At 45.2% G+C, this 72,089-nt stretch overlaps 1 long non-coding RNA gene across 2 annotated transcripts; it reads right to left on the minus strand.

Annotated features, from left to right (window-relative positions):
• Positions 1-25,809: 25,809 nt before the first annotated feature.
• On the minus strand, positions 25,810-60,641 carry LOC110741108. 2 transcript variants are annotated; one of them, XR_002516812.2, is made up of 4 exons: positions 60,484-60,641; positions 31,990-32,093; positions 30,511-30,639; positions 25,810-26,818 (listed from the first exon to the last, which is right to left on the minus strand). It is a non-coding gene; the product is annotated as an uncharacterized LOC110741108 (long non-coding RNA). The 2 variants fall into 2 exon arrangements; XR_002516811.2 differs by lacking the exon at positions 25,810-26,818 and having other exon boundaries at positions 29,850-30,639.
• Positions 60,642-72,089: the final 11,448 nt, after the last annotated feature.

Consider the following 72,089-nt stretch of genomic DNA (forward strand, 5'->3'; position numbering starts at 1 on the left):
ATGCCTTCTCCGCCCTGATTTGACATCTCCTCGGTAACCTGGGTCATCAAACAGAGTATTAATAAAGTTGGTGGATGGAAGAGCAAGAGCACAGGAAAAAGGAGCCAGAGGCAGTAAGGTCAGCTGTAGACTCGCCAAGGAGTAAGTGCCAACAACTGACACAAGCATGAGCTGGTAAACATCAAGCTGGGAGTGTGGTGGGAAGAGAGGAGGCAGAGCAAACACAGGCTGCAGTGGACACATACACATATTTCTTGACTATGAGGATGAGTAAAAAGAAGAGGCTGGCAATTGTATAATGCTCTTCTGTCTTCACGCCAGATGGGCCAGGGTTCACCCAGGGCTGTGGTCTACAGTCTTATAATCAAAGCAAGTGATAACACCTAGAGTGAAAACCCACAGGGCTGGGAGCTACATTAATGACATATGAAAGCGTAAGCTCTGGGGCAAAAAGCTTTTCCATCTCAGAATTTCTACTTTTTTTTTTTTTTTTTTTTTAAGATAGAGTCTTACTCTGTTGCATAGGCTGGAGTGCAGTGAGTGGTACAATCTGTGCTCACTGCAACCTTCGCCTCCCCAGTTCAAGTGATTCTCCTGCCTCAGCCTCCCCAGTTAGCTGGGATTGTAGGTGCCCACCACCATGCCCGGCTACTTTTTGTATTTTTAGTAGAGATGGAGCCATGTTGGCCAGGCTGGTCTCGAACCCCTGACCTCAAGTGATCCACCCACCTCAGCTTCCCAAAGTGTTGGGATTACAGGCGTGAGCCACCACGCCTGGCCTAAAGAAGCCTTTCAAAAGGGTCTCTGGGTCAAAAAGCCTTTTGGTATCTTTTTTTGAAAAAAGCCTTTCAAAACTAGTTCTGGGGCAAAAAGCCTTTCAGTATCTTTAGTTGAAAGGAGAAAAAGCCAGGTTGGGACACTTAATAAAAATATTTAAAATAGGACAAATGAGTACAGAAAATAATATACTCTCATCATACCATTACCCAGATTTAGTAAATTAGGTTCAGATTTTTTTTTAAGGAATGGAAACTACGGATGCAATCGAAGTGCCTTTGGCTTTCCGATGTCCTCTCCTCCCTTCCCTCACTAAGAAGTAACTACGCAGAAGTTAGTGAATGTTCTTCTTGATCATGTTTTTGTACTTTTCCTATAGATAATATCAACACATTCCTCAGACACACAAATATTCTTGATGAGATATAGCAGGATATAATAGTGTTTGCATAAAAAAATGGTGCTTGCAACCAGCTTCTTTCTTGTGGGCAATAATAATGTGATTTTTTTAAAGTTCTTTATATCCATGAGGAGGGGAAAAAAATCACATTTTGAAGAGAAGTCTTACCATAGATTTACAAGTTAAAGGAGGTAAGAGACTCCTTTTGCAAAAGACATAATATACCAATTTTAAATAATTGGTTTAACTGATATAATTTTGCAACTTGCTTTTCTCCCACTTGACATTATGTTTTTGACATTCATTCATGGTGAATTATGCTGCTTTAGTTAATTAACTTTTACTCCTGAGTAATAAGTCTAGTATTCTACTGTATAAATACACTATAATTTACCCATTTACTGTTAATAGACATTTTGATTTTTGCGTTTTCTTCTGATATAAGCAATGCTACAATGAGCACTTGTATACATGTCACATGGCCAAGCGTGAGTTCCTCTAGCATGGAACCATGAAAGCAACACCGCTTGGGTAGACGATACATACTAATCTTCGCCTTAACCAACTATTGCCAAATTGTCTTTCAAAGTCTTGAGCCAATTCACGCTTCTGCCAGCAGTGTGTGAGTTCTCATTTCTCTGCATCTTCATCAATACTTCTGAGTATAAAATAACTCATTTTTCTTATTACTAGTGAATAATCATGTTTTCATATGTATAGGCTATTCAGTTTTTCTTTTCTGTGCTTTATCCATTTATATCCCTTGCTCATTTTTTCTATTGGCCTGTTTATAGCTTACTGATTTGCATGAATTTTTTACACATACTAGGTTCTAATCCTTTTCTGGTTATCTGAATTGCAAATCTTCTTCTAACTGGTGACTTGCCTATTCAGTTTGTTTATGGTGGCTTTTCATAGAAAAAATTTTGGGGCCGGGTGCAGTGGGGCTCATGCTTGTAATCCCAGCACTTTGGGAAGCCAAGGCAGGAGGATTACTTAAGCCCAGGAATTTGAGACCAGCCTGGGCAACAAAGAGAGACCTTGCTACAAAAATAAATAAAAATGGAACATTAGCATGGTATGGTGGGGCACTCCTGTAGTTGTAGCTACTCAGGAGGCTGAGGCAGGAGAATCCCTTGAGCCCAAGGGTTTGAGGCTGCAGTGAGCTGCCGTCACACCACTGCACTCCAGCCTGGGCGTCAGAGCAAGACTCTATCTCTAAAAATAAAAACGAATAAATAAATAAAGTTTACCTAATTGTGGTCAAATACATCAGCCTTTCCCTTTCAGTTTTGGGTACATTTATATGGCATAAAGAGATTTTTTTTGATTTTTTTTTTTTTTTTTTTCTTTTTTGAGACAGACTATTGCTCTGTAGCCAGGCTGGAGCTCAGTGGCACGATCTTGGCTCACTGCAACCTCTGCCTCCCCGGTTCAAGCAATTCTCCTGCCTCAGCCTCCCGAGTAGTTAGGACTACAGCTGCTCGCCACCACACTGGCTAATTTTTATATTTTTAGTAGAGACGGGGCTTTATTATGTTGGCCAGGCTGGTCTCGAACTCCTGACCTTAAGTGATCTGTCCACCTTGGCCTCCCAAAGTGCTGGGATTACAGGTGTGAGCAACTGCGCCCGGCCTATATTTCCTTCCAAATGTTTTAAAGTTTTGATTTTGCATTTAGATTTTTCATACCTCAGAATCTATTTTCTCTCACACTGAGCATTAATTTTTCCAAGCACCGCTTGCTGAGTAGCCTGTCCTTTCTGTAATGTATCACGCCGTCTCTGATATAGCCCGAGTCTCCATATGCCTGAGCCTGCTTTCAGATGCTCTGTTCTGTCCCATTTGCTTTTTCTGTATACTTTGCAACATTTATTTTTTTGCAGGGCAAGTCTCCCAACTATTTTCTTCTTGATTTTTTATGTTCTTAGGTTCAGAAATGTTTCTGAAAACTGGTCACTGGTTTCTGTTTCCTTTAGGGGTATGACAAAGTATCAGTTAGGAATCTTTCTCTTGCAAGGAACAAAAAGTGCTTCTGACTATTTTAAGCAAAAAGAAAGGGGGGTGACGGGAAGAATTTTTTCACAAGGATATGAGGCTCACAGAATTGGCAGGAGACTGAGAGATCTGGCTTAGAAAATGGGTCAGATGCAAGGCAGTGCCAAGAGAGGAAGCAAAATGAAGCCTAACCACAAAGCAGCCTGGAACATGGTGGTGCCGGCGCCTTCCACTGCTCGCTCACTGGCTGAAGAGTGGACCCTCAGTGGGATAGAACTGAACTGACTTTATAGGACTTACCTTTTAACTTTGGAAGTTGCCCAACGGAGAGGATGATTTTATGTGATATTATTGACGCTGAACCACCACTTTTTTTTTTTTTTTAACCAAAAGACACTGAAATCATGCCATAATCAAGGATGATTGATTTGTTTTTTATTTGACTTGACTTGTTCCCCTATGTCTCAGGTCGACAAATAACAAATTCACATCAACTGCATCAAATGATTTTTATATAGGTTCAAATAGTGGGTCTTGGTCGTGCGTATATATTAGAATCACCTGGAAAGCTTCCAAAACTTATTGATCCCCTCAACCCTCTTAAGATCAATTAAGTCAGAATCCCTGGTGTTGGCACCTGAGCTTCAGTATTTTTTTTTTAGGCTCTCCTTCCCCTATCCACTGATGCTAACAGGCAGACAGTGCTGAGAGTCGCTGGGCTAAAAGCAAACAGTTGTGCTAACACCAATTACAAGTGAGATTGCCTCCATATCAAAACTGTTCCTCCATGTTTGGTTTGTACAGTAGCACCATCATACAGACTCAAAAGAAGCACTGACAGATTGGAATCTATTTCAAACTTGCATACTTCATCGATGGAAACAAAGGCTGGTAAAAGATCTACACGTTCCTCAGACACACAAATATTCTTGATGAGATATAGCAGGATATAATAGTGCTTGCATAAAATAATGGTGCTTGCAACCAGCTTCTCTCTTGTGGGCAATGTGAATTTGATTTTTTTAAGTTCTTTATATTCATGAGGAGGGAAAAAATCAGGTTTTGAAGAGAAGTCTTACTGACTCATAGATTTACAAGTTAAAGGAGGTTAAGAGACTCCTTTTGCAAAAGACATAATATACCAAACTTTATTTTCATCAGGAGAAAATCATGCTGATAGACTTAATTACAGTAAACAGTTCAGCAATTAGGATCTATCACTCAGAACATGATCTGAGTGATTTCGATAGCAAGAGAGCTGCTCCTGAGCCATATTTGTCTTCTTCAAATTTGAGTGATTTAAGTCTTTAGATTGGTTGGATTTCCTGGCTTTCAAAAGAGGGGATTCTTGGAACCATCCTAAAGAGGTCTTTGGATGACTTCAGAGTAAACCTTAAATTAATCATATGTGAAGATCTATGCTTCCATAATGTTTCCAAAAGCCATATTTTGATTGACATTCTCAGGTATATATATGTCACTGATCCTAAACATGAGTCCAATAACTATTCCCACTATCAGTGGTGTGCCGCAGATGTTCAATAACCAGCTCTGGGCTGGGCTGGTCAGCCCACAACACCTCTAATGCTTTGGGAGGCCAAGACCAGTCTGGGCAACATAGTGGGACCACGTCTGTACAAAATCAAACAAAAGAAACGGATGTTGTCGTGTGTACCTGTAATCTTAGATACTTGAGGGGCTGGGGCAAGAGGATTGCTTGAGCCCAAGAGTTTGAGGTTATAATGAGCTATGATCACATCACTGCGCTCCAGCCTGGGCAACAGAGCAAGATCTTGATTCTGAAAAATATTAATAATAATTTTAAAAATAATCAGATCTCTTGGGGGGAAGAGTGCTCTTAGGTCGTGGTTGCCTATTCTTTACTGCAAACACCACCAGCTATGGCCAAGTTGATTTCAAGCTACCAAATTGAGGTCACTTAACACAGATTTGGGAAGAGTTATATGGATGCACACCATTGTATAATAACTCCTTTATACAGATACAATAGATAGAAATAAGAGTATAGATAATAGTAATATATAGTAAAACAATTAGGAGGTCATCCATTTTGAATATCAATTACCTCTGCTTTTAATATAATTTATTTAATTAAATATTATACAGTTTATTTTTCAATAGACTTTATTTTTTTAGAACAGTTTTAGGTTCACAGCAAAACTGAGCAGAAAGTGCGGAGTTCTCATATATCCCCTGCATCTTCTCCCACAGCTCCTTCTACCTCACTATCAATATCCTACACCATGCAGTACTTTCTTACAACTGATAAATCTACACGGACTCATGATTATCATCCAAAGTCCACAGTTCACATTAGTGTTCACTCTTGGTCTTGTATATTCTATGGGTTTTGATAAATATATAATGATATGTATCCACCATTATAGTATCATAAAGGATAGTTTCACCACCCTAAAAGTCTGTGCTCTGCCTTTTCATCCTTTCCTCCCCCGAACCCTGGGAACCACTGATCTTTTAATTATCTCTATAATTTTTCTTCTTTCAGAATGTCATATAGTTACAATCATACGGTTTGTAGCCTTTTTAGATTGGCCCTTCCTTCCCTCCCTTCCCTCCCTCCCTTCCTTCCTTCCTTCCTTCCTTCCTTCCGAGTTTCTTTCTTTTTAACAGAGTCTCGCTCTGTCACCAGGCTGGAGTGCAGTTGTGGGATCTCTGCTCACTGCAACTTCTACCTTCTGGGTTCCAGCGATTCTCCTGCCTCAGCCTCCCGAGTAGCTGTAGCTGGGACTACCAGCATGTGCCACCACGCCCGGCTAATCTGTGTATTTTTAGTAGAGATGGGGTTTCACCAGGTTGGCCAGGATGGTCTTGATCTCCTGACCTCGTGATCTTCCTGCCTCGGCCTCCCAAAGTGCTGGGATTACAGGCATGAGTCAACACGCCCGGCCAGCTTTTTCTTTTACTTAGTAATATACACTTAATATTCCTCCATGTCTTTTCATGGCTTGGTAGCTCATTTCTCCTTAATGCTGAATACTATTCCACAGCCTGGATGTACCACAATTTATGTATCCATTCACCTACGTTTTGGTTGCTTCCAGATTTTGGCATTTATCAATGAAGCTACCATAAATATTTGTGTATATTATAAGTTTTTATGTGGACATAAGTTTTCAACTCATTTGGGTAAATAGCAAAGAGTGAAATTGCTGGATGCATAGTTTAATTTTTAATAGTGGTTGTGTTTAAAAATCACCTTGGAAAATTCCTGGAAATGTAACAAGAGGCTCTCATCCGCTGGTGTGAGCCAGTGTTGGCCTATCACTGCGTTGTAATTGCATCCCTACCTTCCTCCAAGTTGGGCTTAATACAAATTCAAATGAGTTTTAGGGGGACTCCAACCGAAGTCCGTATGTGACACATCTTTAAAATGTTGCTTTTGTATGTGTATATGTATGTATGTTCCAATGCGTTTATTACATTAAAAAAAAATAGCCTGGTTGGTTTTCAGCTTTCCAACAAAAGCAAGTCAAACCAGTATCAGGAATTTTTGCTCTGTCCTGTAAACTAAAAATAAGATGCTAAGCTCCTCCACCAACAAAATGGACCCTCTTGTGACCGAAGGGACTCCAGGAAAACCTTAAAACTGAGTTCCCAGCCATGGAGGGACAGGAGGTCAGATATACCCCTACCTTTTTTCTCTTTAGACACAAAAACTGACTAGCATTAATGTTAAAATAGAGATCGTAAGGCCGACAGAATGGACTCTTTGTGGCCATAAGACACCAAATTATAAACAAGACCTATGGCCATGCCAAGCCAAGGGTTAAGTCACACATACCACACACACAACACTTAAAGAACAAACTAGGTTCTAACTACCACAAGGTTTTTCCTTTTCTCCAGCAGCTAAACAAGCACTGCCCTCAAGATAAGCAAGATTAAAACAATTGCAACTCACCCAGCTCACAGGCGCTGAGTAACTGACCCCTGTTCTGCCAGCCATAACTATAGCTTTGATTGGATGAGAGAGACTGACTCCAGTGACTTTCTCCTGATAAGAGACCATGGACTGGTTCTGGCTGGTTTGCAGAAAGTACATTCATCCGCCTTCATGTCCTGAAAAGACCTTTTGGGGTATGGGGCCTAATTTTAATACATTTAAATGTTAAATCTCTACCCCAAAATGAACCTGGGTTGTATGTTACATACATGTCTGTTCAATATGCGTGTGTCGGGACTACCTTCATGAATATTCATAGTTCTTCCTGTAAGCTGTTGAATATGTATATTTAGCCATCCTGTCCAGCATAAAGCTTCTATCCCAGCCCCTCCTCCTTTGAAGTGCCTGTCTCTGGTCTTGGCCAGAGGCACACTTCTGAGCCTGCAGGATGGCCACCTTGCAGGCTGTAACCCTTTACGAGAAACAAAATCTCCTCTCCTTCCTTCTCACAATTTATAAATGTGTGATTTTTCAGTTAACATTCCCAAGCATCGTGCACAGAATGTGATAAACCCCTTGCATCAGAGGTCCTTAAACTGTTTCTTAGAATCTCAGGGGCTGCCGAGGTGCCCCTAGGGAATCCACCCATTTTAAGTAGCGCTCCCTACCCCTCCATCCCACCCCCAACTTTTTCACCATGATCCCCTCAAACAGAGCGCTTTCACTCTTCTGTTTGATGTACTGGGTTTCTGCATTAGACTTTGTTTGAAGAAGGATTTCTTTGACTGTAAACACTTTCAAACCTCTGTCTTGGAACTCAAAATGTTAATGAAGGAATTGGACTGTGCCTCACACCATTAATCACGGACCCGTTGGCTGTGCTGTTCTGGCCACGTTTGCAGTCGCCCCAATGAAAACTGTTCTGAGCATCAGGAGTGAGTTTAGGGAGCAAATGCCTATAGCTGTGGTCTAAGATGTCCATGTCCGTAGTGATAAGAAATGGAGCCCCATTTGTTACACGGTGCTGTCTACTTTGTTACAGTTATGTGTGGAATTATTTTAGGCTCATCCCTGGAGCTGCCAATTTAACACTGTAAAATCGAGAGAAGAAACAAGTGTGATCCATTTTATTTCCTCGACGAGTGTTATCCATTTGTATTCCTTCTGATTGAATTACTTCTTCCTGGAGGGAAGATGCATTAAGATTTGGCATTTGTCATCAAGCCTTCCTATGATCAATGTCTTGGCTGAAACATTTGCTGGTCCCATTAGACAAGACTCCCCACAACTTATGTTTGCTGTTTTGTACACAATTTTTTTCCTCTCATATTCAGAGATGCATCACATTGAGTTCAGGCAGTCTATCTTCATACTTCACACATAGCTAATCTATAAGCACGGTGTATCCTAAAGCACACTCGGAAGCTATTCATAGATCAGGAATGGGAGAAATAAATGCATAGAGCGTCCTCCTGGGTATCCTGTTTGTTGGCACTGGTTATGCCTCCCGTTCCCATGACGAAGGGATAAAGTTTTGCCAAAACTGTCTACCTCTCTTCCTTGTCGGGGAAGCATCCATTCGTCCCGGTCTGTTTCAGAGGTAAGTTAGAGGAAAACTTTCTTATGTACTTTTTCCCTTTTGTAGACAACCTTCTGGAGGGATTTCTAAACCTCCTTTTTTTAGTTTTGTTCTCCTTCCTTTGTGTTCATGGACGGATTGCAGCTGCTTTCCTCCCTGACTGCGGCTTAGTAGCTACTATATTTATAGATTTCATATTGCAGTGATGAGAAGATTTGTAAAGATTATGTAAATTGTATACTGTTAAAGGAGACATGTCGGGTTGCTCTCCAGACTTTGGGTGCTTTGAACGGAAAGAACAATGCAGTTCTGGAAGTTCTTTTCAGTTCCTCTGGGGACAGACCTCACTGTTATTTGGAAGTGGTCAGTGATCGGAAATGATGGCACTCCCCAGACCTTGAGATCAAAAAACGTCAATGCCTGGAGAAACTTCAGAGTGTATCTGGTGAAGTCGGTGATGTTATATACGAGGGAAATGAAACTAGAGAGGCTAGCCAGCCTGAAGGGTGCCACACAGCTCAAAAGTGGGACAGTCAGGCCAGAGTTCAGGTAGGCCACGGCACATTTAGGGGAGTTTTGCTTTCTTTTGATTTGCTGTGTTTTGCTTTAGCTTCTTAACACTCTCCTGGGGGCAAGTCTTTATGTAAAAAGAGAATGAAATCAGGGCTCTGGCTGGGGTGCTGAGGATGCATGAGAAGGAGTTCTAAGAGAGCGAAAAGGAGCCCAGCCTCCCTTGCCTGTAGCAGGAGCTACTGACAGATGGCTTCTTCCCTCCCCCTTCAAAAAAAAAAATTAAAAAGAACATAAAGAAATAAATCAGCAGAATTCCAAACAGCAAAAGGCCCACTGAGGTCTCAGCAAGTCCTAAAAGGTAGTAACTACAGAGGCCTTTAGATCTTCAGGAATGTGCTGAATTGCTCAGACAGCTGAGACGGTGGAATTCTGGCTGAAATGGTCCTTCCTAACCCGGGGCTCTCAGCCGCTCCAACTGAGGGTCCCGCCCAAGCACCTGATGGGGGAGGTGACGTGCAGGGCAAAAGGTCTAGCCGCAGCCACCTGAGCTTTTGCAAATCCCAGCAAATCACAAACTGCCCTTCCCCGGTTTGCTGACAGGTTCATTTCTGGGAAAGTTAAATGCAGGGCTGGCTCTAGGCAAAATTGTAAAGTAAGTGAGTCTGTTTTCAGCACATTCTTCTCTTCCTTATTAGCAGCGCCCGGTCCCAGCTGTCACCAGCGTCCTGTGCACCCACTCTGGCACTGTTGGTGGCAGTGCCAGGCCTTTCCCTTCCTCCCCTAGTCAGCAGCTTCCCATTCCCGGTCCAGGTCCCCAGGGCAGCCCCGTACTCCCGATTCCAAGCCCAGCCATTCCGACAAACTGACTTGCGTCTGTGCATTGGTGGCTTCCAAATGGATTCATTCATTCACTTCCTCCCAGGCAATGTGCTTTCACTTTAGCAACGGCTGGCTGGATACAACTTAATCGGATTATTCAGAGGGTAGAAATTTCCAGTGTGGGAACAGCACACAGAAGGGGAAGCAGGCAGAGGGAGGCAGGGAAGGGTTTGGCCTCTGAGTGGCAGTCGGTCCCTTGCTCTGGCTGTGGCTGATGGCCCTGGGAGAGGGACAGATGACATGGCATGTTGAAGGCTTTTCCTGGCACTGAGATCCTATGAAACACTCACAGAGATCTGCTTTTCTTACATCCCCCAAGTTAGCAAATAAATGCTCATAAAACTGGCCGAGGTTAGTTATTTCATGAGGCTTGCACACACCACGACCCCTTCTGAGGCCATTCTTACAGGATTTAGGTTTTACCCAGCTTAGGAATTCGGCGTGTCTCTAATGACAAGGTCTCAGAGTCTCTTACCCAGCTGCATGATGCCAAGTGACAGACAGAGTTCTGTGATTCTCTTGGGCCTTTTTCCCTCCTCTTGCATTTCCTTGTGAGTCCTCAATTTGGAGGGGGCAGGAGTTGTTGCTGAGACTCAGAACTCTAGGTGTCCTCCATCATGTTGTGTTTTTCTTTGAAACCATTTTCACTGTGTTTCTACGCTTGTTTTAAATGAGGATGACATCACAAGAAAGGTTTTTTAAACTACTGTCCTTGGGGAGGAGGGAGCTTGGTGCTGGTGTCTAAAGCCTGCCTCTGTCTCTGCCTTGATAACCCCGGCAGCATCATTATATGGTCATTTGCATCCTGGTATAGCAAGTCGCCCTGGCTAGCAATGCATTTCTTCCTATTTTTACTCCTGTGTGTGTGCTGACTCTCACCCACCTACTCTACTGTGTCACCAGCTGAGGCTGGTGGCCCCTTTGTGCAAGGCCAGCTTCAACTGTGGGCAGATATCAGGGAGAGGTGGCCTAAAGAGGCTGAGTCCATTCAGATCTTGCCTCGCTCTTCCCCAGCTGGCAGAACCTGTGCCTGTGTTTCCCGACTGATTCCGGACAAGGCCATCTGCAGCTTGCACAGCTCAGCCCCAGGAGGATGAGCACACGAGGCCTGAAAACTCTTGGGAAAAGTGACAGTGATGGTGTTTCCTCTCCAGGGATGACACCCTAAAGACTGGGCTCTGTGCGGGGACGATACAAGATGAGTGGTGCCTGCCCAAAGATGCACCAGACTCACCCAAACACAGTCCCTATTGCTTCTCTCCACCAAGGATCCTGGGCTCCAGGGGAGGAGAGCTACTGAGCTCTGCACTTTTCTTTAGATAAACCAGTGTGGCAAAAACAAGTCAGGTGTCCTTACAGGCCATCCACACTCACATAAAATAATCACCAGACTTTATTTTAGAAGCCACCAGAATAATAGCTGAGGCATCCAGGAACAGTGTTGAGGAGTGTCTGTGAATGATAATTAAACGTGGCTACCTCCCACGCCAAAGACAGCTTCCCCTCGCAGAGACAACTTCAAATGCAATGTTAGCTATGCAGTCTGTGACTTCTTTAGTGCCAGTGAGGCCTATGAAATGTTCAGTGCTGTGTGCCAAAGACTCAAAAATGGACTTTCATAAAAGTCATCATTTATGCCATGGCCGGCTCCCTGTTCAAAGAAGGGGTTTCCAAAGCCCCAGAAAGAAGGAGCCTTAGGCATACTCAGATCAGAGCTCAACGGAAGGATAAGACCCTCCAGTACAGCCAACTAAAAAATCGCAATCCCTTGACAGACTTCCTTTTGGAAGGGGGAGTGGTGCTGGATTTCAGCCTGCTCTCTGGTTCCTTTCACAGTGAGGGCAGGCTGTGGCGCTCACGGGGCTTTGAGAAAGACATAGCCACAGGAGATGGGGCCTGTGCGGCCTTAACTCAGGCCCCCAAGGTATTTCCAGGATGTTGCCACCTCCCTGAGCCCCTGTCCCCAGAGGATGCATGGATGAATGAGCCTGAGTTTCCCATCATGGCCGTCTAAGTTCCACCAGTCTGTCCCTAGCCAGAGCCTCTGCTTGCCCCCTCTCCTTTTCCCCCTCGCTTTTCCCAGCTTATGCATCATGCTCTTTGCACACTGTACCATCATCCAAGCTCTACTCTTTCTTCCTTCGAGGCCAAGTTCAAATTCTAATTGCTTTATGGAATCTTTATTGCCAGAGGTACTAAAAACACAGTGATGCCCTGCAAGCGCGCAGCGGTTTAGAGCTTTCCCATCCATTACCTCATTCAAAGGTCCTAGAGTTCTAGAGTTGAAAAGACTTACAAACCGTCACACTATGATTTTATGGAGATGCAGGCTAAGGAAGCATACACCATTGTTGATGGTGAGCAAGGAAGAGATCTCAGGCCTCTTGACCACTCAGACCAGTATTCCCCACAGAGGAGACTCCTGCAAGCTGCAGGTGAGATAACTGGGCAGGGTGACTCAACCCTGCTCACACGACCAGCCGAGCAGCCTCATTAGTGTCTGTGTCTTCTGCCTCCTGGTACAATGCTTTCAACCAGATGGAGCTGCCCTCCTGCAAATCGTGGACTGCCCTTGTGGAACAGCTCTGGGGGCTAGTGCAACAAAGCTATTTCACCACACGTGACTCAGCCTTACCCCTGGCGTTGTTATTTAAAATCTTTGACCCCAATAAAGCTCCTAAAGAATAGGGCCAATATTTTATACCCCCTGAGGTCCTTACCGCCCCATTTCACTGCTCCAGTAATTAGTGCAGGACTTTCTCTGGATTGATGGAATGGAGAGCCATCCTTGTTTAAACAAGGCAGGAGGAAGAAAAGGCAGAAATCAGTGAGAACTAAGCCTTCCCTGCCTGGGAGAGGGAACAGGGCAGGCCAGTGGGAAGTGGTGGCTCACACCTGCGAGGGCCAGCCACAGCAGGCAGGTTTGGAGGAGTCTGTCCTGGACGACTCGACACTCACCAGCCATCACCCATCTCCCTCCCTTCACTCCACTTATAGGAAAGGGGCCCAAACCCTCCAGACCCTGATCAATCCAGGAATTGGGTTTACTCCAAGGCTTAACAGGTCACGTTCTCCCAACCTTTGTACAGCCTGCTTGTGGGACTTCTTCCCAGCTCTGGGGCTAATTAGACAGGAGGAGACTCCAAGATGATTCAGAGGTCTCCTTCGCCCATTTTTCTTGCTAAGACACCAGATAGAGCCCCTGGCAAGGATGCTGCCGTTTCTGCCTCACATGACTGTATCTGCCACTGAGGCCAAGCCAGATTGCCACCTGGTGCTGGGGACATCCGGCCTGAGCTCCTCATCACTTGGTGGAATCTTATGCTGGGTCCTCACCACAGGCATTTCTCTTTTTCCCGGTGTCTTTTCCAATAGTGAATTACTTTTGTCCACATTCTAGGCTCCTGTTCTTGGGTGTGTCAGAAACAGGTAGACAGGGCGACTGCTGGGGAACTTGACGGGTTCTCAAGGTCTTGTGGCAAGTGGCAGCCACACCCACAAAGCCAAAGTAAGTCCCCTGCTGACCTGCTTGAGGGCCTGGTATGCTCAAGCCACCTGTTGGGCTCAGACATTTCTCTAGAAGGTTCCTATTGCATGCATAGTTATTATATGGGCGATTTGAAACTAATTGAGTTTTGTAGCAAATAATAATTGTCCCCAAAGAAGCCCAGGGTCCCATACAAATAACACTTACTGGGGTTTAATTTTGGTTGTAGGTATAGATTACCTTATTCACCCGAACAACAAATGAGTTAGACTAATCTTTCAAGATTATTTTTAGCACCAAATATATGGCTTTTGGAATCTAGCAAGGTAGGTGATTGAGGGATTTCTTTCTTTCTTTCTTTCGTTTTTTTTTTTTTTTTTTTTTTGCTTTCCGATTTGCCCATTTGTGGCACCAGACTTGGATCAGACTTGTGAATTACTGTCTTCATTTCATAAGGCAGAAGCCCTGGGAGGCCTATCAACACTTCCGTCGAAGGCTGAAGGCTCCCTGGAAATTAGGTTAAATGGCTTCTCTCTTGCAGGGATATTGCTGAGCACTGGGAAGGTTGGAGCACTCTGTCACAGTCCTGTCTTTGCCGTACCTCGGGACATAGCCTGGATGAGCAGGGCTGGGCAGGTGGGCTGGGAGATAGACCTAGAATGAGCATAGCCAAGGCTGTGGTGAGGACAGCCCACCTGGACCCGTTGTCACTGTGATTCCCCCAGCTGTGGGGAAGGCTGAGGAGAGGACTGTCAGGAGCGAGGGGTTGCCCTGGGACAGATGCTGTGCATATGCTCTGTCACTGAACATCACAGAACACTGGCGGCTAAGTGTCCTCATCTGCTTTTTACAGGTAAGAAAGCAGAGGCCCAGCAGGGAGTTTGCCTGGGGCCATGTGCATTCTCAGGCAAGGCAGCTTTTCCAGGGCCAGGAGACCCCTGATGGCCGCTTGCCAGTCATCTGCTGTCTCCCTTTGGGAACACCACCTCTGCTGCTGGGCCGGACTTCCTCCCAGCACCAGATGGCGTCACTGACCACCTGAAACAAACACAGCCGATACTGCTACAAACGCATCATGCAGTCTTTTTCCCTTCTGATGAGAACTGCACAAAATCGAATTGACCACCTGGAATAAATGCAGCTGGTACCATTAAAAACACACCATACAGCCCTTTTCCTTTTTAACGGGAATTGCATGAAATCAGATTGACTGAAATGCTCGTGTCTGTGGAGCCCAAGCATGTGGCGTGCTATATAGATGGTGAATTCATCTGCGTGTGAGGCCGCACGTTTGACGCATCTCCACCACCATGGGGATTGCTTCCCGGCATGCATGACTAACAGTGAGTTGTGAAAAGGAAACTTCACTTAACTATAAATAATGAGAGGGATTTTCAGTCAACCTTGCTAGAGGAAAGATGGCATTCTCTTCTGTTCTCTGTAGAAAAGGCAATAACAAAGTTACCAGAGGATGTAGCATAGAGGTGTCATATAGTTAATTAATGAAATGTTCTCTTATTTTCTGGGTATCCCAAGGCTTTAAAAAATGCATAACTTGTTACGGGTTTTTGTTGTAAACACACATTCAATTTCATGTGTGATTTTTGTATAAGGAGTTTTGCATACATTTTGTGTAAGTTTCCAGCCCCATAGGAGGGCTCCGCCCACCTACTGTGCACCAACAGTGGAGAAGCTGTGCCAGGAGGGAGGGAGACATGGAGGTGGGCATGGGGGTGGTGGGCGAGGGGAAGGCTGTGAAAGTCCCCGCCTGTCATTCTAAAGGAGTCCAACTCTTGTTGCGGGAGTCTATGGACTTCTAAATGAAGAAATGGACAGGATGAGACTTGTGTCTTCAGGTGGTCCTGGAGAAAGGAGGTAGAGTGGTCTAAGGTGGGAAAAGGGGGTGACAGGTAGGTGAGCAAGGAGGCCACAGCAGTGCCATAAGTGAAAGATAATGAGACACTCCTCTGGAGCAGGAGTGGGGAGAAGGATAGTTCCAGTGGTGCTCACGAAGCAGACCGGGCAGGACTCCATGGGTGACAGACAAGGAATTCGTGTGGGCGTGCTGGGGCCCAGGGACTGGGTAGATAGAGGGAGTCCAGTGAGACAGAGAAAGCCCGGAGGAAACGGGTTTGACCTTGGATGGCGGGGAGGGTGGAAACACCATTCAGAGAGAGCCCAGGAGGAACAGCAGCTCTGAGCAGATAATGAGTCCAGTGTTGGGTCTGAACAGCCTCAAGTACTGACCCACAAAGCTAAAAGAATGAAATGATCTGAGTCAACAAATTACACACTGAATGAGCCCAGTGGCAAGCCAGGCCAGCATGAGGGGTGGAAAGATTGAACGGTGGCGGTGACGCAGCTTGGGCCCCAGGGAAGAGGTCACAGAACAGCTGACCGAATTGCCCCTACTGAGGTTTTTTTTAACTACACAGTATTTTAGTTAATTATTAAAAATAAGAAATGCATTAATATGTCTCAAAAATCAATACTTATGAAAGGATATTTGCAAAAAGCTTCCTGGTTTCCCTTCCCGGATTCAGTTAGTGTTACCAGTTTCCTGTATATTCTTAAAGATATTTCACAAATGTGCAAGAAAATATGTACTGGTATGCACAAATGTTCTTTTCACTTTATTGTATATCTTGAAGATAGATTCATATTAGCATGATAATAGCTACGCCCTTTTAAATAGCTGCATACTAATCCTTTGTACAGACATACCAACATTTAATTAACCAGTTGATGACTATTGGGTTATATGAATATATCTGTATGATAAATTCCTGGAAGTTGAATTGCCGAATCAAAGGACACATGTATTTATAATTTTGGAAGGCATCAACAGAGCAGTTTTTAAAAATTGGATCTGAATCTGTGTTGAATATCTTTGTCTCTGGGTCTTCATGTCCTCACACTCCCCATTGTCTGATGGTTATGTCCTACCTTTGCATTACTTGCCTGCTTACAAAGGCATTGAGAAAAAAACCCACAGGTTTAATAGTGAGAGGACCTGGGTTTAAGTCCCTGCTTCCTTACTTAGCTGCTCTTTTCATCAGCACGACAGACACATCATCATAAGAACCATTCCGGGTGTGTTCGAGAATAATTAACTAGGGTAGTGTGTGCAAGAGCATTGTGTGAAATGTGAGGGGCTTTGTGAATACACCTGATGGTGATGAAAATACAACTGAGAAGAAAGAACAGTGTCAGGTGTGAGGTTGTGTATGTATTTTTAGTGCCATGACAGCTTTTATCTGTAGATCTCATAAATGCCCTTATAAATATTTACTTGTAACCTACATTTCACTGTGAAACAGTTGCCAGCATCATTATTTTCATCTTACAGAGGGACAGACTGATGTCACCATGGTTTCTCCTGGAGTTTCTCTATTCAGATAAATCAACCAACATGAAGAATGCACGCAAGTGTAGCTAAAAAGTAACTTTATCCACCAAGCATGTGTGGAAGCCTCAGCGATTGTGGCATTCTTCTCATCTGCTTCTTTGGTTTATGTTGCTGACACTGTTGGTTGTTCATCCAACAGCTTTTCTTCTACTCCTTCTTCCTTGCTGGTTGTCTTAGCCTGTTCAGGCTGCTATAACAAATTACCATGAACTGAGTGGCTTATACCACAGACATTTATTTATCACAGTTCTGGAGGTGGTGAAGTCCAAGATCAAGGTGTCAGCAGATTAAATGTCTGGTGAGAACCCATTTCCTGGCTTACAGATGGCCTTCTTCTCATTATATCCTCACATGGCAGAGGCCAGAGAGAGAGAGAGTAAGCTCTGTGTCTCCTCATATAAGGCATTAATCCCGTTGATAGGGCTCTGTTTCATGACAGAATCATCTCCCAAAGGCCCCATTTCCTAATCCCATCACCTTGTGGGTAAGAGCTTCATTATATACATGGGGACAAAAACACTCGGTCTAACGTACTGATGGAGATAACCTCTCACTGCAGAGGCTGAAAGCACCAGATACTTGGCCAGGTGCAATGGCTCACATCTGTAATCCCAGCACTGTGGGAGGCTGAGACAGGAGGATCACTTGAGGTCTGGAATTCAAGACCAGCCTGGCCAATGTGGTGAAACCCCGTCTCTACTAAAGATACACAAATTAGCCAAGTATGGTGGCATATGTCTATAGTCCCAGCTACTTGGGATGCTGAGGCAGGAGAATCGCTTGAACCTGGGAGGTGAAGGATGCAGTGAGCCAAGATTGCGCCATTGTACTCCAGCCTGGGCAGCAGAGTGAAACACTGTTTAAAAAAAAAAAAAAAAATCCAGTGACTCTCTTCCCTAGTCTCTCTTACAGTTAGCTAGGTCATGGGCATGAGAGCCAATCAAGGCCAATGGACATGATGGTGTGTCTGCTGAAAGACTCCCTAATAAAGCAAAATAAGCAAAAGAGCCTCCTTTCCTGCTTTTTGGTGGACCTGTGTGAAAATCATGCCTGGGGCAGTGGCCACCATCTTGTGGCCATGCTGGGGAGATTGGGGAGTGATGGAAAGGACAAAAAGGAAGAAGTTGCCAAGCTCCAGGATTTTTATTACACGAGATAATAATCTTTATTTTTTAAGCCTCTGGAAATTAAATATGCTGTTAATGACCAAAAGCATCTAAATAATAGACTTGGTGTCCAAACCCATGCCATATTTTGGGCATATGAGCTTCTGTATCCAGTTCTTCAGATGAAATGGTTTCTGAAGCAGTTGGTTTTATAGGCCTCTAATGGAGATTTGTGTGGGGTGAAGGAGGGAGCTTAACCCAAACACATTAATGACTGCCAACCACAGACAGTGGCACATGCCTCTGTCCCAAACTAGCATTTCCACTCATGTCTTCTGGTCTGGATGTTAGATAACCTCAACTTTTTCTCAAAAATAAAGCACTACTTCTAGGAATTCACTAATGGGTACACTGTTTCATCCATCAAGCAAATATTGAATGCTTATAGCAGATCAGGCCATGTTCTAAACACTGGCGACACAACTATGGTAAGTCAGAGATATTGCCCTCAGATACTTGTAAGTTGGTGGGAGAGACAGGGAGACACAGAGATGACATGGCCAAGAACCTGATTTGGATCAGTTCAGGGTCTTGGCAGAAAGCAGTTGGCACATTCTGAAAGTTTCATTGAAGAAAGTTTCATTAAATAGCTGTTCAGATGGGTTTAATGGAACCAACAAAGGATGGTGACTTGTATATGTCGGAAGCTGTTACCGCCTTGGGCCTGAAGAGGCAGAAGAAAGGAGCAATGTTACTGGAGCCCAGAGAGAGCTTGGGGCCAGAATAAGTGGAGCTGTAACTTGTAACCGAAGAGGCAGCCACTGGCTACCCAGCTTCCCCACCTCTGCCACCACCCACTGAACCTAGGCCCAAAACCAGAGGGCAAAGGGCCAAGGAGCCCAAGAGAAGCAGCCAAGGAAGGTTCAACCCCTGAGGCATAAAGGGCAGGGAAACACTGAGAATGACTGCAGGGTGGGGCACACGGAAATCACCAGCACAATACTGAAAATGGTTTTGTTCCCTAGCTCTTGTTTCTGTCAATATTAACTATGATAATTGCCTATTTCAATTTTTCTAAAGTGAGCACTCTTTTGGACTTTCATTTCTCACACAGTTTTATTTCAGGCCTTGTTAGAAGAGCCATTCAAACGGGAGCTGAAAAACCATTTGAATCTTTGAGAATATGTAACCGCATATACATCATCAACTCTAGGTTAATTAAAAATTCACAGATTCAGTGAGAGCGGCAGGCCCGAGGGAAAAGTGGTAAGGATTAAAGAGATTTCATCCCTTGCATGTGCATGGAAATTATGCATGACTCCTAGGTTGGGAGTTTGGGAGGGAAGGAAAGGATGTACTTAACCTGATTTAGCTTTAGCTCGGGGATCTTGAGTACAGCACACTCCACAACAGCGAACCTCATTCACTAACCTGAGATCAAAACATGAGGAAGCAGAACACTTAACTTTTAATGAACTCTAATCTCTTTAATCAAATTTATAATTAATTCTTATGCTACCCTGGCTAACACTGGAAGCTTTATTCATTAACTCTAATTATTATCCGTATTTCCTGCCCTAGAAACATACTCATATACTTCCTATTTTTTCAAAGCCATAAAGCAGTAGCATAATTGGAGAGTGGTTGTTTTCCGACAGAAGTGACAAGTTCTCAAAAGCGAGGTCTCTGCATATCACTCGGAGGACGAAAGTGTCACTGAAAATTCCCATCCACCTGTAGCAGAGAATCACTGCATGCAGAGAATCACTCATGTCTGAACGACCTACCCTCTCTCTCAGCCCCATCATGGCTCTGTAAACTGCTCTTAGAGATCCACGTCCTCTTCGTTTTCTAATTTAGTTTTCTTTTCTGACAAAATTATATATGCACATATTTTAAAGTCAAATTGTTCTACAAGGCTTTTTATAAAAAACTGCAGTGCATCCTTAGCATTTTCCACTCCCCAAAGGCAACCCCCTAGCCCCTCCTGTAGCACATTCTTGGTAATTCCTTTCACAGTTCCAAATAACATGCTGGCAATCCTCTTCCTTTGAGTCTTCCATCTTAGGCATTATCTATTGACTCCCCTTTGTAGAGGATGACAACTCTGTTTTCATACCTTCTCCCAATCCCAGCCATTCTACCGCTATTTCGTTCAGACCCATCGCTCGTTTTCCCATCCTCTCAATATCAATACACATACAGTTAATTTGGTTATAGCAGTAGTCGGTGTTCACATAATTATGCTTGCAAATGCTATTTGCAGTCAAGTCACACAGTCTACTATGATTACTTTTTCTTTCCTGCACAATATTTTGCATTCCCTGGAGCTCATAGCTGTCCTGGGTTTGTGAGGGGGTGTGTATGTGTGTGTGTACATGCACACACTTAACTTTCTGTGAACTTGTTACAACTTCATACCCAAACTCTACCTAGTTGTGTCAATCTCCTCTTGACCTGTTCAGACGTGTCAGGATCCATTCATTCTTCCTGAAGAAATGTCTATGTCACATCATTTGTTTTTGGCATTTCATTTCTTCCTCATCCAGTGTTCCTGTAGTAAGTTTTTTAGTGATTTCTTGTGAGGCAAAGTTCTTGAAATCTTGCATATCCTACCAAGTCTATATTCTACCTTCACACTTATGTGATTCTCAAACTGGGAACAGAATCCTAGGATAGAAGTGACTTCTCTCCAGAAAATTTGAAAGCATTGCTTCATTGTCTTCTAGCTCTGGAGCTGATACAAAAAAAATCCACTGTCATTCAGATTCTTGGTTCTTCGTCTGCATACTCTTACTTGTTTCCGGAAGTGCTTTCCTGTATTTGCCCCCAGTCTTCCAAAATTTTGCAATGATATACCTTGTTGTGGATTTTTTTTTTTTTTTGAGACAGGTTCTCACTCTGTCATTCAGGCTGGAGTGCAGTAGTGCAATTTCGGCTCACTACACCCCCCACTTCGCAGGCTCAAGTGATCCTCCTGCCTCAGCCTCGAGTAGCTGGGACTGCAGGCGTGTGCCACCACACCCAGCTAATTTTTTTCTACTTTCTGTAAAGCCAGGGTTTCACCATGTTGGCTAGGGTGGTCTTGAACTTCTGAGCTCAAGTGATCCACCCGCCTCGGCCCCCCAAAGTGCTGGGATTACAGGCGTGAGCCATCACAACTGGCCCAGATCATTTTTATACTCTGAGCAGGGTACATGGTGGACAAAAAAATAGTGTCCTTTAGTTCTGAGCAATGTTCCTCTGCTAATTCCTAAATGGTTTCCTCCCCACTATCTCCTGCCCATACTTACTCCTGTGATTTGTTTGTTGGATTTCTGTTACCTGCATTGATTCTGCAATTTTCTTTTCTTTCTTTCTTTCTTCCTTTCTTTCTTTCCTTCCTTTCTTTTTCTCTCTTTCTTTCCTTCCTTCCTTCTTCTTTCTTTCTTTCTTTCTTTCTTTCTTTCTTTCTTTCTTTGTCTCTCTCTCTCTCTCTCTCTCTCTCTCTCTCTCTCTCTTTCCTTTTGTCTCTCTCTCTCTCTCTTTTTCTATCTTTTGATGGAATTTGGCTCCTGTTGCCCAGGCTGGAGTGCAATGGTGTGACCTCGGCTCATCGCAACCTCCACCTCCAGGGTTCAAGCGATTTTCCTGCTTCAGCCTCCTGATTAGCTGGGATTACAGGAGCGACCACGCCTGGCTACTTTTTGTATTTTTTTTAGTAAAGATGGGGTTTCACCATGTTGGTCAGGCTGGTCTTGAACTCCTGACCTCAGGTGATCTGCCCACCTCAGCCTCCCAAAGTGCTGGGATTATAGGCGTGAACCACCGTGTCAGGCCATTCTCCAATTTTATTTTTCTTTTTTTTTTCCTCTCTCCAATCTTTTGGTCCTTTTACTCTGCTTTCTTTCGGGGCATTTCCTCAACATTATCTTCCAACTTTCTCACCTGGTTTTCAATTTCACCTACTACATCTTTATTTTCTAATTTTTTTTTTTTTTTTTTTTGGTCCTGTGAGTATTTCTTTGATATAAGACCCTCTTCTTGTTTTACAGGTGCAGTGTCCTCTCTTGTCTCTCTGAGGTTATTATTGTTCTCTTCTTCTGTCCCAGTAGCCTCTGCTTCGGCAGGCTGCTCTTTTTCTGTTGCTTGACTTCTGGTCATTGCATTGACATATTCTCCCTGAGCATCTTGTCTGATGATCTTGAGTGGGCCACTAAGGGCTGACTGGAGGTTCTGTTGGGCTTCCACCCACAACCTGCACTGGAAGCTGGTCAGGCAGGCCATTTTCTTAGGAGTCCCAGGGTCAGTTTCATCTGCTGGTGAGTGTCTCTAGAAAAGACACCTCTAATCCCCTGCCTGGAGGGTAAATGGCTATTTTCCAGGGTCCCCATCCTACAATGGGAAGGAGATTGGAGTTTTGAACGTTTACTCACTGTCTGACTTCCATACCCTTCCTTTAGCATGCTTGGTGCCCAAGTTCAGACAGCCTCAGGTTACTTTCTCCGGAAAATAAACTTCCTGTCTGCTGCTGCTGAACTTACCCACTCCTTAAGGAAGGCTTTCGCCAAGTCCTCCCTCACCCCCACTGACAGAAATACACTCCCCCAGTTGGTAAGTGTTTGCGTGTGGGAGGAGAGGGGTACCAAAATGTAAATAAGGTCATTTCTCAGCTGTTGTCACTGCCAGCTAAGGATGTCATTTTCTTCATCTGCTAAGTCAAGTACCATTTTTCTATTTGATTTCCAACTTCCAGTCTCTTCTTTAATGTTCTCTGTCTTCCTAAGATTTACAGTCATTGTGGTGGGAAATCCATGATGAACAAAAAGTCACAATTTTAAATAAAGAAAGGATCCATGTGAATGATGTTTCATTTGCCCTGTGCTCCATATGGCTCAGCATGGCGCTGGTCCAGTCCATGACCTTGCTCCAGAAGTCCTGATCATCTTGGTATTTTCATGATCACATCAGTCAGTAAAGATTGTAAGAGGCTGAGAACTGTATTTTCAATTGTCCATCATGTAAAGTACTTAAACATTCCAGAAATGAGGGCTAAATCCAGTCTGGTCTAAAGCATTTTTGGACAGAAAGTTAAACTAATTTGCATGTGGTAGATCAATGTGTCCAAGATGGATGGACACATCTATGTGTCCTACAAGTAATATTTCTTTCATCACAATCAACACCTTTTTGGAAGACTTTAGAGAGTTAGACAACATATGTATATGCTGGCAAGACAAAGAAGGAAGCCCTGACATGGGTGTTTTTAAATCTATAGGGACATTTGGAGTATACTGAGGGTTAGTCAATGGCAAAGCGGCTTCCACACCCAGATGAAAGGCGACATAATTCAGGTTTTCTACCAAGATTTATATCAGGAATTTTCTCACAATGTCCCAACTTTAGCAGTTTAGTGTAATCCACTCTAGGCTGAACTCAGACACCTCAGCATTGGTTTGGAAACTGCTGTGCAAATCCAAATCCTCCTTCTCCTTCACTTACTCTTGAGGGATTTAACTGCACATTTCTGGATCAAGCGAAGTAAGTGGCAAGCTACAGTTGACTCCAAAACATCCTAAGAGTTCCAGAAATCTCATCATCTGACATCTCTCAGTAATTACTTGATTCTTCTAGAAAAATTACATTGTCCTTCAAATAAATTGTGCTTCAGTCTTCCCTACACAGTGACCATATTCCTGGGCATTCTTTCACGGAAATCTCCACTATCTGGGGGATTTTCCCTGCCTTACACTCCAACTAAATAGGTCGCATTCATTCAAATGCAGAAGTGCTGATCTCATGGGGATGTTATAGAGATAAGGTCAGGTTTCCACCTGTCCTTTGAGACCCAAAAGGAAAGACTCTAACATTTCAAAGCAATATTATGTTTTCTTTAGAAAAGTTGGGCAATTAAGGAGGGATTCCTTGAAAAAAATATGGGGGTGCCTGACTGGCATTCTATGTTTTCTGAGGTAGCTGGTAACCTACTTTTGCTCAGCTCTTCAAAGGGAGTGAGTGTGTGTGTGTGTGTGTGTATGTACATGCTCCTCACCAGCCATGAATTTTATTAGTAAGGTGCCAGGTAAGAACAAGGCATCATTATGAAGAGAAGCATTACCTCACAGCTCAGAGCCTCTAATGAGACCACACCCGGAGGACTTTGTTCTGTTTCAGGAAGCTTAGTTACAGAAAGATGAGGTAACTGGAGGGATGGCAGGGCAATGGGAAACAATACAGAGATACAGCAAATAAAAGCTTCCAGAACAAAAAAAAAAAATCTCAAGAAAGCAACTGTCCCCAACTTTGATCACTTACCAGTTATTCAGTCAGAGTCTAAAATGTTCAAGGTTCCACACTTAAGAGAATTCAAAGATGGGTAAGATCTAGTCCCTTCCCTGGAAGCACTTAACATATATGCAATTTATGGCCAGAGTGGCTGTAATATGCAAGCATCTCAAACTTTTCCAGCTATTACACATACGGACGAGTGGGGTGTTGCTTCACTAGAAATATTGATTCATTTCCAGAGCTCCTACTATATAAACATGGCATCATCAAGCTAGATAAACAGATATTAAACAAGTAAGCACTCCTATCTTTTATCAACACAAAATTTTAATTGAAAAGCAAAGTAAAGCCCAAGATAAAGTAGTCATTGTGAGTTCAAACACCTGGAAATGGTACAGAGAAATGCAAAACTCTAAATAAGGGAAAAAGAAGTAAGCAAAGAGAAACTGGCTCTCTGAGCAAAATCCCTTCTTTCTGAAATGCAGAAACAATTATAAACATACTACAGTCATGGGATTAGAAGTGGCAAACAATGCATGTGAAATATATTAAGTTGTGGTATCCAAGAAAATAGAGGAAAGAGCCTGTAGCAATAAAGTCATGCTACCTCAACTGTGCTGAGCTTGATGGGTTTGTTAGATTTCTATGGCAGCTGAAACAAATTATCACAAATGTCGTGGCTTGAAACAACATGAATTTATCATGTTCTATTCCAGCGGGTTAGAAGTCCAACAGAGGTCTCACCAGGCTAGAATCAAGGTGTTTGTAGGATGGCCTTCCTTCCTAGAGGATCTGGGGAGAATCTGTTTGCTGGTCTTTCCCAGCTTCTAGGCACCACCACATTCCTGGGCTCATGGTCCCTTTCTCCATCCTCAAAGCTAGTAATATAAGGCCAAGTCCTTCTCACATCGCGTTGCTCTGACCTTTTCTGTCTCCCTCTTCCACTTTTAAGGACCGTTATGATTTCACTGCCCCTCAACCCCAACAATTCAGGATCATCACCTTATTAAGGTCAGGTGATGAGCAACCTTAATTCCTCTTTGTCAGATGCTGTAGGTTGAGTTGCATCTCACCCCTCCAAAAAAAAGATACATTGAAGTCTTAACCCCCCACCCAGTGCCACAGAATGGGACCTTATTTAGAAATAGGGCCACTGAGATGTAATTAGTTAGGATAAGATCATGCTAGAGTAGGGCGAGCCCCTTATCCAGTATGACTGGTGTCTTTTCTCTATCTTTTTTTAGAGATAGGTTCTCACTCTGTTGCTCAGAGTGTTACCTGGAGTGTAATGGCATGACCATAGCTCACTACAGCTGCAGACTCCTGGGCTCAAGGGATCCTCCCACCTCAGCCTCCCAAGTAGCTGGGACTGCAGGAGCATGCCATCACACCCAGCTAATTTTTTCATTTTTTTGTAGAGATATGGTCTCACCATGTCCCCTAGGCTGGTTTCAAAACTCTTGGCCTCAAGATCCTCCTGCCTCAGTCTCTCAAGCTGCTGGAATTACAAGTGTGAGCCATCATGCCTGGCCGACTGGTGTCCTTATAAGTACACAGCCACGTGAAGACCCAGACACACAGGGAGAATGCCGTAACGGAGACACTAGCAAAGACTGACATGATGCATTGATGAGCCAAGAAACTCCTGGAATGATCAGCATGAGAAGAGGCAAGAAAGGATCCCCCACTTAGATTTCAGAGGGAGCTTGACCCTACTGTACTTTGATTTTAGACTTTCAGCTTCCAGAACTGTGAGAAAATAAATTTCTCTTATTTTAAGCCAACAGGCTGGTGGTGCTTTGTTACAGCAGCCAAGGGAAACTAATACACCTGTAAGGTAGCATATTCACAGGTTTCAAGGCGGACAACTTTTAGGGAGGAAGAAGTATTATTCTGCCTATCGTCATAGCCTTAAGGGGATTTTGCATTTTAGTAATTTCCAATGAGAAGAAGTGGAAGGATGTTTGGAGATAATTCTCCATGGGTCTCAGGTTTTGAACATCTTGAGAGTGGAGGTGTTTGATGCCTTTGTTCCAGACTATATTTTAAGAGTGTTTGTACATCAATAGCCTTGATATATGGGGATAATGTCTATCCCTGGAACAAAAAGGATCTTTTTTTTTTTATTTTTGGTTTTGTTTTGATTTGGTTTGGTGGTGGTGGTTGTTACTTTTACTGCCAGTATAATAAAGAAATGTCTCTCTCCATTTCTTTGAAACATTCTTCAAATGTTTCTCTGTCCATTATAAAAGACTCAGGTTCCCTAAGCATAGGGCTCCTCTTGTACAGCATGACCCAAGACAATGCAGGTGCCACCATCATCCTCAGGGACTTGGTGCTTAGGAAAACAGCACAAGTGCTGGCACCTCAGCTGCTGTGGTGGCTGTGAGTTGTAAACAGTCCTCTGTCTCTGACCCAGGTGGCTTGTGTCTTCTGCCAGCATTCTCGAAACTGTGTCAATCTCAGGCCCTTCACAGTTCTTGACAAAGAGAAATTCAGATATAAAATTTAGAAAGTGAGCGAGAAACTGCAGCGAGTCGTCACTGAACAATTCATCATGCAGGTCAAACAAACCAGGACTTCCGCTTACCTACTTTCTACCTCATTTGCTAACCCCAGTGGTTCTCCAAGTGAGGGAGTCCCCGGACCTGGAGCCTCAGCGGCACGTGGGAAGCTGTCAGAAGCGCACATCTGGGGGCCACACCTCAGGTTTATTGAATTGGAAACTCGGGGTGGGGTGCAGGCCTCTGTGTTCTAACAGGCCCTCCAGGGTGCTGAGCATGCAGCCCGAGAACCATTGGCCTGCCTGGGGGTCCAATCCCAGCACCTGGAGGGTCCTGGGTCTGTGGGTGCCCATCGACAGTTGTCACAGGGGCCCTGAAGCCCAGGACGTGAGAGGCCAGAAGAGAGTCCTTGCCCATCCCCTCTCTGTGGCTCCTCTATCCCCAGGGGCAGGGTGGGGTTTTCTGTGTTTTTCCATACCATCTCCCTCTCCACCATCACCCCTAAGGAGAGCCAGCCTTTTACTAAACGACCATGCTGCAGTCACGCGGTGCCCATGGGTCATCCTCAGCATGCTGGCCTTATGAGTGCCCCATCTTCAAGGAGGCAAGGTGGACAGGCCAGTTCAGCGGAGCCCCAGGGAAGGAGGGGTCAGAAGAAGAAGGGAAGGAGACTGAGGAAGGAGGAGAGGCCTGTGGGGGCAGACTTTGTCCCAAAGTGAAAGAGAAGCTGAGGGAAGCACTGCAGACAGGCTCCACCACATCTTCGCAAGTTGAGGGGCTGGTGCTTGGCAGTTCCTTCTGCGGGGAGCAGCAACACTCCACGAGGACAAAAGGAAACTGTGCGAACGACTCTTACGAAAGAGTGGAAGGTTCCAAGTTTGAATCAAGTTACCACTTGCAGAACTGTAAGAACTGAGTCTTCAAGAACTTCTTCAAGGATGCCGGAGGACCCGGAGAGGCTCAACAGATTCAACAACACATGGGAACAAATGACCTCCAAGTGACTTACACGGTGTTGTTTTTTCAATGTTTCTTTCCTCAGATTAAAATTACCTTGAAAATTCTCCTTAGTTCTCTGCACCAGAGTGAACGATGTTTTTTGTTTTGTTTTGTTTTGTTTTTTTTTACTGCAAAAAAAATACACAAAAAACCACAGAAAATAGCATAGAAGGGAAAAAAACTGTGACAGGGATCTTAGGAGATTTTTTTCTAATAACGCAATTTTCACTCCCATTGCCAGACAAATCACAGCATGGAAAATATTCCATTCACTACCCCATGAAGAGCTTTCAAATATGTGAGTTAATAAAATGCTGAATGCAGCAAAAAAACAAAAAAAAAAACAAAAAAAAACTTTGATACCAAAACGAATTTATCCATATCCTTTTGTTCCTTTATGATAAAGGGTGATCAGATCCTGCTCTGAATGGGCCTGCCACGCCTGAGAGAAGAGCGCCTGTCCCTGTGCCTGGCCTCATTCAGTCTTCCCGTTGGTTCTTCCTCATCCTGGGAATGAGCTCTGGGTTTTATGAGAACATGTATGAAATCCATTAGTCCTTTAGTTTCCCAGGAGCTACCACAGACCGACCACGTGACGATGCCCAGTGGATATTTCTCATGGAGTATTTATAGAACATTTTATTAGTTTATTACCAATGGACCTAATGATACTCCTTGCATATGAATCAGCTTTCTTCCAGTTTCATTTTCTTGACTCAATTTTAAGCATCCCTGCCCACATGTTTACTCTTAAAACTCTGTCTATTTTCTCAGGCTCCAAAAGGAAGAACCTGCACCTTGTCAGGGTGAAGATGTTAGCTACCACCTTAAAGAAGCCTATATTTTTAGCCCCCAAATGAGCCATCAGACAGGACCATGTGCATGGCAGAATGCAGGCTTGTCATCTCAGGTGATCTCCTTGGCATTGCACCTGGGCTGGGGCAGAGAGGAGCTTGGCCCATGATGGCATCACACAATACAAAAATCCAGAAAAATGGCCCATAAGGCCGGCTCTGTGATGCAGCAGGAGAATGGGTTCATACCAGGAAAGACATGGGCAGGTGTGAGCCTTTGAGGATGGGAAGCCGCCCTTATCAGTGTTTGCAGTTGGGGTGAGGTGCTTGTGCAAAACCAGGCTTCAAAACTGCCCGTCAATCATCACGTGTCCATGACCTCAAGTATGTGTCATTTCTGTGTATTGGGTCATTTCAAACCCTCCCTTCTAGGTATTTTGAAATATACAATACGTTGTGATTAAGTATGGTAATCCTACTCTGCTATTGAGCTTAGAAACTTATTTCATCTAAAATAAATCATTCTACCAAAAAGACACGTACACTCATGCGATGATCATAGTGCTGTTCACAACAGGGAAGACATAGAATCAACCTAGGTGCCCAACAATGGTGGGCTGGATAAAGAAAACGTGGTCCTTACACATCATGGAATACTATGCAGCCATAAAAAAGAACAAAATCATATCCTTTGCAGCAACAGGGATGCAGCTGGAGGCCATTATCCTAAGTGACTTAATGCAGGAACAGATAAGCAAATACCAAATATTCTCACTTATAAGTGGGAGCTAAACATTGGATACTCATGAACATTTAGATGGTAGCAATAGACACTGAGGACTGCTGGGTGGGGGAGGAAGGGGAAGGAACAAGGGCTGAAAAAGTACCTATTGGATACTATGTTCACTACCTGGGTGATGGGATGAATCATACTACAAACCTCAGCATCATACAATACACCCATGTCACACACCTCCACGTGCACCCCGAATCGAAAACGTTTGAATTATTTTGTTAAAGAAAACCTTATTTATCACGAGGTCAGGAGATCGAGAGCATCCTGGATAACATGGTGAAATTCTGTCTCTACTAAAAATACAAAAAATTAGCTGGGCACGGTGGCAGGTGCCTGTAGTCCCAGCTACTCAGGAGGCTGAGGCAGGAGAATGGCGTGAACCTGGGAGAGGGAGCTTGCAGTGAGCCGAGATCGCGCCACTGCACTCCAGCCTGGGCAACAGAACGAGACTCTGTCTCAAAAAACAAAAAAGAAAAAAACGTATTTCTTCTGTCTAACTGTATGTTTGTACTGACTTAATCATTACACATCCTATGCATGTTAAAAATATTCCACATACCTAATAAATGTGTACAATACTATGTATCAAAAATAAAAATAAAAAAAAATCAAAAACTGTTAGTCAAAAGGAAAGTAGCCCAAGGCCATGAAGAGGAGGGTGTGAGTCAGGATCTGTGCAGATCGTGGGAAAGGGAGCTTTAAATCAGGACAGCAGGAGGCCCTGAGGCCTGGAAGGCGTCAGGGCCAGTTCAGCAAAGGGCAGAAGTGGAGAGTAGCACTGGCTTCTGGCTTGTCTTTCTTTCTAGTCACCCAGGCTTCCAGCATCCCCCATCCCCAGATCACGCAGAGGCTGGAGCCTGGGCCTCACACCAAGGAAACTCACTCTAGTGCCACCTCTGCCCCACATAGCTCTGTGGCCTCAGAAAGTCCTTCTTTCCTCACTGGCCTCAGTTTCCCTACCTGGAAAGGCCACTTTGGACTCCCCAGGGGCCTGGGCCCCTTCCAACTCTCATGTTCTCTCCCTAGTGGCGGTCCTCCATCCCCGTTTTCACAAGGTGGGCTTGGAGGCAGGGCCCACCTGAGCGTGTGACATCAAGGCAGTTGAAGACTGGAGGGAACTTGAGCTCTTAGGAAAGACCACACTCATAGGAGCTTACGAGACACACACTCGTGGATTTCAGAAAGTGTGTAGCTCACGGTTCTGGATCTGAAACACATCAACAAATAGACGTTCTGTCTCTTTGTCCCGGAGATCTTTCCACAGAAAGGAACTGCAAACACCTCACCAATTTACGAAGCGACTTAGTCTTAATTCTTCATGACCTCTAGTGGCAGAAAAAGGATTCTGCTATTTGATTTTTTCAGGTAATCCGCTTCCACGTTTGCCTCCTCATTTCTCCTGAATCTCTTCTGTGTCCCCATGGTTTCCCACTCCCACTGCATCTGTTCCCCTTCAGACCATCTCGCAACCCACTGGCACATCCCCATAGCCTCAGAAGTCACCTCTCTGACCGCCCCCTCACCTGCTCCCTCCAGCCTTCCTCCCCTTGCTCACAGAGCAGCCGAGGAATATCCTGGGCACAGGGGTCCACACAAGAACGAAGGAAGGCGCCGCACGCTGTGGTCCCCGGGCTGCAAAATCTGCGCTGACTAAGCAGGGCACCTGGCATCCATGCCCTTTATGCAGAGCCATTGGTGTGATGGGGTGGGGGCACCACGTCAGAGCCCCTGGGGGTTCTAATGCACTCCGTTACCCTCCTCTCAGTACAGGCACTCTGTTACCCTCCTGAAATCCAAAAGGTACTGAATTCCAAAATACAGCAGGCCTCTGGGTGTTCAAGAAAGAATTGAAGGCCTTCGAGAAGGGCGCTGCTGGTTTCCCACTCAGTATTCCTTGTTCCCAATGGATCCCTTTGGAATTTCTCTCACTCCCTTTTCCTCTCCCTTCCCTTCTCTCCGCCCCCTCTCTGTCTCCATTATTGGATGGGTTTGGGAACGACATATGGCCCTGCTTGCCTCTGGCTGCGATCCTGCAACCATGCAGGGAGCCAGACCTTGGCTGAAGCTCACACAGAAAGTGGTAGAACTGAGAAACAGAAAGAAACTAGGTCCTTGAGGGTATCTTTGAGCCACCAATCTTGCCAAGCCTGGACCCACCCTCCCTCTGAACTTGCAATTCTATGAGATAATACACTTTCTTATTGTTTGAGTTGGTCTTTTTTGCTTTCACTTTGAAATGCAGATCCTATCCTGGCATACCTAGCTTAGAATTATTCTCCATCGTCTTCAGGATAAAGTGCTTCCACCTCAGCTCAGCTCAGAACAGAGCTCATGGGCCCCATCCCTCTTCCCACTACCTCCTCCCTACCCCTGAGCATCCATCACTTCTAGTCCCTCCAGCAGACTCTCTCCTCCAGCAGCACAAAACTACCTGCAGCTCCCCTGACTCTCCTGTGGATTCACTCCTCCATGCTTTTGAGAATGATATTCCCTGCTGGAATGTGCTTTCTTTATTGTCAATCCCATGCACATTCTGCCTCAAAATTCAAAGCATTACCTTCTATGGGAACCCCTTCTTAGTTCCCAGGGAGCAGGCTAGTAGAGGAGTTGAGAGGACAAGCTGAGGCTGGGAGAGGAGAGGACACTGCCAAGAATAGAAATCTGAAAAGAGAGGAAAGATGGAAACAAACAGGGTCATGGAGTTCCTGGATCAAGCCTCACCTGAAGGCAAATCTATTTTCAGGCTTTAAGTCTTTGTGAATTTTAAATTTCCTGTATTGTTTATGTTCCTTCAGTTTAGTTTTGTTCATTTGTTTCTTGCAGCCAAAAGCATTCCAAAATGCTTTTCCAAAATTCAGGTCTCTTATGCTTTGCCAAGGACTGGCAGCTTTTCAAGAGCAAGAACAAGGGCCGTAGATTATTTAGTTTTCCATTCCCTGTATTAGAAGTCATGCAGTAAGAGTTGGTTGAAATTAAATAAGCTTCTCACTTTGGTAAGATTTGGTTTAGACATGTATTTCAAAGATTCAGTTCTCAACATTGTTGGTTCAAAGAAAAAAAATTACTGAATTCTAGCCAGGCTCAAGGTTTGTTCTTTTAAGAACAAAACTGAGTGTATGCTCAGCATGTCATATTTCAACTGCATTGAGGGCATAGACTAAAAATGTTCAAATCATATGCGCTTTACAAAAATGCCAACCTCTGATTAAAAATACATAGTCCCCCAATGATGTAACGTTTTTCCAATAGGATCTGAGGGTTATGTATCTATTAAGATGATTTGTTTTGCTCTCACAGAAGGCCTAATTGCCACTCTAGCAAGGTCTAGAGAGGCTGATTTGCCAACAGGCATTCCACTCCCCACTCACCGCTGCCCAGGCTTCTGCACGTGCCTGGAAGTTCCGACCCAGGGCAGCGCACATGGATCACTGTCTGGGAGCTGCAGTTAAACCTGGAGGTTCCCTTGCAGAACCACAGCTCTTTCCCACCCCACCCTACCCCTCCCTGGTCCTGCTGAGTAAATCCCCCATCACATAATGATGGCAACTTCATAGCCTGTTTGGGAAACCATATGACGAAAAAGATATCAAGCTGTTCCAAGAGGCTACTATTTTGGCAACATTGCTCCACGGTCCATGTTAATTGAGCTTGGTGGCTCAGCAGTGTGAGGTCCCTGTAGTTCTCCTGTGACAAGCTGGATCTTGCCTGCAGAGCAGAGGGAAGGTGGCTGGTAGGTCAGACGCCACCCAAAAAAGCCTTGCTGACTATGCAGACCGCCTAAAGCCATCACTCTCTGGTTGCAAGTGGGAGAAATCCAGCTTAAAAAAAAAAAAAAAGACAAGAGGAATTGGGGATTTATGTGGCTAAAAGTGTCATGACTTTAAGTGTGGCTGGATCCAGGTGATTGTCAGAGGCTTGGAGCCAACATTTGCAGTTGAGGAACCCATCAAAATAAATTCTCTTTCCTTGTAGCTATGGAAAAAGCTGTGATGCTTCTCTTCAACTCAGCTTCCTTGCTCCTTCCTGGACTATAATCATAGAGGATAAAGCGTGCTTAAGGGACTCTGTTTGGCCAGGCCTAGGTTACTTGGGTATATCCGGGGACAGGGTACATTCATTTGCTAACGTTACAAAGAAACAAAAACGAAAGCAAACAAACCAACCCCCCAAACCGGGTCGTTTCAAGCAAAGGAAATGGATTGTCTCACAGTCCTGGAGGCTGAAGTCTGAAGCCAAGGTATTGGCAGGGCCATGCTCCTTCTGAAAGCGGTAGGGGAATCCTTCTTTGCCCCTCTCTAGCTACTGGTGGTTGCTGCAGGCTTTGGCATTCCAGGGCTTGTAGATGCATCATTCTAATCCTCAGTTTGCACATGGCCATGTTATCCCTGCGTCTCTTCACATTGTCTCCCTTCTGTGTGTGTTTGTGTCCAGATTCCTCCTTATGAGGATATGAGTCATACGGGATCAAGGCCCTTTCTAATGACCTCCTCTTGACTTGATTACATCTGCAAAGACTCAATTTCCAAATACGATCACATTAACAGTTACTAAGCATTAGGACTTGAACATATATCACTAGGTGTACATACGGGAAGGGCGCAGTTCAACCAGCAACAGCGGGTGGGAAGAGCTAAAACCCATGTGTGAAGTGGGCATGACAGTGACAGCACCGTCCTCACGGATTCAATGTGAGGAGTCAAAGTTCACCCAAAGCCGTCATCCTAGTGCCTGATTCCTGCTGAACACATGAGCAGTCTGGTTTTTGCTTGTGTGGCAACTTCTACAGGGGAGTCAAATCATACATACAAAACTTGTGCACGTTCAATTGCATGTGCAGAGAGAGTCCAATTTAAATAAATTAAAGGAATTAAGAAATAGGGACATTTCCACCCCCCATTCTACTCAAAGTGAGAACACCTTCGAGTGAGAGGAAATTGGAGGAGGGACTTTGCTGTTTCCTCAGACCACCTAGGCCCCCAGGTTCCCTCACTGGGTAGAATGTGAGTCTGGGGAGGAGAGAGCTCTCTTTTGTGCACATATGCCCCAAAATGCAGGCCAGTGACTTCACCTGGTGCCCAGCTTGGGAACGGGCTCTGGAGGAGATGCCAGTGTGTGGGGTCATGGAGCATGGCTCGGGGCACACCTCGTCAAACCGGCTGTAGTGAAAACCAGTGTCCTCCACCGTTCCCAGACCCCTAAAGGCCCAACAGTCCCTGACAGCATGCATCTCATACTGCTTGCATCTCAGCACACACTGAACAGCACCTGCCCTGGTCTCAGACCCACCGACAAGCCAAGGCCACTGATCACAACCAGTGGCTGCTGCAGCCATGCCAAAGGCACAAGTTTCTACTCACTTGACTGTCATTTCTGTGCTTTTTTCATTGTGGACTGGTAACAGACAGTCGGAGACCAGCCCCACCCATAGACCTCGCTTTGAGGAGCCACATGTCCTGCTGAGATAACTTAGAGGATATTCAGAATGGAGGCTGAATGAGACGTCCACCTTTCCTCACTTCTAAGCCCTACCCAAGACAGGCCTCCCCTTGGTAGAGAACAGCACCTTTCCCTGTATGTCTTCTTTCCAGTCCTTTCACCATCGGTTCTCCCTTCCTTAACCAACCTCTCTTCCCCAAATCCCCACCATGCATGTCTAGCCTGGCCATCCCAGCCTTCCTGCCCTCCCAGCAGTAGAGTCATTCTTGCAGGCATGTCCTTACCTATTTCTACCTGTGACACAACCCGACATGACCAGACCTTGCTTTGTTTCATGGGTCTTAAGTTTTAAAGAAATAAAACAGCAAACCCATTCACTCATTCAAACAGGCTCTGGGGTCCTGATGAGAAGGGCTGGCAGGGGAGTGGGGAGAGGGAAAGGTGAGAAGGGGGAGTCAGCCTCACAGGGGGTAGGTGTGAGGAGAAAGCCAGTGGCCAGTGAGGACAGCCACACCTGCCAAGGACAGCCGGGAGTCCCCTCAGGGTTACCAGGGACACCTCGGCCTCAAACCAGGGCAGAAGAAAACCACACGTTTCCCTTCCTCTTCAGATCTTCCTCTTCTCAGCTGCGCTGTGGCAGTAACTGAAGGAGTTGGTGATTAGTGATTACTCAGGGTAATGCTGTTGATGACATCGGTCATTCCATGCCTGCCACACATCCAGGCCGCTCAGCTCTGACCCTGCTGCCCCAAGGCCTCCACAGGGACCCTAGGAATGTCCTGCTTTGCCGGCTTCCTGGAAAACTGGGGCTCTTGGTGACACTGGATCGCACAGTATCCTTTTGTTCGCACTTCACATTTTGCAAGCACTCTGGCTGCGAGTCGAATGAGAACAACTCGAATGTCCATTGACAGTTGAATGGGTGAACGGAATGTAGTCTAGACACGCAGTGGAATATTATTCAACCTTGAGGAGGAGGGAAACCCTGACACATGCTACATTACGGATTAATCTTGAGGACATTACGCTGAGTGAAATAAGCCATCACAAAAGGACAAATACTGCATGGTTCTACTTGTATGTGGTCCCTAGAGTAGTCAGATTCGCAGAGACAGAAAGTAGAATGGCGGGGGGTGTCAGGGGCTGGGAGGAAGAAGAAGGGGAGATAAAATTTAATGGGTGCAGAGCTTGGGATGACAAAAAAGTTCTGCAGGTGGATGGTGGTGATAGATTCACAGCAAAGTGAATGTACTTAATGCCTCCGAACTGTATTCTTGAAAATGTCAAAAGTAGAAATTGCATATTACATCTATTTTACCACAATTTTAAAAAGCTGAATGAACAAACACTTCATTGTGTTTGTTGTGCAGCTTTTAACGAAGACTCGGTCAGCACACGAGGAGCACCTGCCTGGCCGCGGTCATGCCAGTGCCGGCAGTGCAGCTGCAAGGCACCTTCCGTCCTGCAGGGACTTAGATTCCAGGGGAGGAGGCAGAGAAAAAAAAAAACAAGCAGTAATTTTAGGTAGCCATAAGTGATGGGTGGAAAAATAAGGCCAGGTAGGGGACCACAGAGGGAAGCTGGTAGGGGAGGGAGAGGATTCTTGATGAAGATTGAGGGCCCAGGAAAGCCCCCCAAACCCCACTCCAAGAGGTGGGATTTGAGCAGAGATCTCGATGAATTTGGTGATGGAGGCACGTGCAATCCAGTGCAGAGGCTGTGGGGGAGAGACTGTTCAAAAACAACTAGGAGACCCTGTGACGGGACTCAATGGGAAAGGCATGGAGTAGAAGGCAGTGGGTCTGGAAGGGAGCGAAGCCAGGTGGCGTTGGAGCCTGTGCACCACAGCGTGTCACCAGGTGTTGCTCTGAGGGGATGGGAAGCCCCTGGAGGGTGAGTGTGCTCACCTATGGAGCCGCAGTGCTCAGTTAACAAGTTTCTTCCTGCTGCTGTTTGTGGCCTCTGCTGCAAGAAGGAAGAGAGAAGGAGCACTGGAGACCCATTTGGGGATTGGTGCAGTGTTCAGAGGATGTTGGCAGCGTGGGCTAGCATACCGGGATGGAGTTGGTAAGAAGCGGTTGGTCACAATATCTTTTAACTTTAGAGCCAGCAGGGCTTGGGGATGAAACTGATGTGAGCATGAGGGAAAGAGAGGACTCAGTGTGCTCCTTACAACTTCCGGAGGGGGCAGGTACAGAACGGCGAGGCTATTGTCTGAGAGATGGGAGCTGGGGGTGGACGAGACACATACGTGTGGCTGTGCGATGGCTGAGGCTGGCTAGACATCCAGGTAGGGATGGCATGTAGGAAGTTGGAAATCGCAGTCTGGCTGAGGATTTTCAGTTACTGCGTGGAGATGGTATTCATAATTTAAAGCCACAGGAGCGGAGAGATTATCTAAGAAGCGAGGGTACCCAGAGACTAGGATGAAACCCTGGGGTTCTCCAGGGTTCAGATGCCATGTTTCTCTCCGTGAGGCCAAGATGAGTGGTCCTTCTGTGTCCTGCCCCTCACTCACAGTGGCTGACGGGCTGAGGCATCTTCCTACTCGGCCGTTCCCAGCTCTGCGGCTGGCTCCCTGGTGCTAGGTATTCCTCTATGTGCTGCTTCCAGCTCAGGCATTCTCAGTCCTGGCTATACAATAGAATCACTCCGGCAGCCTTTCAAAAATACCATTGCCCTGGGACCATTCTGTACAATTGAAATGGAATCTTTGGGGTGGGACGCAAAGCCTCTGGATATTTTGAAAAGGCAGTTCTGATGCACAGTTGAGGTTGAGAACAGCATATTCCACGCGACTTGGTGCACGTGGATGCATATGTGCATTTTGACTTGTCCCACTACCGGCTGTGGATGATCTCTGGGTTCTTTAGAAAGAATGTCTTATGACAGAGCATGGTGGTTCATGCCTGTAATCCCAGCACTTTGAGAGCCCTAAGCAGGGGGATCACCTGAGGTCAGGAGTTCAAGACCAGCCTGGCCAACATGGTGAAACTCTGTCTCTACCAAAAATACAAAAATTGACCAGGGGTGGTGATGTGTGCTTGTAATTGCAGCTACTCAGGAGACTGAATCAGGAGGATCGCTTGAACTTGGGAGGCGGAGGTTGCAGTGAGCCGAGATTGCACCACTGCAATCCAGCCTGGGCAACAAAGTGAGACTCCATCTCAAAAAAAAAAAAAAAAAAAAAAAAAGAAAAGAAAAGAAAGGAAAAGAATAAAACATCTTACAGCTGGTCTGCCTGTTCTCAAGCTTCTGTGGTCTTAGATATTAGATCCAGGTGGATTTGTCATGATAACTAGACCACAAGAAAAAAAGTAAAACTCAAGATATATCAGACAAGAAAACATTTTTAAATTGTTCTCCTTTTTTATGTTGGTCTGTTGGGTATAATTTCAGTCATTTTTCCGTGCATTTAAAAAGCATTTTTAGGCACAAATGTAATACATTGTTTTATTTGGGGTGGGTGTATATATTTATACTAAACACATAACACTACAATTTGCCTTTCTTTTTTCACTTCAACAATGTGAAGAGGAACTCTTTTGATAGGGGTATGCGTAGGCCTGGTCTGTAGACCCTAGTACATATGGCTACATTTAAGTTTAATTAAAATTAAATAAAATTTCTAATTCAGTTCCTCCATCATGCTAGCAGCCATGTCTCAAGTGCCTGGTGGCCGCATGTGGCCATGGCTGTCACGCTGGACAGCGCAGATAGCGAACCATTCCATCGTCACAGAAAGTCCTGCAGGACAGCACTGCGTAGGTCATTCTTAGCTGAGGCGTCCTCACCCATAGCATGGAAGTGTAAGAGTTAGAAAAAGAATTTTTTTTTCAAACCTTCAGTGAAGGAAAGAGAACACTTTAGTGAGGTCTTTCATGTGAAAAAGTAGGTCACAGCAAATAGTTTCTCCAAGGGGCGGAAATCAATTCCGTGAGAGTCTGAGGTGGCAGCGAGGCATTTAGAGCTCAAAGGCTTCTCTGCAAATGGTTGTTTTGCCCTTGCTTGGAGGTTTTTAGATTCCCTTGCCACCTTTGTCATCTCCAAACCGTAACGACACCCCTCACACCCTGGTGTTTTCCTGACTGCCTCAAAGGTTCTCCTTGCACGCTGCGCCCCACTGCCTTTCACTGCCATGCCGCCTCCATATTCATGGGCTCCCCGTGTCCGCTGCTCCGTAAACAGTGTGGAGACCTATTCTGCAGGGGTGTCATTTATTCTAAGGTGAGAGAATGCATATCGATGACAGTGCCTCAACGAGAGAGCATAGCTGTGTGCTCTCTGGTGTCCAGTGCTGACCCAATGATAGCATTTAACGCTCCCTGGGAGGGGACACAGTGTTTTAAAAATATTCCAGACATTCCCTAATAGTTTTGCCTGAGTCTCTGGCATCAGAATTGGCAGGTCCTTGTCTATCGGTATTGAATGCACAGGGTCTCACTTCTTACTGAGAAACTCCAGACACAGGGGACAATGAGAAAGGAAGAAGCCCCAAACATAGCTGACTTATAATTAAATATTTAAACACAATACACATTCTGAGTTTGGATGGATACTGTGTGGAATGTTTAGTTAAGTTAATCAAGCTTATGAGTTTTGTTTGTTTGTTTGTTTGTTTTTGAGATGGAGTCTCGCACTGTCACCCAGGCTGGGGGCAATGGCGCGATCTTGGCTCACTGCAACCTCCGCCTCCTGGGTTCAAGCAATTCTCCTGCCCCAGCCTCCCAAGTAGCTGGGACTACAGGTGCCCACCACCACGCCTGGCTAATTTTTGGATTTTTAGTAGAGACGAGTTTTCACCATGTTGGCCAGGATGGTCTCGATCTCTTGACCTCATGATCTGCCCGCCTCTGTCTCCCAAGTGCTGGGATTATAGGCCTGAGCCACTGCCCCCAGCCCATGCTTATGTATTTTGACTGCCCTCCTCTGTTTTTAGAGTAATTATTCATTCATTCATCCCATAAATATGTGTCATTTGCCTAACCTGTGCCTGGTAGTGGGGACATCCAGGTGAACAGGACAGGTGTGTCCCTGGTCCTCAGGGCACCTCACAGTGTTAAAGATAGGCAGACCACCAGGTAAATACCCCATGGGGTGATCACTGCTGTGGTGGGGGAAGCTTAGCACCCTCTGAGGACATCTGGGAGGGACACTCTACCAGAGCCTTCCTAATAAGCATTTATTTTGTACCTTTACTTCTTGATGAACAAGATCAAGTGCAATGAACTTTAAGCTCTTTTCCAACTCCTTGCTTTGTAAAGGGCAGAGTAAAAACGAGTCCTTAGCACGAGTAAAACAGGATAAGGAATAGGAATCTTCTTCCTAATTTCACCACTGACTTTACTAACTACTTCACCAGGCAACTAACCAAGAATAAACCATGACTTTGTCAGTTCTTTTCTCAGTGTCAGACCTCACTGGTTCACTCAGATCCGGCACTCTCAACATGGGGTTAGCGATAGACTCGGTGGCTCGAGAAATACCCTCGAGCCATATCCAAACTGCTTTCAGTGTGCCTAAGTGCATGTTCACATTTAAGTGATTTAAGAACCAGAGATCTAGGCATCTGAGGTGTTTGAAAACAGCAAGCTCAATTCTTCCAATATTTTTGGTCTTATTCCAGGCTGTGGTGGGGCGGTGTAGAGAGCACAATCCAGACAGGGGAAGGGAGGAACAGTGAGAGTGGGTGTAAGCGCAGGGAACATTAGCATTTGGTCCCAGCTAAGGGCTCCGATGTGAATGCGCTGAGGCCTCCCTGAAGGCACACTCCCTGACCTCCCATGCAAGTGCCTAGTGGGGAGGTCCTCACTTTGCAGGCACTCTTGTTCTATTAGACACCTCTGTCACTTCACACATCCTGTCTATGTCATCCTTAAGACAAGGCTCTGGGATCAATCGTATATCCATCCTTTTACAGGTGATAAAACTGAGGTTCAGAGAAGTTCAGTGACTTTACCAAGATTCCACAACTCATCAATGACTGACAGCTTCAACTCAGACCTGTCTAATGTATGCACAACTTGGCCTTCATGTTAGAAACCCTGGGGATCACATGAAGCTCCCAGAGCTGATGCCGATCCCAGACCAGTTAAATCATAATCTCTGGGGTGCTGTAATCCCAGCATTTTTGGAGGCTGAGGCAGGCAGATCACTTGAGCCAGGAGTTCAGCCTGGCCAACATGGTGAAACCTCATTTGTACTAAAAATACAAAAAAGTTAGCTGGGCATGGTGGTGCACGCTTGAAATCCCAGCTACTCAGGAGGCTGAGGCAGGAGAATCGCTTTAACCCAGGAGGCAGAGGTGGTAGTAAGCTGAGATCACACCACTGTACTCTAGCTTGGGCGACAGAGTGAGACTCCGTCTCAAAAAAATAAAAAAATAAAAAAATCTCTGGGAGTGGGTGCACCAGGCACTGGGTGATTTCACTGTGCATGCACCCTATCCTATATGTTTCTCTGCAATGCCATGAATATTCTTTGGAGCCACTTAAGACAATGAGAAGCCTTCTGCAAATTAGTTTTCCGGGCATAGGTTCCAACTGAGGACTGTCATTTCCTCGAAATGCTAACATGTCCTGATGTGTACTGCTAACCACTCAGATAGAACATGCAGCGGGCAGCGTAGCACACAGATGCCCTTCACTGAAGCCCGGGTCAGTAAAGACAACCACTGTATTTGTTGGGGTTCTGAAGAAAAACAGACCCATAGGAAATATGCTTATCTCTAGAAAGAGATTTACATAAGGAATTGGCCCACACAATTATAGAGGCTTATAAGACCCGTGATCTGCCATCAGCAACCCTGCAGCCCAGGAAACCCAGACAGGGTCATTTCAAGGCCTGGAAGCCAGAGGGCCAATGGTAAAGATTTCAGTCTGAAGTCAGGGAACCGGAAGAACCAGGGCAGGAAAGATCCGAGTCCCAGCTCAATTTGTTAGGCAGAAAAATAATTCAATCTTCCTCTGCCTTTTTATTCTGCTCAGGCCCTTGATGGACTGGATGATGCCCACTCACATTGAGGAGGACCGTCCGCTTTGCTCAGCCCACCAATTCAGATGCTCATCTCTTCTAGAAACACCCTCACAGACACACCCAGACATAATGATCAACCAGCTATCTGGGCATCCCATGGCCCAGTCAAGTTGACACATAAAATTAACCCATTGCAATCACCATGGAAGGAGTTGCTGCATTGGTGAGCTGTTGTGTCAGAGGACAAGTTCTTATTCTCAGCCATAAGCCCCCAATAAATTCACACCCATCCAGGAACTAGTGACTTGTCAGGAGATGGCCAGGAGACACCATGTGAAGGAAGCGTTTGTTTGCTACTGACAAAGGTTGCTTCCCTGAAGGTAATGATTGAGTATAGGTCCCAACTTAAGGGTGGGGGAAACTTTCTTATATGGCCTGTTCTCAGTATAGCGACTAAAGGCTGCTCTCAGTGAGGGTGGTGGCGGGGATTGGCTCAAAAATACAATTCAAGGCAATTCCCAGCCCAGATGCACTAGAAATTGCTTGAATGAATTCCAGTTCCATTTATATCATCCCAAAGCACTCTCAGATGCTACGTCTGTCACCAGAGGGGGTGTTAACTGTCAGGCAGCCAGAATAAAGGAGTGGACACAACCGATGGGGAAGTAGCATCTGCTCATCAGAAAGGGCTGGATGGATCAAAACAGGGATTGCAGCAGAGGAGCTGAAAGGCACTGAGCGGCCGCTCTGCGTCCCGGGGACCTCGGAGTCTTTATCCTGCTGAATGCTCACAAACTACCTCTGAGGCAGGACCGTTCTCCTCACTTCACACGTGAGACAGTCCGCATTCAGAAAAGTCAGTGCTGAAGCCTGAAGTCACAGGCTGGATGAGCAACGGAGCCAGGCTTTTCCCAGATCTCGCTGAATAAACTGCTCACGGGCTTTCTGTTCTACTGTATGTTGCTGAGATGACCGTCCCAGAATGGCTCCACCCTTGCTAAATTGGGAGCTGCCTGGAGCTAAGGTAAGCTGCCCTGTGCTGGGCTTCGGAACTGCCAGGCGAGTCGCAGGCAGCTGTGTGCACTGCCCAAGCCCCAGTCCCTCCCACTGAATCAGTTCCTCACAATTGGCTTTATTTCGTCTTAAATTGCTCAAAATAAGGGCAGAGCTATTTTACAGAGGAAATAAAATGAATCCTCCACTGCAGATTCCTATTTCGATGCTACAGAAAGCTACTATGTGGGAATGGACATGAGGGCAACCTGGAGAGCAACTATTGTTTATCAGAATAAGTAGACACAAGCGCCAACACTGACTTTCAGCCAAACGCCTGAGGGCTTATTACTGTGCTCAAAAAAAAAAAAAAAAAAAAAAATCTGCAATCCCACCACTCAGTCAGTTGGAGTCTAAGACACGAAACCATTTTTACGGCTCAGAGCACATAAAGAGAGATACAGAATGTGGAGAGGAGAGTGTGGGACAATACAGAGTTGGTATAGTACTATTGTCTGAGAGTCTACTGTGTGCTTTATACCCTCCCAGCCTAATGAGGGGGTGCCGGGCTCCCATTTTGTGTATTTATACACTGAGGCTCATGTAGGCTGAGAAACTTGCTAAAAGGTCACATCGCAGGTTAACGGCATAAGATACCAAGACAGGCCTGCTTCACACCTTTGTAACTGCCCTCGTTGGAAGGCGGGAATGAGCTCAGATGGCTCAGGAACACCCAGGTGAGTGGTTTTGGAATGGAAGGGAGCCACCAGGCTCAGAGTCTATCGCTGTAGCAGGAAGCAAACACCAGGGGTCGCCTGGTGCAGTTGCAAGGCTTCAAGGGAGACCAGAAGCCAGCACGTCAGCCGAGCTGACCTCTCGTGAGGGCAAAAGCCACTACTCTATGCAGAATCCACCTTCAGCCCACTGAATCCCACATCCCACCCAATGACAGAGAAGATCTGCTTCCTCTGTTCATTTGTTTTTACTCCTCCTCCCCTGCTTTGAAATCTATTTTTCAGAGTATGGACTTGAGCAGCTCATGTGCCAGAGTTTCAGCTTGAACTTTGCCTGTCACTAGCTGTGTGACCTTGGATGAGGTATTGACTTCTCTGTCCACATCTGTAAAATGGTTATCAAGCAAATTAAATGAGATCATCAGAATAAGTGAGGCAGCTCTGCACACCTGATAGGGGCTTGGGTCTAGAGTGTCCCTTGTGATTTTCACCCCAGCTCTGCCACTCACTATCTGTGTGATCTTGGGCAAATTACCTATCCCTCATAGCCTCAGTTTCCCCACTTGCAAAACTGGGGCAATCATAATACTTACCTCATGATATTGTAAGAGTTATATAGGTTACTACATATGAAACTCTTATGGGCACATACACAATTCTTCATAAATACCTATTTTGCTCCCCACGAGTCATTTGGCAAGGTCTGGAGACTTTTTTTTTTTTTTGAGACAGGATCTCCCTTTGTCACCCAGGCTGGAGTGCAGTGGCACGAACATGACTCACTGCAGCCTTGACATCCTGGACCTAAGCAATCCTCCCACCTTAGCCTCCGACATAGCTGGGACTACAGGTACATGCCACCACCCCTGGCTAATTTTTGTATTTTTAGTTGAGATGGGGTTTCACCATGTTGCCCAGGCTGGTCTCGAACTCCTGAGCTCAGGCAATTCATCTGCCTCAGCCTCCCAAAGTTCTAGGATTACAGGCATGAGCTGCCGTGCCCCACCTGGAGACATTTTTGATTGTCATACTGGGAGTGGGGATTGCTACCGGCATAGGGTAGGTAGAAGTCAGGGATGCTGCTAAATAAACATCTTACAATGGACAAGACAGCCAGCAAAAAGGAATTATGTGGTCCAAATTGTAGTAGTGCTGAGGCTGGAAAGCTGAGGCCTCGGGAGTCTGGGGCTCTGCCTTGCGGTGCTGACAGGCCTGGGAGCCTTGATCCACACAGTGTAAGATTCGCACTTGTGCTGAGCATGTGAGCCCACTCCCAGGTTTGGCCATGGTGCCATTCATGAAGGCTTTTTACAATGAGTCCCTCGGTTACTTGTCTCATTGGCACTCCCTTGTGGCTCTGGCCTTTCTTGCTACCCTCTGTAGCTGATGCCAGGCTCATGGAAGGACACACTCGACTTCCAGCTGGTTTCCCTTTTCTGTTCCTCAGGGGCAGGGCCATCTCTGAGGTCAATACTGTCTGAATTCCAGTGTCTGGGCCTTCCCAGCAGGAGCTGGTTGCTCGCAGCTCCGCTGATGATGTGTTGCCTGCTGTGACACGGGGTATGGACGCCATAGACCATTGCCCCCGAGCTTCTTGCTGGAGATGGTCCCAGAACGTCTGAGAGAGGCTGGAGATGGCTGTAATTAGCCCAGCTTCTTGTGTTGGGCCTGTGGGCTCCAGGCCCAATGCCAGAGTGAGTTTGCAATACCACCAACAACTCAGCTCCTCTGGAGAGCTGAGCCTCCACAGTGTAAGAGAGGAGGGTAGCTTTCCCCCCAGCAAAACTTTGTTCCTGAGTAGCCTTTGGTGCCGGATGTCAACTCCCCCAGACTGTGACCTTCTACTCTCCAGCATCAGGGACCTGCGGTGGAGAGGCAGAGTTTCCACCCAGGGAACTAGGACCAAATCAGTCACCACCCTCCACTGGGGTGGTGTGGGGCCCGACACACATGGGTCTGCGGCGGAGGCTGTGCTCAGAGTCCCAGTCCCGTCCTGCTCTCCTCATCTGGTAAAGGTAGGGGAAGCTTGAGAGCTGCCAACAGTGGCTGAGGGACAGAGATGGGCCCTTGGCAAGGAGGGCGCAAACCTCCTAATGCACAAACATCCCGCTTAGGGACTGGGAGAACTGTCACGAATCAACATGGTGTTGTGCAGACTGCCAAGAGGGCTCACGAGTGAGTTGAGGACCAGAGAGGCAAGCCCCTTGGAAACTCCATTGCAGGGTCCTGAAGATGACGCAGGACCCCTGCAACATTCGCGGGAGGAAATGCATACTAAATTAGAGCCAGGCTTGCTTCTTCCCACTAAGAACAGCCAAGGGCACGTGGACAAATGAAGAGCACTTTTCCCTGACGGTTTCAGGGATGGCGCTGCTGGCTGAGGCAGAACTTCCAAGAAGTCAAAATCTCTAGAACAGGCATGCTCTTTCTGTTTTCTATGGGGACTGGGAAGGATGGGGGATGCTGACTTGTTTAGTCGTCTAAAGAGCCACACAGTTGGAATTTTCCCCACAAGCTTGAACTATCATCCCTGATTTACAGAGGTCCTCAGGCCTCCTCCTCTCACAGTTTTGTGGTCCCAGGGCTATGGGGAGACCATATGATTCATGAGCTCCTCGCTCAGATCCATTCTATTCAACAGACATCAGAAGATGTCTATTGAATATCTTTAATTGGCAGGAGTCAAAATGTATGCCGCCGAGAGGACACCCAAACACCTGTGTTCACAAGAATCCAAGAGTGGAAGCAAGTGAAGTGTGCATGGATGGATGGATGCAATGGCAAAACGTGGCTTATGTTATACAGTAGAATACTACTCAGCCTTACAGAGGAAGGAGAGTCTACACATGTTGTGACGTGGACAGACCCTGAGGTCACTCTACCCAGTGAAATAAGCCAGTCATGAAAAGACAAACATTGCATGATTTTACCCACATGAGGTATTGGAGTGGTCAAGTTCATACAGACAGGCAGTAGAATGGGGGTTGTCGGGCTGGCAGGAGAGAGAAGTGGGGAGTTGTTGAATGTGTAGAGTTTGTGTTTGGGAGGTTGAAGAGCGTGGCAGCTGGATGGTGGTGATGGCTGCACAACAGTGTGAATGTGCTTAATGCCACTAAACTGTACACCTAAAAATGGTTACACTGGCCAATTTTACATCATATGCATTCACCACAGTTAGAAGTAAATAAATGAAGAAATATAAGAAGTCAACTGCTACTCGACTACCTCCCAAGAGCCCGCAGCCCGGGGGTTTTGACAGAACCTCATTAGACACATTGGGAAGTCTCCATCCAAACAGTAGCAGTAGGGGCCGATGCCTGGGCTTCCTAACCCACTCTCGCAGGCCACGCCAAAGCAGCACTGGCTCCGCTCCTCATTCGTGGGGTTTGGGCTGCCCAGCAATCCCCACTGGCAGAACCAGCAAGGGGCAGAGAGGAAGCAACGTTCCCCTCTGCTACACCCAAGCCCAAAGTCGAGCTCCCCGAACCTGTTGCCTGGCTGGGCTGACAGCATGGGCTGACCCCATGGTGGAATCAACACTTGGATGTCTGATGTGGTGCTTCTCCTTTCAGCCTGGCATGGGTCTGAACGTGAGGGTCTCAGGGGTCCTGTGATAGTGGCCACTGGAAAGAAGCACCCAAACTGGAAGCTTAAGAGTGAAGATTCCACCAATTTCTGAAGAAACCTGAAGTCTAGTCCTGAGTCGGGATGGTGATGAATGCAGACAGCATCCTCCTCAGTGAGAGGTGGAAGGTGGGAATGGAGGTGGGGGGGTGCACAAACCTCAGCACACCAACATGAGCCCCACAGTGAGCCTGATAGGCAATATCCACGTGGGGTTCAAGTGCTGCACCCCTTATCCTTGACAGTGACGGAAGAGAGAGAGGAGAGCGGAACAGAGGGCCCTGGCTTAGGGCCAGGTGACTCTTAGACTTCAGGAGCAGGAAGACCCTTAATCTGAATCTAAGCGACCCGCTGCTCCGGGCAGAGGGGCTCTGCCAAGGAAGATGTGTGTGGAGAGGGCTGCTGCTCCATTTCTGAATAAGAAAAGCAACTGAGAACTCCCTCCAAGGGAACCAGAAAACCCAACCCATTTCTCAACTGCCCTCACACTCACCAGGGCGGGGGGCCCTCCACACCCCAGGTGTGTGTGGTGCAGCCTGTCCCATCTCTCAAAGTACTTGCTATGTAAGAGCTCAAAGTCCTCCCCTGGAGGCAGAGAGGCAGGAGAGGTCCAACCTCCATTCAAAAGGGCTCACAGAATGCCCAGCAGAATAGAAGGGGAAAAAAATGACAGTGAACTGGACAAAGAGAAAATTTGAAAGGAAGAGAGAAAATTGCTAAATATGTCCTGTGTGGAAAAGCAGTTTCCCTACTAGGATTAAAATCCATGCTCTTTCCTGAAAGCTTGAGGGAGGCTCGTAAACACCAGCACAGTATGATAGAAAGTGGCCATCACATTACACTCAAGCGTAAGGGGGAAGGGAGAGTAAGCCAATTTCTCCCTTGATCCTTGCCCAAGCCCAAACACCAGGGGCACACATGAAGTCTGATTAGGTCAGGGTTATTGGATTGGAGCAGTGAGGAACAGTACACTCCAGTTTTGGGGCATTCACCTGAAAGGGAAAATACAGAATTATTATGCCTGCAATCCCAGCACTTTGAGAGGCTGAGGCAGGATGATTGCTTGAAGCTGAGCTCAAGACCAGCCTGGATAACATAGGGAGATCCCTGTCTCTACAAAAAAGAAGGAAAATTAGCCAGGCATGGTGGCACACACCTGTAGTCCCAGCTATTCCGGAGGCTGAAGCTGGAGGATCACTTGAGCCCAGGAGTTTGAGACTGCAGTGAGCCATGATCACTTACTGCACTCCAACCTGGGCAACAGAGTGACATCCTGTCTCACCAAAAAAAATAAATAAGTAAATAATTAATTAAAAAACAAAGAGACAAAATTATTATAGGACTTGCAGAAGAGTGGAGCTTGGGTGAAATTTAAATGCAGTCTTGATTTTATAAGCTGAAACAAAGCAGTGCTGCATGTCGATGGGTGACACGGTTTGGCTGTGTCCTCATCCAAATCTCATCTTGAACTGTAGCTCCCATAATTCCCACATGTTGTAAGAGGGACCTGGTGGGAGATAACTGAATCATGGGGATGGTTTCCCCCATATTGTTCTCATGGTAGTGAATAAGCCTCATGAGATCTGACGGTTTGATAAAGGGAAACCCATTTCACTTGGCTCTCATTCTCTTTTGTCTGCTGCCATGTAAGATGTGCCTCTCACCTTCCACCATGATTGTGAGGGCTCCTCAGCCATGTGGAACTGTGAGTCCAGCAAACCTCTTTTTCTTTATAAATTACCCAGTCCCGGGTGTGTCTTTGTCAGCAGCATGAGAATGGACTAATACAATGGGTCAGCCTCAGGACTGGATGGCAGAGTGGATGGAGGGTCCTGTTTCTTTGGAAATCATGACATTAAAACGGATGTGGAATTTTGTGCCTAGGATTCCTTCATCTGAAACTTTACAGCTGGAGTGGAAATTGAAGCAGCTTCTCTGTATCAGAGTGACTTCCATCCAGAGGTGGGATACTGCCTCTTACTACTGCAACTGCAGACAGCAGAGTTTTCAACAGCCTGTGGCTTGAGAGAACAAGGTCTTTCTGTGAATGAGAAAGCAGTGGTCGTTCTGACATGTCACAGCTTCAGCGTGTCCTTGGGAAGAACATTAGCAATGTTCCAGCTGGTTTTGTCTATTTCTATTATCCCAGACTCGTGAGTGGCCAGGCACAGTGTTACTTTCTCAGTCCAAGTTCATCGGCTCCACATGCCTTCTCCTCCCTGCTCTCTGCCCCGAGGCTGACCTGCAGGAACCACATCAAGGGTTCCCATGCCCCGGGCTTCTGCTTGGGATAGATCTGGCAAGAGTGAGAGGGAGTGAGGGGAGAGGACAAGGGCAGGGCAGCGGTCCCAGTGACTCCATTCCACAGGGCCGCCTGGAGAGGGCTGTGTCCTGGGTCTACAGAGGCTGCTTTGCACAGTCCCCTCCTGGGCTTGAGACCCACTTTCTTGCCTTTCCTTCCTAGGGGCTAACAGCTTGGCTGCCACCAAGCCAGCACCATACTCACCCACACCTTGTCAGTAGTGCACAAAGAAATCTCCTTGACTTATCTATTTTGAGTGTGCCATCTGTTTCCTGATACAGGTGGTACAGTCGTATAAATAAGTATCATTTAATAGATCAAGCTTCCTAATGTGCCGTTAGGAAGTCACACATTCTCGGGGGACTGGCATTGCCGCTGGGAGCCTTGGTTTCCCCAACGGGGAGTGCGGAGGGGTTGAAGTGCTGTTGTGTGGATTCAGTGAAGGAAACATCGGACCTGGCCATGTTAATTTTGTAAGCCTAGAGTGTCGCTTCCTGAGAAGGAGCTGTGGGCTGGACTGCGCATGCAGGGCTGAGTGCCAGGGTGTCCTCCCATGTCTCTGCAGGAACCACGCTCCCACCAGCGCTGGCTGCTCCCCAGAATCCTGCCTCCCTTCCATGCCTTGATCCAGCTCTGTGAAAAAGACGTTTTCAATTCCACATTTCAGTCCTCCCACTGCGCCTCAGCCTTAATGTGGAGCCACTTTAATACATAAAAGACTTGTCAGGGGAAATGTTGTCATTCCTGTAGCACATTTCTGGAGAAGAGCTTTGATTCATCAGTTTTTAATTCCGTGGGGAGATGGGACGAGATAAAACAGCCAAGTTCTGCCTTTAGAAATTCCCATGGCACTGCAAACTGCACCCTCACCTCAGGCTTTTGTTTGGCCCCAAATGGTTGGTTTTCCAACTTCGGCGGTTACCATTTCCTTGTGAGCAAATTGTGAAGAACTCGTGAGTTATTATAAACAAACCTAGGATCAGGGAATCCATGAACCCTGCAGTGAGCCTGATGGGTAATATTTATGTGGGGTTCAAATGCTGCACCCCCTCTCCCCAATAGTGAGGGAAGGGAGGGGAGGGGACCAGAGGCTCCTGGTGTGGGGCCAAATAACTCATAGACCTCAGAAGCAAGGGGGCTCCTGCTCACTCAGTTGTGAGTTATTTGGGGACAGATGGAACTTAATCTGAGCCCAAGCGACCCACTGCTGCAGGCAGAGGGATTTTTTCCACCAAGGAAGGTTTAAGGCCCTGGGCTGAGCAACCGTTCTATCCCCTCATCTAGGGCAATGCCTAGCATTGAGAAAGTGGTTGATAATTACTACAGGATAAAGTGACGTTTTAGCTTCATTTTTCCAGAGGAGACTCAAAAACATTAGGCAACTTGCCTAAGATGAGGAGGCTGGTAAAAGCCATCTCAAGGCTGCTAATTCAGGCCTCCAGACTCCAAATCCAGCCCTCGTGCCCCTTCCTGTGGCCCCATATGCAATGAGGATGCCAAGTCGAGACCGAACAGTACCTAATGTCAAGCACTGAGGGACAGACACTGCAATGGTACAAAGGGGGTCTTTGTCTCAGCCCCTCAGCCTTGAACTCGGGAAGTGGCTTGATTTATCAGTTCTGGCTATGTAGGTCCAGATTCAAGTACATCTGTGGGGTCATCCCACCAGGCATTGTGAAGTCACTGTGAGTAGTGAGTAGGTGCTTACTAAGAATGCTGGACTGAGATAATGCATGAAATAAGGATTTTAATCAACTACATTTGGGAAGAACAGCACACAGTGCTCCCTTCAGTATGTATAGTGCACACTCATGTGCTGAAGACGGAACAGTCCCATAGCAAAGTCATCTGTTTATGTTATTCAATCTAGCATTTCTCAAATGTATTTGATTTAGAAAACGTTTTTCCCCATCTTTATAACACACCTTGGGAAGCAGTAATGTTAGGTCAATCCCAGTAACCGAGATCCTGCAGTAGAGTCACCATTGTCCGCCCCATAGTTGGCATAGTTGGACCAGGAAACCTCCATATAGTCTTCTTAAATGGAAAACTATAGGCTGCAAGGAAGTTTTGGTCTGCAGAACTTCTCCCTTCTACTACTTCAAAGTCGAAAGTTATATATACCGAACATGTTCCCAGATGAGGAACTCTAGCAACTAGTGTTTCATACCTCTCCAAAGTTTTCAGTTCAGTTAGATCATGTCAGTTGCCCTGTCCACAAATTTAGGAAAATGAGAAAATAAAGTGATTGCTAGTAAGTCCCAAAAATGTCACACAGCTGAAAAACAACAGTGGAGTTTAGAGAAACAAACACACGTGGTTAGAAATTTCTATCAGGAAGCCACTTCCCCTTGTGCAGGACTCAACCCTTCTCTCTGAACGGACTGGAACCTTCTCTCACCTGCAAAATGACAAAGTGATGTAAGGCACCATTATCTTCAGTGCCAACATCACTGGGTCTCTTATTCCCCAAACCCGACAACTGCCCACTCTTCTCCGTCTTCATCCCTCCCTACTAGTTCAGAGTTTTGCTGTCTCTTACCTAGATATTTTTTGTAGCCACCAGATGGTCTCCCCTGTTCCCTTCTCTCTCAAGTTTTATCTACCTTGCACTCTCCTGGAGAATTATTTTCCTGATGATTGCAAGATCAAGTCACTTCCAGGCTCAAAAGCTTCAGTGACTCCCGCCTTAGCCAGTTATTTAAATTTTCTACAATGTAAATTCAACCTCTGCAAGTTCTTTTGCTAAGACCTGACTGTGTAGCTTCACAAGATGAACTTGCCATTTCCATTATGAGTCTTGAAATTCCAAGAGATTTGCCTTGCTTTTATGGTCCCCACACAAAGTGGCCATATGGCTCCATCCTTGACACCCAGCTACAACACTGGCTTCTCCATGCTGAGCTTTCCTTTTGGATCGCCCTGGTCAGAAGCAATCTTGTGCTGTTCTGAACAATGACAGTGTCTTATGTTGCCTGCTTTATAACCCTTACCACTTTCTTTGTCGTATTTATTTACCCACATATGTTATCTCCTGTACTGTAGTACGGTCATAGATAAAGGCAGACAAACCTAGTTTAGTTTACTATTCCCCTTTCTATTCTATTTCCTCTATATGCTCATATATAGGAAAACCCTATAAATGTTAGTGAAGTTGAGACGTAAAAACATTTGTGTTTCTGTGAATATCCCTCTAAAATCCAAATGTGATTGTTCTAAAAAGTACATACCAGCTATTTGTCTGGAAATCTTCAGTGCCCAGGAAAATAAAATCTAATATGACAGGAGAGATCTGTATTCATTTTGACTAAATGTATTCATCCAGGGACAAGCATAGATGGATCTCTTCCCTTTGTACCCAGCCCAGAATGAGAACAGCAGCTTCTACTGGACTCTAATCAGTGCTAGAGGAAGGACTTAACCAACAGCAGCAGTTATACCTGCTTGAGCCAACTTTGGCTCAAGATGTTGTCTACCTTAAGTCTACCTGAGCCAACTTATTGAACCACAATGCAGAGCTTCACTGACAATTTTTTTAAAAAGTTCTCCTGCCTTCCTCTTTCTTCCAGGCCTTTAGCAAGATCTGCAATGATCTAGAGCATTAAAAACCACCTTCTGGCCAGGCACGGTGGCTCATGCCTGTAATTCCAGAATTTTGGGAAGCTGAGGCGGGGGGATCACCTGAGGTCAGGAGTTTGAGACCAGCCTGGCCAATATGCGGAAACCCTGCCTCTGCTAAAAATAAAAAACAATTAGCCAGGCGTGGTGGCGAGTGCCTATAGTCCCAGCTACTTGTGAGACTGAAACATGAGAATCGCTTGAACTCAAGAGGCAGAGGTTGCAGTGAACTGAGATCCAGCCTGGGTGACAGAGTGAGACTCCATCTCAAATAATAGTAATAATAAAATAAAATTAAAAACCACATTCCTGTCATATTTCAGCCGTGAATCACAGGTACACAAACACTCGATTAGCTATGTTTTACAAGACAACTTCTGGCAAGAAACTAACAAAACAGTTGCATTTTAGACGTGCAGAAACTTCAACTCCCATCATGAATTTTACTGAGTGATCTCTGGAATGAATTGCCTGTCCTGGTGGGGGCGAAAAAGAAGCCCTTAGTTCATCTAACTGAGGAACAGGAAGTTCTAAATTTTGGTATGATAGCTTCATCCCTGAAAGGTGTTTTTCTTTCTTTTTAAAGCAGTTTCTGCAATTGACCAGAGCAATTCTCAAATACCAGCTATTGGAAATTCTCACATAATCTTCACAGACATGCTTTTCTCTTTCTGTTATTGTTCTATCAATAGCATTTGGCAGGGGACAATGAGAATTTTCCCATTTCCCACTAAATGTCATTAGATAAAAATTTGCCCCTGTTAACAGAAATGATTTTGCCTTATAAAAAGTTCTTATTCTTCCTGGAGCCAAGATGACGCTCTAAGATCTGCAACTTTTTAAAAAGTCATTTGTGGCTGGGCGCGGTGGCTCACGCCTGTAATCCCAGCACTTTGGGAGGCTGAGGCGGGCGGATCATGAGGTCAGGAATTCCAGACCAGCCTGGGCAAGATGGTGAAACCCTGTCTCTACTAAAAATACAAAAAGTAGCCAGGTGTGGTGGTGGGCCCCTGTAATCCCAGTTACTCAGGAGGCTGAGGCAGGACAATTTCTTGAACCTGGGAAGTGGAGGTTGCAGTGAGCCGAGATCACACCACTGCACTCCAGCCTGGGTGACAGAGCCAGACTCCGTCTTGAAAAAAAGAAAAGAAAAGAAAAGAAAAGAAAGAGTCATTTGTACTATGCTGACTAAGTGCGTTTATGCTTTTCTTTAGAAGAAGACATTATTTTCAACAATTTCTAGAAATCTATGCCCAAGTAAGATTTTAAAATTCAGACCAGAGAAAAAGCAAGGATTTAAGCCCACTCTGTTTTTATGGTTACCTGTATCATCTTGCTACTTAAGGCACTGATCGTGTAGTAAAATTAGGCAAAAAGAGAATAGTAGAATGGAATGTATCTATATTTTTGTTGTTGATTTCGTCTCCTTTTAGAAAATGTTTTGAGAAAATTTTATATCATGAAACAAACTGGTAAATAATTTAACAAGTTATCAGCCACCTTCGCATCTAACCAGAATTGATTTTGCTTTAGTTCTGATCATTATGAATATCAAGATTGTCAGTAATTTTGGGCTTACCTGCTGAAGACAGTAAGCTTCTACTTTGCCATTTTTCTTTTTTGGCACAAATTGTGTTGGCTGGTTTTGCAGGCAGGTGGCCTACACAGTCACATGGGGCCCTGTGCTCAGAGGGGCTCCCCACTTCGCTTGATGCTCTGCTGTTGCCGTCTTGAAATTCATAATAATTTTATTTCCAAGTTTGCGTTTTGTATGTAAAGTTTGTAGTTCTAATTTGCATTTCCCTAATGACTAGTATTGTTGGGTATCTGCTGATACGCTTAGGATTTGCTACGTTTGCATTTGCTTAGGATTTGCTATCTTTTCATATGCTTGGGACTTGCTCTCCTTGTATCTTCTTTTGTTAGGTGTGCATTCAGATCTTTTGCCCATTTTTTAAGAAATGGGTGGTTTGTTTCCTTATTGAGTTTTGAGTGTTCCTCGTATATTCCATATACAAGTTCTCTATTAGATTTGTGACTTGCAAACATATCCTGCTAGTTTTTGGTTTGTCTTCATTCTCTGGGTATCTTTTTATTCACTCTGTATTTCTGTGTATCTTTCACAGAGCAAAGCTTTTAAATTTGATCAAATTATTTTTATTTTTTGTATTTATTTATTTATTTTGATATAGAGTTTTGTTCTTTCACCCAGCTTGAAGTGCAGTGGTGCGATCTTGGCTCACTACAACCACTGCCCCAGCCCCCAGGTTCAAGCGATTCTCCTGCCTCAGCCTCCCGAGTAGCTGGGATTAATATGCACCCGCCAACACGACCAGGTACTTTTTTGTATTAGTTTTTACTTGAGATGGGGTTTTGCCACATTGGCCAGGCTGGTCTCGAACTCCTGACTTCAAGTGATCCACCCATCTCGACCTCCCAAAGTGCTGGGATTACAGGCATGAGCCACTGTGCCCAAACTGATCAAATTAAATTTATCTTTTGAAGTCATATCTAAAAACTCTTTGCTAAACCCTAGGTTATGTAGATTTTCCCCTACATTTTCTTTTGCACTTTTTTTAGTTTCATGTTTAATATTTAGGTCATAATCCATGAGCTAATATTGAAAAAGTTCTGAGGTGTACATTAAAGTTCTCTTTCTTTAATCCTTTGTTGAAATTACTATTAATAATTCTCCATTGAATTATCTTAACATCTTTGTCAAAAATCAATTAACTATATTGTTTGACCTTTCCAAACAGTTCCTGTGCCTTTCCATATACATTTTAGAATCACCTTATTGATTATTATTGATTCAAAAGCTTACTGGGATTTTGATTATGTTGAATCTCCACATCAAATTGGATGGAATTGACATCTTAACAGTATTGAGTCTTCCAAACTATGAACATGATATATTTCTCCTTTAATTTCTCTCTTTAGTGTTTTGTAGTTAAGCATACTGATCCTGCACATAATTTATTAGATTTATACCTACACTTTTTTTTACTTTTGGCTTAATACAGCAGAAATTTATTTCTTATAGTTCTGAACTCTGGGAAGTCCAAAATCAAGGTGCTAGCAAAATTTGGTTGCTAGTGAGGGCTCTCTTTCTTATACCTATGTCTTTTATTTCTTTTGATGCTTTTGTAAATATTTTTAAACTTTCAAGTTCCAATTGTTCATTGTTGGTATATAGAAAATATGCTTCACTCTCATATATCAACATTGCATCCTGCAACCTTGCCCAACTAGTTATAGCTATAAGGTATATATAGTGTATAGTTTCTAGTTATGGAAGCATTTTTTCTAGATTCTTAGGAATTTTCTAGATAAATAATTATGTCATATCCAAATAGAGACTTTTAAAATTTCTTCCTTTCTAATCTGTGTCTTTTTTGTCTTGCCTTACTACACTGGCTAGAACTTCCAGTAAAAAGTTGAATATGAATGCTGAGATAAAATATCCTTATGTTGTTCTTAATCTTTGTAGGAGAACATTTAGTCTCTCACCATTAAGTATGATGACCGCTGTAGGTTTTTCATAGATGCCTCTTATTGGGCTAAGAAAGGTCCCTTGTATTCATGGTTTGCTGAGAGGTTATATGATGAATGCATAAAATTAATTTTATCTCCATAGACCAACAACAATTGGAAGAAGAAAAAATTTTGAAGTACCATTTAAAAGAGCATCAGAAAATCTTAAATACTTAGAGATGAATTTAATTAAAAATATGCAAAACCTTTACACAAAAAACTATAAAATATTGATGTGGGAAACTAAAGAACACCTACATGAAAAGAAAAATATAGTAATTTGTAGATGGAAAGACTCAATATTATTAAGATATAAGTCTCCCCAGATTGATTTTCCCCAATTGTGAAATTGATCTATATATAGTCAACATGATCCCAGTCAACATCCCAGCAGGGCTTTTTAAAATTTTTTGTTTGTTTGTTTGTTTTTTGAGTTGTTTTGGTAGAAATTGACAAGCTAACTCTAAAATTATATAGAAATGGGAAAGACCCAGGAAAGCAAAAACTGTAATCAAGACTGTGAAATGTGCCTGTGGATAAACATACAGATCAATGCAACAAAAGAGTTTATATATGGATGGATGGAGGGATGGATGAATGGATAAACAGGTAGATATAAAGAGAGATACCTAAAGATAAATATACAAACACACACACACACACACACACACACACACATATAAAAAAAGAGACAGGTCAACCTTCCGACCTTTCTGGACAGGCAAGGCAAAGCACCCCCTGGTTTGAGGGGTTGAGCCTTCCGCTAATTTCAGGAGATTGAACCTGACCAACTACCCAACATGGGAAATGTTTCTAGTAAAACAAGGACAGGGAAAAAAGCCAACTCAGGGACTCAGGGAGAGGTGAAGGTAATCAGATTCCTTCTGATAGTCCTTTAGGGCGTTATGTTAAAATATTAGAAGGATAACGAAAGGACCAAAAACAAAAAGCAGCTGCTGTCCCAGCTTTACCCTCCTTAAGCAGCCACTTTGTTGTCAGTGTAAACAAGGGCGTAGCCCGAAACCTTGGAGGCCACTGACAACCCGTAGCCTTCTTAATCAAAAATCCTTAACCCAGTAACTGGTGGATGGCCCAAATGCATTCAATCTGTAGTGGCAACTGCTTTGCTAACAGAATAAAGTAGAAAAATAACTTTTAGAGGTAACCTCAGTGAGCACACCTCACCAGGTCGGAACTATCCTAAGTCAAAAAAAAAAAAAAAGAAAAAGAAACCTTACTAACTCAAAAATTTTAAAATATGAAGCTATTCTGTTAGAAAAAGATGATTTAACGTAAACCACGAATAATTCCCTTAACCCAGCAGGTTTTCTAACTGAGGATCTACATCTTAATTAATTACCACACAAAGGTCCAACCAGACCTAGAAGGAACTCCCTTTAGGTCAGGACAATAGATGGTTCCTCTGGAAGATTGAGGGGAAAAGCAACAGTGGATATTCAGTAAGTAATGGGGAAACTCTTGTAGAAGTAGAGTTAGGAAAATTGCCCAATGGTGAGTTGTTTGCGCTCAGACAAGCCTTAAAATACTTACAGAATCAGGAAGGAGCCATCTTTACCAATTCTAAGTTAAATATGGACTAAACGAAGTCTTATTAATAGCAAGGAACAATTGAAACCCCAAACTTACAAGGTTTTCAACAAAAGGAAGGTTTGTTAAAAGTTAACGGTGTAACATATATAATCCTAATTTACAATCCTGTGGCCTTAGGCAGTCTAGTCCACAAACATGAAGGAATTTCACTTTGGAAAAGAATGGTTATCTTTGAGAGAGAAAAAAAAGTTTTTGTTTTGAAGGTTTAAGCAAGTTTTGAAATGTTAGTTGTAAAGGAAATTCTGTGTGTAAACATTGGCTAAAGTTAAAGGGGTATCATCCAGTTTTTCTGTGAGCTGGACATTAAAGTAAAAGCACAACGGGTTTTTCTTAAAGCACTAACCTGCTCTTTAACAAAAATTATAAAAGGTTAAAAAGAGTCTATAAAATTCTTACCTTATGGTCAGACATTAAAAATGGATAAATATGTCTACAAGGTTTTATTAAAATTGAGTTTAACATTAACAGCACGCTAATATAAAGGTAAAATTTAGCTTATCTGGTATAAAATCATACAGGAGGCATTGTCAAATATAAAATGGTGTCTGGCTTTCTTTGGTCTAAAAACTAATAAAAATAGGTGCCAAAGGAAATGTCTCAGCAAGAAGGCACTAAGGACTATAAAGTCCACTGCTGATGTCCCCACATTTAAAACAAAAGATCAGTTTCTTAGAAATTATGTACTTGGTTTGTCCTCCACCTTCTCTTCCCTTAAAACAAAAGGTCTTTTAGCACAGCCTCCACCCGTGGAGTTTCCAGTACATCGGCACCAGCCTGGGGATCACATTCTCATCAAAGGGTGGAAAGGAGGGAAACTCAAGACAGCCTGGGAAGGACCCTACCTTGTGCTGCTAACCACGGAGACTGCTGTTCCTACAGTGGAAAGGGATGGACACATCACACGCGAGTTAAGCAAGCACCATTATCATCAGAATTATGGGCCATTGTTCCTGGATCAAGCCCTACCAAATTAAAGCTAAGAAAAGCTTAGTCTATCTTTTCCTTTCCTTTCCTAACCCGGTGCCTATATCTATTACTATTCCTACCAGGAGCAACTCTAACCCCACTTTAAAGCGTTTCTATGGTTTAGGAGCAGAGGTCGCTGGAAAGGATCCTATAGGCTTCTTTAAGATATACTTTTTTCTCCCTCCTCCACCTCCTACAACTGCCCCTTTCCCAAACCTAAGCAATCAAACTATGCCTCGCCTCATGCCAAATGACAGAAGCAAGGTCTCAGTAGTAAAAATAGGAGACCTAAGGCAAACCATAGCCATTGAAACAGGATATAAAGATATAAATGCCTGGATAAAGTGGATTAAGAATTCTGTTCACACTTTAAACAAAAGCGACTGTTAACACTTGTGCACACGGTAGGCCAGAGGCCCAGGTTGTTTCCTTTCCACTAGGATGGTCGGCAAATCAAGCAGACGTGGAGTGCATGTGTTATGCCCAGACTGTTTGTTCCCCAAAGAAGACCACCAGAGTCCAGAGTCAAAGCCAAGCGGCAGGGATCTTTACTGCAAGTTCGAACTTGGTCCCTCCTTTACACAGTATACAAGAGGGCCCCGAACAATGCGAGCTTTTTATAGCCCGAAAGTTGCAGGGGAACAAAGAAATTCTTTTGGCTCCCGCGCTTTCAGTAGCCTTGAACGGCTGTCTCCTTATCGGAGACTTTCCAGGTAGTGTTTATACTGGGCTCAGGGAGTTTGAGAGATATATGGTGGTGGGATGGGAGGATGTGTCTGTGCTAGGCTCAGGGAGTTTTGAGCCCGGGGCTGAGGAATGTGCCCAGCTCCTTTCACATGGTAGCTCTTTTTCAAGATTCCAGTGCCTGGAATAATGAATTGTGCCAAGTTCTTTCTCTGCTATTTCCTGAAGTTCAACACCCTGTGGGTCAGCCCCTGAGGGGCACCCAGTCTCCATCTTCGAAAACTAATTTTACCTCATGTCTCCAATGACAAGGGGAAAAATGTGGCATTCCTTGGAGACTTAACAGGATGCAGTGAAGTCAGGTACTTCCAAGAGCTGACGCATCAGTCTGCCCTTATTCATCTCTGAGCGGATGTATGGTGGGATTATGGAGGACCTTTACTGGACACTCTGCCAAATAATTAGAGCAGTACTTATGCTCTAGTTCCATTGGCTATCCCTTTTACTGTGGCATTCATCAACCAGAAAGAGTAAAACAAACAAACAAACAAAAAAACATAGCTTCAATTCTTACCTCTTTAACAACTATAATAAGTATACTCCTTCTTCTTCAGTATTGTCTGGACGGGTGGAGAGGACAAAGACGACTAAGATGGCGCATTTCCGGGTTCTTCATCACCAACTTACCCGGGCGCGGGAAAATGCAGCCCGCGCCCGGGAAAAATGCAGACCAACTGCGCAGGCGCAACGTGACGTCCAAACGAGGAGACCGAAACCTACCTAGCCCCGCCCATGGAACGCCCCAGACACGCCCATGTCCCGCCTACTGCCCTCCCACTCCCAGGCCCTAGACATAAAAAACCGCTCCGGGCAGACGTCCGGCGCGAACTTCTTCGGCCCCTCCTCATATCCGGACCTAGGAACCTCGCCGGAGAACGCTGGCGCGACTTCCTCGGCCTCCACCGCTGGAGACCGGTGAACTTCGCCCTTTCGTCCTTCACATTGGCTAGCTAATAAAGTTTTTTTTACCTTGCCTACTTGCCTCATCTCTGGCGCCTGCTCCGGTGGTCGCGTAAAACAAATCAAGTATTACGTTGTACCATACATCCCACAGTTAATCAAAGCAACTAAGCCAAGACATGTTAAGCAAGTTTCAAGAGGAAAACTATAAAGTAAAAGAGGAGGGATTGTAGAAAGTAAAAAGTTTCTTCTTCAAAGTTCCCCCTTCTTGTTAAAGAATAAATCGTAAGTGTTAGAAATAATGGTTCCTTTTAAAGGCCAACTTTCTTCAAGCCTCTTTGCTTTGTGCTAATAACTCTTAGTTAAGCCCTATCCTATGTAACTGTCGGACATGCTCACAGGCACATCCCAGCTCACAGCCTATGCCCCTTCCTTATTTGGAAATGTTACTGCTTCCTTAAACCTTTTGTAAGCAACTTCTTTGTTCTTCCCTGCACTTACCTATTTAGGAAAGTTTTAGGCTAATAGCAAACCGGGTATCAGTTTAAGATTGTGAGGTCACGCTCCAGCCAATGGATGCAGGACACTGCAGTAAGGACGACCCAAATAAATAAGTCTGCTTTTCCTTTGTTCAAGTGTGCTCCCACCATTGTTCCATCTGCAATTGAGCGCCCTTTCTGCAGAAAGTAAAGATGGCCTTGCTGAGAGGTCTTTTGTCTCTGTACTGACTTTTCTTCATGGCATCGATTATCTATTTCTAACAATTTTGGTATTTTTAACAAGGTGGGAGGTGGGAACAGATGTAAAGACCTACAGCCACAAGAGATCTTTTCCCTAGAAAAGAATTTCAAGTAAGTGGAACCAAAAACTGGCCTCAGTTACTAAACAAACACATCAACAGAAATTCAATTGAAAATGCTCATAGAAAGCCTTCTTTTGTCAAGTAACAGCTTCTTGGTATAACAACTAACGTAAATTATTGCCAAAATAGATATTTACATTGAATTGAATAAAGTAACTTGCTTTAGAAATCAGACAGGTGGATCACCTGAGGTCAGGAGTTCGAGATCAGCCTAGCCAACATGGTGAAACCCCATCTCTACTAAAAATACAAAAATTAGCAGGTGCCTATAATCCCAGACACTCAGGAGGCTGAGACAGGAGAATAGCTTGAACCCAGCAAGCGGAGGTTGCAGTGAGCCAAGATCATGCCACTGCATTCCAGCCTGGGCTAGAAAGAGCGAAACTCCGTCTAAAAAAAAAAAAAAAAATAGCTAAAAGCTGGGAGCATTGTATCAAAATGTTGAGGTTCAGATGACAACAGTTACTTATGAATGGCTATCTAGCTATCTGTTAATGAGTTGCCTGGTCGTAGAGTCTTAACCATTTGCATATAAGAGAGCAAGCGTCTCTGTTTGCTGTATCAGGGAGTCATGCATTTACCACAACACAATGTGGTAGGCTGGACGTTAAGGAATATGTTTTTAAAAAAGGGACTTGGGAACCCAAATAACCTAGACTCATCTGTATTTTAAGCAACTAGTCTAGCTATACTTTTTAGCTATTGCAAGCTATGGGAAGTGAGGGTGGGGCGTCTGGAGCGGAAACGGCAGGCAGTCAGCACGCCCTGTATTTCCTGCCGATGGCAATGATAGTGAGTTTCTCAACCCCCTGCCTCTGTTTCACCAGCAGATTTCAGGGGTGTGCCTGATGAAGCTTCTTGACTGTGTCACTTGCAAAAGCTGGTCCACCTCAGCAGCACAGTGAGGACTTTGGTTTTTTATCTGATGTGCAGCTTCCCTCACAACCTAGCAGCGACTCAGTGTCGCTGGAGGCGTTTTCTTTCTCCGTCCCTGCCTTGTAGCCTGCTCTGCCTGCTGAAGTCTTCTCCCCTGGGAAAGGACACTTCCCCTTGGTGCTTCGCAGGGAAACGGTTTTGCTCAGTGGTCACCAGTGATTCTCCAGCACCCAGAGGTTGCTGTGTTTGAACAGCAGGACCAAATTTTTCCTGAGAAGCAACAGCAGTGATCCGCAAAGGCGCAAATGGTGAATGCGTTTCCCTCACACGCTTCACCTGCTCCGTAGAGGAAATGCATCGCGTGGGAGGCAGCCACACCACTGCCAACGAAGCCCCCTCAGGTCCTAACCTTTCTGCTTTGCTTTGGGGAACAGGAAGGATTGGGGTGTAGAAGAACCTCATTAAACCTCATTCAGTATCACTAATGCACTCACTCCGCCAGAAACATTAATTACACTGACTCCTAGTCATCGTTTGCTACTTTTCTACAACATTTCACCCACTTTGGAAAAGCTCAACTCTTCATATGAAAGCCATTTTCCAAAATAAATAGACAAGTAAATTTATAAATTGTATCTCTCATCCCCAGTACTGTGGTAAGTTAAAACAAAGATGCCAAGATACAAAAACGTCCATATTCTATCTGAGTTGCTATTCTGCCTATTTCTTTTAAAAGTGTGTGGTAATAATACTGGAATTGAACATTTGCTTGTTGTGGCTAGAAAGGCTTAATGAATAAGACATATGTATCTTCCCGAGATGACCAGGAGATGGCACCCCAGCTAGTGTGGGAAACTACTGGCAGGCGCCTCCACCTGCAGGAACTGATCTGAATTAGGGAAAAAGGAAGGGAAAAAATATTCAGGGTATTGCATGGGCCGATAGAGGTTTTGGACAATGATCTCAGGATCTCCTCAACATTTTACGAGTGTCTTTTATTTTGAGAGACTGCATGAATAACAAGAGGAGCAAAATAGGAAGGGAGAGAACGCTTAGAAAAGGAAATGATGGCATCTTTTTAAGGGCATTCTGCAGGAAGGGACTGTGCTAAGTGCTTTCCATGAATTATCTTCAGCCCTCAGGCTCCAGTCCCGTTCAGGGAGGTTCGGTGAGTGGCTGAAGCCCTCAGGGATGAGAACAGTCTCGAAGCCAGAATTCAGACTCAGTTCCGACTGGAGCTACAGCGCATCCCCTGAAAGATACACACGTTTCTTTAAGGATGAGGGGTTCCTGGGGCCTGTCTAGAATATAAGATACTCAAGAAGGAAATTCACATGCAATTTAAGAGATAATAGGAAACACGTTCCACACCCATCCAATGTCTTTGGTAGTGTTTCAGATCAGATGAATTAGAAATAAAATGTCCCAGCCCATGAGGAGTTACTGCCTGGTTGAGCAATGGGAGCTAACGTGGAAGACAGGAAGAGGGAAGTCTAGGTGGCTAAAAGAAGCACATTTAGGTGGTAGGTGAAGCAAAAACTCATATGTCCTGACAGGCGGCATTTGCTGATTAAGCACAAATTCCAGTGACCTTTCTAGTCAAGAAGAAAAGCCTGCCACCTTTTTAAACACAAAGACAGCTCCGTGGTTCTAGCTCCACTCCTCTCCACTGCCCTGAAGTGAGCTCTAGTTCTTTAGAATAGGGCTGACATCACCCCATCACCACAGGGCTGCGACGGAATCTGAGTGAGGCGTATTTTGCCATTGGCCAGGTGTACCCAAGTTTGTCAATGTCGTTCAGAAGTTGTAACAAACAGGAAAGTTAATAATGAATAGTTACCAACCGTCCACTCCATGCCAGCCCCGGTCCTAAGCATTCACGTGTGTTCCCTCATTCTCAGGACCCCCTTTCCAGGCTGACCACACCGGCAGATGAAGAACAAGGGCTCAGAGCTGCACCCTGTTGCATCCCAGCGGCCAGACTTCCCGGGGCCGCTCAAGTTACTCAACCCCTAGGGACTCACCTTCTTGTCCATCAGCTGCAATTAATGTGTCCTGCCTCATTTGCGGGTTGTGATGTTGAATGTGTTAAGATTTCAAGGGCAGAGCTTACAGGTCTGTGCTTCCAACAACCATTAGTTGCATAGAATAAGTTAGCAGCAAGGTCTTTCATTGTAGAGGAAAATTTCTTCTCCAGTGGTGCATTCATGTTGTGTAACTTTGTCCTTGTTTTCCATAAAGCTTTTTAAAGCCCCTTGCTTAGGCCTCATAACGTGCCCATGAGGAGGTAGCATAGCAACTCTAGCCTCCCCATTTCAAGGTCAAGGAAATTGAGTCAGCGGGCTGCTGCTTGCCCACCGGACGTCTAGCTTCCAGTCTGTGAGTCCATTGTCTCATGCTCTTTCCTATAAAATATTCTGGGAATTATGATCAAGGGCCGCCTCGATCAAGTGGACAACTGTGTATAAAATAAGAACCTGGGTGAGAGGCGAGAGGTGACAACCATGGAGGAAGCAGAAGGAGAGAGTTCTTGTGTTCATTAGATACTGAACATGAATGAGCATTGGCCTAGCGGTTTGCCCAAATGGCTTCCAAAAAGGAAGTGGAATTATACTTAACCATGACCATTCTGGAAAGTTTCACAAGTACATAATTTTATGTGCTGGAATCTTCTATTGATCCCTTGGAGCCACTCCTCATCTTTTTCCATCATACTCTGCCCCAGAAGGGGTCTTGCATGAGCCTTATCAGTAGGGTGTGCATGACCTCCAGCTTCTGATTGGGTTCAGTCAAGAGGGAGCCCCTGCAGAAGTTGCGGATGGCGGAGATAGGGGAAGTGGAGGATGAAGTCAGGGTGCTTTTCTACTTATTTTCTCCTGCAAGGTCACCTTGGGCAGCCCGAGTTCCTCAGCCAAACGTTACTGCTCCTCTCAAGCCAACTCTACACTAATCTCCCTCCTTCCAGGTTCAGGCAGTTGCCCTCTTCCCAGGTATCTTCCAGCCTAGGGTGGTAACTGTGTGGCTACCACCAGCTCTGGGACACCATAGTGTCCTGTGTGTTTCTCCTACACAATGGCCATTGAAAACTATCTTTCTGTGAACAGTCCCTCTTTGAATTGCCCCACCTTGATGGTGGCAGGTTCCTTTGGTACTCTACCTGGTGCACTTGGGTATTTCAGCTACTTCCTTCCTGACAAGGAGAGTTGAGGCATTTGCATTCCATCTTGGGCTCTGCCATTTACTAACTGCATGCTTGGTCAAGTTGTTTAGGCTCTGCTGGCTTCAGTTTTCTCGTGGTCCAATATGGGCAGAGGCCCTCTTCTTAATCACTGCTGCACTTCACCATCACCTGGGGGGCCTTGTAACAACGGGTTAAGCCAGAACCTCTAAGAGAGGGACTTGGACATATGTCACAGCCCTAGCTTTCTTACATTACACGAGGTCAAGGAAATCTAAAAGGTACCATCTCTCACCTACACCTTTTGGGCCTCAGGTTCACTCAGTGTTTATTTATTGAGCATGTAGGGGAGGTAAAACTTTACATCTACCCTCTTAGGGTCCCTGGCTGGGCCTGAGAATTAAATTGACCTAGGTTGACTGGAGAAAAGCAAACAAATGTAATCCAAGTTTTATCTGACTCAAGAACCCTCATAAGGAAATGGACACCCAAGGATGGGGTTAGAGTGGAACATTGTATACTGAATGGGAATTGTGGACAAGTGACTCAACTATGTGGGGAGGCTAAAGGAAGAGAAGAACTAATTTTTTTTTCTTTGAGATGGAATCTCACTCTGTTGCCCAGGCTGGAGTGCCATGGTGCCATATCAGCTCACTGCAACCTCCGCCTCTCAGGTCAAGCGATTCTCCTGCCTCAGCCTCCCGAGTAGCTTGGATTACAGGTGCCTGCCACCGTGCCTGGCTAATTTTTGTATCTTTAGTAGAGATCAGAATTTCACCATGTTGGCAAGACTGGTCTCGAACTCCTGACCTCAAGTGATCCACCCACGTCGGTCTCCCAAAGTACTGGGATTACAGGCATGAGCCACCACACCTGGCCAATAAGAACTATTTTAAAAAAGGTCTGTTTATGCAGAATTCTCTCAGCTATGACTCCCCATAGAAGAATGATTCTTTTCTCCCTTTACAGCGAATACATTTTTAACATGGGAGGGTTTATCTCTTGTTTTTAGGAAGAAAAGGGGTGATTCGAATGCCCTTCCTGTATCTGCTGTTTCTCGAGTGCCTTCAGCTCAAGAGAATCCTTCAGCCAAAGTGAACTATTTTGGGGTGGCCTGTTGCACCACCCTCCAAGCACATGTCAGGCATTGTGTTAGGCATTTGGCTCCTGCTCAGTGGAGGGTGAGGGAGAAAGACATGTCACTAAGTCATCATATGGTGCTGGGACAGTGGTTGGTAGGAAGGGCTTTAGAAAGAACATACAGAAGACAGGGTTGCTTTGGAAAGGAGCAATCTGTGAGCCATGTTTCCGAGAAATCAGCATAAGGAGAGAGGAGGTAGATGCAGACTAAACCCGACTAGCCTAGGTCGCAAGTGGAAGCCTGGGATGGTGACAGGGAGGCCAAATGGCCATGGTGGTCAGAGCATGGCTGAGGAGATGGAGGCCAGGCTGCGCTCAAGGCAGGCTGCAGGCATCTGTTCAGACCTGTCCCCAGGCAATGCAGAGGGCATTGCATTGTTTAATGGAATCAGATTAAAGTTTGCTACAGAGTGCCTTGTGCAGGAGGGACAGGAGACAAAGAGGAGGGAAGGGCACTATAGAATAGAGGAAAGAAGCTGAAATACTTAGGTGTGAATGAGTCGCTGCTAATTGCTAGTATATTGCTTAGCAGACCTAGGAGACAGCTTGGAATGAGAGAGACAGGAACTGGTGTTGCATGGAATGTGACGAAAGGCGGAGGAGAGGGCAGTTACTGCTGCTCACCTGTGTGCATGTTGAGGCTGTGAATCAACAAAGGTTATGAGGCAAATCCACCCAGCAGTAATACCTACTGCGTCAATAGAGAACTCTTCTCTCCTAATGCATCAGCCACCGGCAGACCACACCCTGGACTTCAAGCACATGCTCCGACACCATCTGAAATTTTCTACGGGCATTTTCACTTTCAAAGAATCCTCTGTGCCTGCTTTTTCCAACGTGGGGCAGGGAGATTCCCTGACTGCAACCTCGTTCTAGGTGGGGCTGCCACACAGGAGGATGAGGATTTTGGTGATACCCACCACACCCTGACAACAGTCTCCCCTGATCCCTGATCCTGAAGGCAGAGATGCAGCCGTGAGAGACAAGGAAGGCCATGGGAGCGGGCCTGGGAGACAGAGAGAGTCACGGGGGAAGGCACCTGCCACTTGCCCTGGGCTTCCCAGGGGTGAGTTAAGAAATGACTTCTCCCCACCTCAGTTTTCACCACGCTATGAGGAACGTGTCACTGAAACAGTCTCTACGAAGTGAGCCAGGGCAATGACCTGGGCCCCTGCCAGCAAGCTGACACAGCCGACTTCGAAGGCTCCTCCTTCTACTCGTCTCCTGCTGATCTCAGGGTCCTGAAATCCAGATTGGTTTATTGATCCACTTATTCATTCATTCACTTACTCATTCGTCAAATATTAACTGAGGCCACTTGGGCCAAGGTGCAGTAGACCCTGCATTAACCTGCAAAAAAGGCTATTTGCAAGAAGAAGGTATCATCAAAACTGGACTTCACCATTGCATAGAAGTGGCATTGAATGGATAGCACCTAATACGGAACAGGAAAGGCATAAGCATAAGTTTACTCATCAGTCTGCATGATTAAGCATAATGACGCCACAAGGCACAGCATTTCTTAGGGGTCACTGATGAGCTAGGGGATTGATAACCTACAGAAAAGATGAGGGCCATTTCCTAGTGATTAGGCCGAGCTCTGAGCTGGCTCATTTCCTTTTAAGCTCATTTCCTGTGACGACACTGTTGTTATTGTTAAGTCAGAAGATATGTGTCCAGAAAGTCAAAGGCATGTAACCAAAACAATTTTAGCAAAGAATATTTTTAAGATAATATATTCCCTTGATTATCTAGACATTTTATGAAGAGAGCCATATTTTCAAACTGAAGCATCTTTCGAAAACTGATTCCATTCTTTCCCTCTTCGTGCATATGCTTAAATTCTGTGCACAGAATCTATATCGGGCAGGAGGATGGGACAGCCCTCAAGCCTTGGAGATTAAGACACAGAAGAAATGCCCAGAAACCAAGGGCTGAGGTGTTGGGCTTCTGTAGATCTCAATTACACACTGTGTAGTTTGGTTCTTCCCAACTGGAGGTGGTTTTGAGGCTGGTATTGAGGACTTTCAAGGTTCCTCCAAACCTTGGGTTTATGTTGTTCCAATTGCAAGAGATTAATCTACTCAATTAGCCAGAGGGTCATTGCTTAATCACAGTAGCGATCTCCCTGTTGCAAAGACAGCAGAGAAGAGGCCAGAACTTGAGCAGGGTGACAGCCTTTGCTCACTGCCCCTTTCTCCCTCCACAGGCAGAAATTCCACTTCAGTAGCCTCTTCACTTTGGAACGAAGAGGAGAGACTTGCATTTGGAACTGTCAAGAGCATGGCAACACTTGTACTTGGTCTCCCCAGAAGGAAATGATTTTGGATCGAGCCACGCTTACAGTCCCCTCATTGGAGAGGGCAAGGTGGCATCTCTGAGGACAGGGGACCCACCCGGTCAGTCCTGGGTTCTGTGCCCACTGACAGGCAAAGGCATGCCTTGACTTTTGGTCTTGGATTTGCCACTTTTAAAACCAGTGCTTAAAAACCACCTCTGCCTTCTACAGTAGCATTAAAGCACCATGTGTTGCTAAGCTCACAGCACCCAACAACGCGTCTGTACAGGGGTTGGGACTTAACATTGCATGTTCCTCTGTGAGTTAGGTGACCACATGTTTTTATTAAAATATTTGTATTGCTTTTTTTTCTTGGAATTTTTTATGTGTTGAAAACTTCTAAGAGCGTCCTTGTTTATTTATTGATTTTATCACGCTATGGGCCTGTGACAGGGCACACTGATTATAATCCTCCCAGAAAGACAAAGTGCTTTATGATGTTTTAATGCAGGAGCTTCTTTCTATAAGAGGCCAGACCGGTAAATATTTTAAGCGTGGGCTAAGTGGTCTCTGTCGCCATTACTCAGCATTGCCGTCATAGCATAAAGGCAGCTGCAGACAATACACAAAGGAACGGATATGTCTGGGTTCCAATAAAATGTCATTCCTGAACACTGGAATTTGAGTTTCATAGACTGTTCATATGTCACAAAGTATTTTTCCTTTAAAATGTGAAAACCATTCTGGCAGGACATAAAGTATAACAGGCATGCCAGATTTGGTCCATGGGCCATAGTTTACTGACTCTTGTTTAAAGATTTGGCACTAGTTGTTAAATATAATTTCTTCACAGCTTCAGAGTCACTGTGGCATGACACTTCTAAACCTGTACCAGGACCCAGGGATTAGCCACACTTTTTGTAGCTCAGGGCCTCACTGTACCAGGTGCCCAGGGATTTATTTTTATTGCCCAGCCCCCTGCCTCCCTCTGTTCTGTGTCAAGGACTTTGCTGGGGTCCCTGAGCTCACCAGGGACACCCCTGTCCTCAGGGTGCCTGACGTCTCTCTAGCCCAGGACCCCAGAGCCTCTCAACATGGCTACTCTGAGCTTGTTGAGTTTCCCAGCAGGGAGCTGCTAAACTGCCAACCCCCGTCCTGTCCTCTGCTGGACACATGCCTCCTTGTCCTCCACAGACTCTCCAGGTGACACTAGAAAGTGACCTGGAAGTTCTTCTAGATTTAGCCACCCCGAGGGTTTTAATGATGTAGCTGCTTCTGTTACTAGCAATGGCTGCTTGATCATCTCCTGGATGGTGACTGCCTCCATGTCACTCAGGGCTCTCCAGACCAACAGCATCTCTTGGAGATATGCAAGGAAATGTATTTTTAAGGAATCCGCTTATGCAATCGTGGGGGCTGGTGAGTCTGAAATCTCCAGGGTAGACCAGGCGGCTGGAAGTGCAGGCAGGATTTCTGTGTTGCGGTCTGGAGGCAGAATCCCTCGTCTCTGGGAAACCTCCGGTTTTCCTCTCAGGGTCTTCATCTGTTCACATGAGGCCCACCCACATTATGGAGGGTCATCTGCTTTACTTAAAGTCAACCGATTGCGGATGCTAATCCAACTACAAAATACCATCACAGCAACATCTAGATTTGGATTTGGCCATACAACTTAGCACCATAGCCTAAACAAGTTGCACAGAAAATGAACCGTCACTCCCAAACCCAAAGCGCTGGGCAAAGCCAGCAGCATGGTGGGGGTGTTCCCACGAGGAGTAGGAAGAGTCTCGTTCCTCAGAAGTTTCTCTTCTGCTACTGACCTGGGGAGAAGGGAGGAGATTTTCCTCCATGAATGTGTTTGGAAAGAGTGTATGAACAGTTGGGAAACCATCCAGCTCTTTTGTCCTTCCTACTCTGCCTGAAGAGCAATTGTTTGCCTCCCAGAGACCTGGTCATGCTCTTGAAGAACTGACATATGTTATGCACCTTAATGATGCAAATAAATAAAAGAGGCTCCCATCCCCTAACAAGCAACATTCACATACTCAGATATCAGTGAGCAACATGAAACTGTACGGGGGTCACACACAGGGTATGTTGTGCAAAGTAGCCCTGCAGCAGAGCGAGGGCTCAGGTTGCAGAAATATCCATAGCTGTGTGGTTTTTACCAAATCTGTTGATTTCTCAGAGTGTCAGTTTTCTCATCTAAACATGAACATGCAGCCATCCTTTCCTGTGTGTATGAGTCTGGGTCCAGTTAACAGATGGAAAGGGGACTACACAATGATTTAAACAGCAGTGAATTATTTAGCTCTTCTAAGCAAGTAAATACCTGTAACCAGCTGCCTCTACGATTCCCGAGGCTGCAAGAGCATACCTGAGCAAGGTGAACTTGAAAGAGACGGCCCTTTCCCAAGGCTACTTACAAACCTCCATGGAGAAGGTGTGCTTGCCACTCGTGGATGATACAGAAGTTCGCCGGATTGCCTGGATGGAAGCTGGTACACAGGTGCTGGGCAAGCAGGGAGTGTTAACAGGCTTGCAGAGAACACGTGGTATTGCTGTGGGTTGGAGGCCTGGAGCTGCTGGCGTAGTGTTGAGGGAGCCGCAGGGAGGTGATGAGCAGGCCAGGCCCTACTAAGAAAGCTCAACATCATGCCCACTGTATGATACTTGAGACTTGAGAATTTTGTCCTTAACTGCAGAGCGGCTGAAAAGCAAACCATCCTTTGATAATGAGGAACGCTGGGGAGGTTAAGGGAGACGGTGTGTAAAGCCCTGGGCATAGCCTACAGTTTCCACTGTGCTGCCTCAACCTGACTGCAGCTTACCTGGAATTCACCTCCATTTCTTCAACCTGTGTTTTCAGTTGGCAAACGTAAGCCT

Source organism: Papio anubis, chromosome 14 (genome assembly GCF_008728515.1).
Source record: "Papio anubis isolate 15944 chromosome 14, Panubis1.0, whole genome shotgun sequence".
Classification (NCBI taxonomy): domain Eukaryota; kingdom Metazoa; phylum Chordata; class Mammalia; order Primates; family Cercopithecidae; genus Papio; species Papio anubis.